We start from the raw sequence: 63433 nt of genomic DNA, 5'->3' as shown, positions 1-63433 counted from the left end.
ACATTAAAGGAACATTCATGTTTAAACGTAAAGTAAAATTACTAAAATAAGCATATTGTTAGAATAACCGGAAGCGCAACAGCCCATTGAAGGCCCGGGCCTACCTACCGACTGCCGGCCTCACCCGAGGTGGGCGATCTTCCAACCAGTTACGGAGTGACGTGTGTCAGCACGACGAAACCCCAGTCATTGTCGTAGGTTATCATGACCGGGTTACGCTAGTCACTATAGTTCGACCACAAGGAAAGAAACCTTCCGTCGAAAGCGTTCGCGCATCTTCCCTGCCGTTGTCGGTGCTCGGGGCAGTGTTGCCAGGTCAAACTTGAAAAATCAGGAGATGGTTCCTTGAGAAACCAGAAGATCTGCTACAAAATCCAATGATCTAATAGTAGCAGATAAACGACGTTTTTTGGGGGGGAGTGGCATAGGCGTGCACACTTGGGGGCAAGGGAACGTCCGCAATTTTTTTTTCCAGCGAGGGGGGAACAATATATTTTTTTTTATCAGGCGGGTAAACTAGGCATATTAACCCGTAATAGCGTTGCCCTCTCAGAAAACACCACTTGAGTTTGAAATTACCACGTTCCTATTATAATAATGGATGTAAATTACTGTGACTGAAATCGACTCATAGGTCTGAAATAATAGGTACTTTTATGTCAACATTCATTTTCCAGAAGGGAAGGGAACGAAATAGGTTGTGAATAACCTAGAGTTGCCAAGCAAAGGGTCAGAACAAAAGCCCCCTGCTGCAGTGGCGCGCGTTGTTTACGGTGTAAACGTCACAGATACTTTTGTAACAATGGTGCTAAACCCAGCACCCTGTGTTTGGCGAAAAGAAACCGAACATCTCCATTTCAGGAGTGGACGTGTTTCAAACAAAAGATAGTAAACCGTCCGAGGGACCCGACCAATGTCTTTCATCTCTTCCGCATCTCCCGGTGGTAAAATCTAAGAGGGTGTACGGAAAACACCCTCAAGTTTGCCCTTTCTCAGCACCGACACAAGGGGTCTACCGTGCCTCTATTTTCGGACAGTAAATCGTAGAAAGTTGTGTTCACAAATGAAGCTAACGTGCCGCCCTTCGTTGTCGGAGATTTTCCACAATCTTTCAAGTCGAATGCTAACAATAACAAATTAATTTGCCTTCTGTTGGTGTTTGGCACGCGTCCTGCACCATAATAAGAAAATGAATTACGTATGTGAAATATATTGGTGAATTATACAGCATGTCTTCCACAATAATTGAAGATAACAACGCTTATGCTAGGGTTCACCCATCTGCTAGAAATACCCCCCCCCCCCACACACACACATATATAAAAATAATTTGCCCACGCTACGAAGTCAGAGGTTTCTACCTAGCCAGGCATGGACGTTTCACTGTGTTTGTGTCACTTCATCCATGCCATCACTTCTTCATTCATCCTTGTTTTCGTACTTACCCGTAGAAGCACAAAAGCGACGTAAAAAAACTAAAATAGAAATAGAGTTTCTTTGTGGTGGGATAAAATACAGCCATCTAAAAACAGTAATGTAGTAAAAGAAATAAAATAATGTTCTAGGACAATTGATTAGCGTTTGACATAATTTCACAGTTCAAACATCACTTTTCACGGCTGAGTGGAGTTCCACTCCACCTCTCCCTCCATGTTCAAGGAAGATGAGCAGGAAACTTGTTTTTGAGCTGGCCGTTGGAGGTTCCATAGCAATAGTTTATTAAGGAATTCTCCCGAGAAATCAATAGGCCTGGCAACGCTGACGTGAGCCGGCTGAATGTTCCTTCTCCCCTGCTGTTTCCCTCACCCGCCGGCGCGATGTGCTTCTGCGCAGGTTTTTTTGCTTGTGGTTCCACTATTCGCGATTAAAATTAACCGATATGCCATCTGGTGGGATTTTCAGAAAGTACTCTAAGTAGGATACGTTTTGTTGAAGTCATTTAAAGCATGGGGAATATGCGAGAGAGTAAGGTCTACTGTTTAGGTTTTTTTCTCTAAATCGTTGTATCGGTCAGAACAAATTAAAAGTTTTCATGTGTTTCCACCCCGTGGAATCAACAAAATGAAGTTTGTTAATAAATCAGGGAAAACGTAATTAACAGAAGATTGGTATGGGGGATATAACACTGTAATTCGGCAAGGATATTACGAAGAATGCACGAGTCTGCTTACTTTATTTTTGGAGAGATAAATATATATTACCATGCAAGTAAAGTTTTAAATTGTACTTTATAATTAAAGCTTTTTTTTTTCGAAAAATCATGAAGCGTCTTACCCAATGCGTCCATGTATTACCGGTATTACGTATGTGTGAAATTTGGAACAGGTGCAAGTCGATTAAGAGGGAAGATAAAAATAGTTTGAGAATGAATTAATGTCAAATGTAACCAGAAAGAAAAGTGGACATGCTAATGTTACTGTTTCATTCAGTACGATGTCCTTTTTCAGTGAGTATAGCCATGTATAGCCTGGTCATGAAATCGTGAATATTGTTATTAAACCAGCCTTTATCTTTCGAGAAAGAACTGCAACGATATGTTTTCAATTTTCTCCTGTCCCAGCTTTTCAAGTACAGGTCAATTTCAATTCTTTTATTTTCAAATAATTTCCGAGAACCCCAGTTACAACATGACGTACAGATCATACAGCGCTGCTTTGGACGACCAGTGCGTATAATAGTTTGGTCTGCATTTTCCGTGTTATTTTTGCCTATCATAATTAAATGCATGGCTTCGTTCTCAGTACAGCTTCACGTTTGTTAGAGTACCTGGAATTCACATCGCATTCGCAGTATTTAAAAAGAATGCGTAATTTAAACGTTTTCTACCATACCAGTCATGACAACACGCTGCTATTTTGTACTACTGCTGAATGTAAACAAAGATTTATCCTACTTAGAGCGGCCATATTGGAAGCGACACTAGCGCTCAGGTGGTAATTTTAATCGCGAATAGTAGCTCCCCAGTTTCCTCACGATGGCGGGTGGCCACCGGTTCCATACAAAGGCCGAAATCTCAGGAGAAAAGTTGTTTGGCTTCCCCCAGCAGACTCGAACCTGCGCGCGTCCCGTAGCCGGAACCCAAAGCATGACGCCTTAGACCGCACGACCACGATGCGGGACAAACATTTTGCTATATTTAACGTTAATTAAGATTGATTGGTTGATTGAGCGAGTTGGGGTTTTAAGTCCACTTTATGCACAGTAAGGCTAATCGGGACTGGACCTACAGTTTAAAGTGGGATCCGAACCACTATGTGCCTCCTGCCCGACCCTGTGGCCGAGTGGTTAGCACATCGCGCTGCGACGCCAAGGGTCCCGGGTTCGAATCCCGGTCGGGCTTGGTTGTTTGTGAATGTCCATTCATCAATTTCATTATTTCATCACTCATCCCCATCTTCGCAAATTAGCCAAGAGGCACAAAACGCGAAGTAAAATAAACTAAATCAAATAAAAAAAATCAAACTATGTGCCTCCACCGGAAATCGAACCCGGGACCCATTGATTACAAGGCGATGACGCTACCAAATGCGAATTTGTATTGAGTGTTGTTTGAAGTCCACTTTATGTACATATAGGCTAATCGGGACTGGACCTACAGTTTAAAAATATGAACCACTATGTGCCTCCACCTGACATCGAACCTGGGACAACTTGATTACAAGGCGACGACGAAATGTGAATATCTGACTATAAATCATATAGTATTTTCACAGCAATAATTTTCTTTTCTCCACTTTATGCTTTACACTATGCCCTCTTAATGTGGAGCCTTTTCTACCAAGATAAAGTAATCTGTCCTTGTCCCTCCCCCCCTTCCCAGCCCACCAGTTTTGGCACCTAATGGCCGATACTGTTAGTATGTTACATTATTTTAAAATATTTATGATGAGACTTGATTTATTATGTGTATAATAAATGTTTATGCAATCTCGTTTTCATAATATTGCAAGACTGTTGAATAACATTGCATGTATTGTATAAATAATAAAGTGGTAAACAAATTGAGTTATATGTTTAATAATGAATTGTAAACAAAAATTCTAGCTTGAATAGCAATGCCATTAAATGATTTTAAAATTATGTCTTTTTTGAGTACATTTAAAGAGATTTGATGGCTTCAATTTGCTTGAGTTGAGAGTTACTTACGATAATTTGGTAAAAAAATATCGAAAATGTAACTGATTTATTAAATTGATTATTTTGTAGGGTACACTTTTAGAACTTGAGAGTTCCATTATCCGTAAAGCAAGATAAATCAGTTTGTTGTGCATTAAAATCCTTTTTTGTTACTGGCTGAAAGATCGATTGAAAATCAACTTGCCTGTTTACATGTTGAGGTAACTTCCGAAGATGTAAATGAATTGCTATAATGAATGACTTCCATCACATGTCAAGCCCTAAATGGCTGGGAAATGGATTGGTAATAATTTTCCAAAGTTGGTTAATGAATAGTATGATGTTGTTTTCACGTTTCGGGGTCCAAGCTTGGAAGCTTGGTACAAGCTGTTCTATTGAAAAGAATTAAAATATTTGGTGAGTGTTCTGATTTTGAACCGTTATTACTAAATAGTTTTCATAGTTTATTCTTCGCTTCCAGTATTTATTGAAAGAGTGTTTCTAGCTATAGCAGATACCAAATCAGGTATCGTAGGTTCGGATCCTGAGTAAAGTATGGATATTTTTTGATGTTTGCTTTCATGAATTTCATCAATTCATCAGTCATCCTCCATGGTCTTGATTTGGTTGGTTGATTTTGTGTTTTAAGTCCACTTTGTGCACTGTCAGGCTAATCAGGACTAGACCTACAGTTTAAAGTGAGATCCGAACCACTATGTGCCTCCATCGGGTATGGAACCAGAGACCTGCACAAGACCCGGAAAAAACCCGTCTGCGAGGAGACGCGCCTACAATACTATGCAACATGCACGTCAAGCCCAGGTGTTCGACATCGCGCAAGCGAGCTTCACGTCACAGTTGTGCACAGGCATCGATGCCTGCCAGGTTTTTCTATTACCTGGGTCTTAACAAAACCCATGAGACTCTATGTAGTTCTTGCAGGTAGACGCGAACACTACTGTCAGTGTTACCAACGGCCATTATATTTCACTACGGATGGAAATATCTGAATTTCTGCTAGGCGCAGGTGCCTTGAGGTTGTATAACCATTGGCGTAGCAAGGGGTGGGTGAAGGGGGCGACCACCCTGGGCCTCGCGCATGTAGGGGCCTCACGTCCCATGAGGTTGATAGGAAAAACGTAATAAATGGAAGTGAGAAAGATAGAACAGGTTAATTTTTGTGGGCAATAAAATTAAAACCTTCTTTTTATCTGGTTTATTTGGTTATAATTTGAATGAATACGTCAAATCAGAGACGGGCGGGAGTTCTAAGCCTAAGGGGCCCCGAAAAATTCAAAATAATTCTCATTTCTCATGTGAAAGATAACGCAAAAATTGCTTGGACATTTTTATCCATGTATTATTTTCTTGAATAAAAAGAGCTTTGTCTTGGCTTTTCTTCTGTCTCGTGACCTTGCGTAGCCTACCCGATTTTAATATGTTAATAATAAAGCACCTCAAACTGCTACGGAGCAAAGTATGGGGCATTTAATGCTTCCGGTGTTTAAAACTGAAGAAGGGTATGGATAATATTAGCAGTTCTTCCTTCCTTCCTACAACTTCAGATGCAGCTATTGCCCTCTGTAACGGGCACGAAGATGATTTATCTTCCGAATTTCCTGATCCAAGTTCTACGTTTCAGGAATGTGTTTAAATCTGAAATCAAGTGCTTTGGCAAAGTTTCTTCTCCTCGATAGCTCTACACTAGCTTCCAGTGTTCTCTGTATCCTGCACCGCCTTCTGTTTGTTTCCTACTCTTCAAGTAACAACCACGAAAAAATAACTATCTTTCTCAAAATTGAAACTTAGGAAAAACTTCTGGAAGGTAGTGTCGAATGGTATGATTCAGCCCAAATTTACCGGACTCAGTAATCTCACTCTTGAACGAGAAAGGGCAAGATCTAATGTAAAAGTGTCTTTCGCTGTCCAGAAGCCAGCTTTCTGTTAAGTAAGGTGGTTTGATTTCATTCAAAATTTAAATTGGTGAATTCTATTTTAAAAAATCACTTATTGAAATCACTTTAAATAAAATTACAGAATAATGTACACAAGAAATTTGTAGATATTAGAATCACTTTTTGTGAAAGTATATTAATCTCGTAATCAATTAATGGTGTTTATTATGCTGTAAGAAAGGAAATAAAGGAAACAAAATATATGTACTGATGGGGTGAAGCTCATAGGAAAGTAAATGTAATATGTCATCTGAAAAAAACACTTAAATTTCCCTTGATTTAAAATTCAATAATTTTTATAAGCAAAAATAGCACATTTTTTAAATAGAATAATATACAAAATACTAATCATGTTAAACCGTAAATAGTGTCATTTTCATTAAACTGTAAATAAATATGGCAGCTAACTATCATTAAAAATACTAAAATTCGGCTACAAAGACTGTAAAAATTATTTTAAGTTAAAATTATAAAGTACATCCAGAATTTATTATTTTCACTGTGAGAAAAGTTACGGAAATTATGATAGTCTCATTAACACACTCAACAAACATTTTCATATTAGGTTCATTATGTTCAGTTCCAGAAACAGAGAAATTCATATTTACATGTAATTTGTTATTTGCTTTAATCAAACTGTTCAAATATTTTACAGGGCCGTTTATAAGAAAAAGCCTTTCCATATAAAAAATATGTCTATGTGTGCCGTGCCAAAAAGAAGATCGATTTAAATAAAGAATATCAAAAATTATAAATAAAAATCATTATTTTTATCCACCCAGCTGTTAAAGAGGGGAGGGGATAAGTATTTGTATTTTCTTCTTTTGAATACATAAATGTCAAAGAAAGATATGTTGTAATATGTGAAAATTCAGACGTAGAGCATCGATTTGTATAGATATTAATGTAAGTGTAGCCACAACGAGCCATTCTAAGTAATTACATAAATTTCCTGGAAGAATCTGACTGTACTTGAGGGACCAAAATTTGTTTCTTGTGGACGCGTACTTTACGATTTTGTTACGCCACTGCGTCAAATATTTAATATTGCAAGAACATTAAAACGTAACAACAAAATGATATGCACAAGTATTATTATCATCTAAGTCCTAAATTCAAAGTTAACTGGTACAATTCATGTACAACAAAGTCAAAATTGCTAATTAAAAAATGACAAATTAGCTATATCAATAGATTACACCAAAGATTTCGGGGCAAATGACTATCGTTTTAAGATTTGTTGATGTTGAAACCGATTGTGTCGAAGAGCATGTAGGTAGATACTTTGGGCCCCTAAACAGGATTGTGGTTTAGCGCACCCCCTTCCCATCGCTCTATCAAGCACCGACATTTTATGTGCGTCCTTCAATATTTTGCACTTAACCCATGGCGTGTGACATTTACATCCTACAAATTTTGAAATGAGGAAACAAAGAAAGACTCATTAAATAATATATACGGTAGGTTATATTTAAAGATTCTTAGTTTGTATTTCTGATATTTTTTAAAAAAAGGTTTAGCACATTTAAGGATATTTCAGTTGTCTTACTGCCTACAGAACATTTTAAAAAACGTATTATTACTACTACTTTGGTTAATTAAAATTCTAGCTGCATGTTACTGTAGCTCTGCCAAGTGTAAATTTTTCTGTCGCGTTCTATTAAATATAATTTTCGTCAGAAATTAATTATTATTATAGGCTATTATATAATATGATAATTGCTGCCGTTTCCTTGATGACTGTGTATAGATTCACATTGATATTTCAAACTTAAAGAACGGATGGTGCCTTGCATTCTAATCTCGCCCAGGGCCTCGCGATATATTGCTACGCCACTGTACCTAAGATTTCGTAACTTCTCAAATTAGTTTCTTTATTATGTCAAACCAACTACCACATGTTTTCCAAATTTGTTTGGAAGGTCTTAAAATAGGTTTGTGTGTCTTGTTCATTTTATGTCACTTTCCTGGTCTTGAAATCGTAAATCTTATCTCGGTTTCATTTTTACGTTGTTTGTTTGTTAAAATGTGTAAATAACATTGCCTGCTATTTGCACCCGTATGAAGATAGAAGCTAACAATTATATTTTGCATTGTATTACTATCAATGCGGTCTGTAGAACTAGAAAACTAGCAACAACATGAGCGAACGACGATTTGTTGAAAGAGATTACAATATTCAAAAACCTTTTATAATGCAAATTCTGATTTCATGTTCCATTTTATGGACCATCGTGCCTTAGTGTTCAGGGGGGGGGGGATCTTGAGCAACTAATTCGGATATTGAATTGGCAAAATTACACCAGAGATAAAATCTGTTTGATTGATTGATTTATTTATTTGGTCAAGTTATGCACAATAAGCCTAATCGGAACTGGACCTATAGTTTAAAGTGGGATCCGAACCACCATGTGCCTCCACCGGGCATCGAACCCGGGACCCCTTAATTACAAAGCGACGACCCTACCACTGCGCCATAGGGGAGCACCCCCCAAAACAGTATAATATAGAACAACCACAGGTGTCAGCAGTGGCGGCGATTAGGGGCGGGGCCGAGAGGGTGCAGTTGCCCCCCCCCACCCTTTTTCCCACTTTTGCACCACGCTAACCTCATATACCAAGGGAAATTAAACTGTCCTTGCCCCCTACTTTTGCACCTTGGCCCCCTAGTTTTGAAACCCAATCGCCCCCACTGGGTGTGAGTGATACAAATGTTTTCTACGAACGAATAAATGTCTGCAATTTCAAATTGATAAAAGTGATGAACATTTTAAGTCTCCTTGACCAGTTTAGAATCTAAAAGTTGGCAATGGTGACTGCGTGACTCATGTATCTGGAGACGGTGCAAATCCGGAATGAGCGTTCGCTGAAGATAAGCGAGCTTCGTCTTGCAAAGCCTTCCAGTTACCCGTGGGCTTTCGATGCGTGACGGGTCAAAACCCAGGTCTACAGTTTTACTCGCCCGCTCGCCAGCCAGGCTGGCCTAGTAAGCGATTCTGGCCGATGTACAGCTCTCTGTATCGAACCCGGGACCCCTTGACTACAAGGCGGCGACGCTACCACTGCGCCATCGGGGAGGCTGGTCTTGATTTTGAAATAATTGAGTAGCAAAGCCACTAGTAGTAACAGTGTCAAAAAATAGAAAAGGTCGTTCCAGAACATTACCGAAGAGAATATTTTTAACTAGTCAAAGAAAAAAATGGAAATTCAGCTTTTGCCTCCAAGTTGCTTAGAATTCGATTCTAAGTCCTTTGAGATTTAATTTTAATTTTGATTTACAATACATGTTGAACTAATTATTGTACGTACATATTATTATAGGTGCAGTGGGATGCACGAGTACTACCTAACAAATTGTCCACCACCATGTTTATTCTCTTTGTTTTATGCACTGAGAGTTTCAGGAATTGAAACAAAATGCCAAACAAGCGGCTGACAGCATCTGCCCCAGCACACGTAAGAAATCCAGCCCTTAAAAACATGTAGGATGCAAGAGAAAAATTAATGGAATTAGTCATGAGTAATTTGCCGAGTAGTACTTATGCATCCCACTGTACATATAATTATATAGAAGCCCCACGCAGCCAAATGGTTAGAGCTCTTGACTCTTGTACGAGCGGTCTCGGGTTCGATTTTCGGTGCAAGCTAAAAAAAATTCCGGTGTTGTGAAGTCAATTTGGAGCTACTTGAAAACAAGAATTAGTTGGCTCCAGTCCCGAAAGCCTGAAAACAGCAGCGATGGGACTGGACTCGAAGACTCTGCATCAATCTATGAAAAGCTCCTTGGGAGGCCTTAGTCTTCAGAGGGCTGTTTGGCCATAGAATTTAATTATATATATGTATATAAGTAGGCGTACATATAATTTCTAAGATATCGTTACTTAAAAATAATTTCACAACATTAGCATGGGAGTACTTATTAGAGATTTTTGCCTAATAGTTTTTCACGTATATTTCACTCATCTTATGCACAAAGAATAATTAATTCTGATCTTGGCAACTGAAGCACTGTATGTACATTGACAAATAATCATAAGAACATTGTTTAAAAGAAAACTAATTACTCATAATTACCTACTAAATAGCTGCTGTTATTATTTATTACTTCTCACCTGTTTAAAGGTAAGAAGTTCTTTTACGGCGTAGTTTTACCCACAAATGTATGACTTTTTAAAAATAATTCCTGTTCCTGTATGCTAAAAAATGTTTTTCAATTTCAGATTGTTAGTAGACTGAAGATCTTCTAGGCTTAATCATGAAGGCAGAAATGATTTTCTTGAATACAGTGGTTAATTTAATACTTGTTAATTCTGCGAAAAGCAGCAACAATTTACTGCAAACTTTGCCAAAGAAGATTGACTTTTCTCATGTAGTGTCAAATTTGTTTAAGAGCTTCGGTAGGGAACATGTGCTTAATGTGAAAACGGGGCTTATAATTTATTCTAGAAGTGACTACATATATTCTTTGCAGTTGCAAAAAGCAATTATGGAGCTTGAGTTCCCTTTGATTCTAGCTGATGAAAGTAATCAATTGATGAACAATGGAAAGGTGAGAAGATTCCAGGAAGAAGCTGATCTTATTGTTATTCCTGCGCAGAACAAAAAAGCTTTACGTGACAAGATTTCTACCACTCTGAAAGATTTCTACTGGAAACATGAAGCTAAGTTTTTTGTCATGATAGCAGAGACAGATGTTTATGATGTTACCTCTTTACTGGAAGATTTGTGGGCAGTACAAATCCTTAACGTTGTAGTTCTAGAAGGTTGGGTAGCTGAACCAGATGATGAAGGTTACCTAGGAGATTCCACAAGTGTAACTGTGGCATCATATAATCCATTCACACGATACATACAGAAGGCTCACTTAGATGCAGACACTATTCAAAAAGTTGAAGAAGTGTTCACTGCCGGCTACTCCTCCAAGAAGACAGTAAATCTTCAGAAGTATGCCCTGCGAACAACAAGTTTTCTCCAAGAATTACTACCTTACTTCATAGTTACACAAGAGTCTAACGGTGCATACACATTTGGAGGATACTTCATGCAAATCTTCGACGCTTTGGCTGACCATATGAACTGCACTTTCCATAATGTAGCCATGCATCCTTTATGGGGTGCAGGTTTTAGAATGATGAACGGAACTTGGTTCGGTGTTATGGGTGACCTTGCGTACAAACGAGGGGACATATCATTCTGCATCTTAGCTTATCTTGTAGGTGCATACCCTGAAGTTGGATACACAGCGTTCATATCTGCACATCCACAATCGATTTTGGTATCAAAGGGGAAGCCAATCCCGACTTGGCTAGCTCTTCTAATGTTGTTTCGTACAGAAATATGGATTTCTATAGTTGTGATCTTGTTTGTTGTAACTTTCATAGTTAGAGTATTCCAGGTGTTCGCAAGAAGTGTAAAGAGGAAGGGAACGTGTGAAGTATTTCTAATATTCTTTGCTGTATTCTTTCAGATGTCACAAATACACCCAAACAGTAATTCCATCAGGATTGTGGCTTTCGTATGGATATATTTCAGCCTGATAATATCCGCATTGTTTCAAGGTCACATTGTAAGCGTCTTGTCAACACCTATATACTACAAACATGCTCAAACACTCAATGATATTGTACGAGATTCTGAAATGGGCATCACAGGTTTGGGACTGCTAATTGAAATGCTTAATGACGAATCCAATCCTTTACTATTGTCATTATACCAGAAACACCGACCAACAATGGCTAATTATGATGACTTGATCACAACAATTATGCATGATGGAAATACAGCTCTTCTGGGTCCTCAAGCCGTTTTGGAATATCATGGAGCGAAATTCCACAGTTGCCTTAGTTGCCCATCGCCGTTCCATATTCTGGATGAAGACTTGTGGATTCAGTTGACTGGAATTGGAGTCTCCAGGAGTTCTCCTTTCCTCCACCGCTTCAACGTCCTCATAAGAGGAATGCACGAGGCAGGCCTAATTTTAAAGTGGTATGGCGACACGATTAAACCCCAGATGTTCAGTAGCTCCTGCCACACTCCATGCAATGGAAATGTTGTTTTGTCGTTGAGTCACCTGGGACCTTATTTCTGTGCCATGATATTTGGATGTATCTTTGGAATGGCTTCGTTTGTGGTTGAGAAATTCTTCAACTGGCACAAGAAAATGTCTGGCCTCAAAGCTTCATTGGAAAATGAAAGAGTGGACGAATCTGACTAATAACGTGATTTAATCTGACATGTCTATGGAATGCAGTCGCACACAAAAGTTATCAATCAGTTCTATTTATAAATATCTGAATTTTCACACACTCACACACACGTACACACATATAGAGAGAACAATGATTTCTTAACATTAACAATTTGCTTGATTTCCGAGCAGGATGTTGCACTATGCTATTGCGAATTGAGATCAATCAACAAGGAAAATTCCCAGTAATTCAAAAATACAGAATTATTTTCACGTTGTAAGGTCATGTCATGTTGAAGAATTTATATTCAACGATATATGTAATTATGGATATAACAACTAGATATTTCTAGCCTGCACATATTAATTTCTATGAGTTAAATTGAAAATGTGTACATTGGAAATAATTATATATAAATAAATGTTTTGGTGTACCAAGAGAATGCTTATTTGGCCAACACGAAATATGATTCACATTATGTAGATTTCAGGGGTACTAAACGTAGTACCTTCAGAATATTCACACTATTCCCAGAAGATGAATTCTACATATTTTTACACTACTAATCATGTTAATTAGGACAGCAATAGGTACACAATCAATTTGATTATGATGGAAGGGAATAAACAAGTACATTAATGTGTTGCGTGCTCTGTTTGATGTTGATTATTTTATCGATTTGGTATATTTTACTTCGCTTTTCTGCCACTTTTGGCTAATCGCGAAGATGAAGATTGGTGATGATATGAATAAATTGATGAAGGGACACTCAGAAAGAACTGGAGTCAAATGTCTTCTTACTGCAGTTCTGGGGATGATCCTTCAGGGCGTTTTCACTAGTAAAATACATGGTTAGGCTAAAAGAAATATAGAGTTTAAACGATTTATCAATTGAAATTTGTTTACTACATCAGAAAACATTTAGTATTGTTGTATAAAGAAAGTCTTCAAATTTACGACCTCTACTTTTCGTTTGTCTTCGTGACGTCAGCATCACGTGAGCAGTATGGCCGCTAGCCAGGTGGAGAAGGCTTTCTGCGTGATTGAATTTCCAAAAACGAATTCTGTCACTATCGTGCAGCGTCGTTTTAGAACACGGTATGGTAAGCAACCACCCCCAAGGGAGTCGATCTACGATTGGAGCAAGACATTTTAGGAAACTGGTTGTCTGTGCAAGCGGAGGAGAACTGGATTATCACATTGATATCTGTCGTGTTACAAAAGGGTCACACATAGAACACTTGTAACTTACCAATGTAACCTTCAGGACGTACTCTTCAAACCATGTAAATATTTCAGTTCTATTATTAAAACTCTTCTTTCTGTAAAACTTTGAAAGTGTCTATTTCCTTTAGGCTAACCCTGTATATCCTTATGTTTTATATCTTAGACAGCCACTGAACCACTGCCATCGTCACATAGAATCCGAAGCTCGTCTTGACCACATCGGAAACTTCACGTGTCATATCAATCAATGATTGATTGATTGAATTGGGTTATATTACGTCACTTTTCTGCCACTTTTGGCTAATTACGAAGATGAGAATGGGTGGTGATGAAATTGATACATTGAACACTCATACCCAAGTTGGGATTCGAACCCTGGACTCCTGACATCGTAGCAAGCCGTTATAGCAACTCCACCACGAAGGTTGGCTGATAAATGATGATTGTTCGAAGCCAGGAGCCCTGTGCTCGGATCGCGACCTGGGCATGAATGTTTGTGAGTGTCCGTTCATCAATTTCATCATATCATTCATCATCCCCATTTTCGTAAATTAGCCAAAAGTGGCACGCAAAGCGAAGTAAAATAAAGCAAATCAATCAATTAATCAAATGATGATTATTATTTCTCTTCTTAAGCATCGCTGTGCTGACAAACTGAAAGATTTTTGCTGACTGTTTCCATCAACTTACAGATGTTTCACATTAGGATATACACATGAAAGAACATTACGTGAGGTGATTTTAACTTATTTTTCCTATCAAATATGTTTCCACTTTTATATAAATTTCTCGTAAATATTACGTTATCCCAGTACCTGTCTCGTACCCCCCCAATATTTCCTTCGTTAACGCAATCAATCCAAAGTAATACTTCCTTATAAAATCCCTTCACTTTCTCACGGGCTTTAAAAATATTTTTGTCAAAGCCTTGGAGTTGAAGATTGAGATCGTTAAATTTGTTGAATATATCCGTCAAGTAAGCTAGTTGGCAAAGCCACTGCTCATTCTCAAAATACGTCACCAGATCGGATTTTAATTTTGAAAGGAAACATTTTACCTCATTTTTCAGTTCAAAAAGGTGAGTCAATACGCGTCCTCACGATAACCACCGCACCTCGGTGTGCATAAACAGTTGAGTGTGTGCGGATCTCATCTCCTCGCACATTTTTTTGAAAATACGGGAGTTCAGTGCACGCGACTTAATTAAGTTGACTATACTTTTACAGCAATGTTCAGAGGATAATACAAGTTCTGAGCATAATAATAAATCAGAGTTAGAATCCTTTAGTCTGGTGGTCGGTGGGGGGGGGGGAGTAACATGAAATCCTCAATCGATCCGTCTTTTATATTTACTTTGAGGAAAATGTTGACAAAGAAATGTCTATTTTCTTTGCTTCCCTTTATTACTTTTTCACGTTATCTCTGTCAGAAACAGTTTTCATTATTTATAATTATTTTAATTTGTGCGTACCCCCAGGGGTACGAGTACCCCAGGTTGAATACCACTGCGATAGAGAATATAAAATTGTAATCGCTTTTTAACTTCATTAATCTTTACCTACAATCACATATGCTGCACATGTCGATCATTTCTTTATCTCGCCTTTATCCATCTCCATTGTTTATCTCAGTTCATAAATTTATGTAAGCACAATTAATTTCAGTTCATCAAACACTTTCATTCAATTCGCGTGCGCATTGTTACTATAATCTGCGATCCTAATATTTCTTCCGAGTGGTGCCATCTATGATTCCTTATTTCAATCATTGGCCATATGGTTTACATGTGCGGGTACGTAACAGAAGACCGCATTTATCCCCCAACCGCCCACACCGCAAATAATCTCAATGCGTCCAGTTGCCAAGAATAATAACTACTAAGTTTACCCTCCATGTTGAAATTATCAATCGCCTCTAAAGAAAACAACTTTCCACATAAGAGGACTGAAATCGTCTTCCAAGCACCAAAGAGCAATACCTCTCCATGCCTCCAATTGCAAGTTAAAATAAGTACGAGTATTATCAACCACCCCTAAAGAAAGCACGAGAGGATTGCAATTATCTCCCCAACTAGCCATACCGCAAAATATGCTTCCAGCTGCAGCAACGATTAAGTGTACCCTATACATTGAAATTATTAATCCCCCTTATCCTTACAGAGAACAACTTTCAACAGGAGAAGACAGTTTGTGTCCCCGACCGCCCACACCGCAAATAATCTCCATGGCTCTGGTTGCAAGGAATAATAGTTATTAAGTTTACCCTCCCTGTTGAAATTATCAAACCCCCCCTCCCCAAAAGAAGATATTTTCCATGTGAGTGGAAAACATGTATATGTATTACCAAGTATTGTCCATCAGCGTGTTTATTCTCTGTTTTACGCAATGACAGGTACAGAATTTTTTCTTAAAAAAATGCCAAACAAGGCGCTGACAACTGCTGCACTAGCATACGTAAGAATTCATTCTTTAAAAGTAAGTAGGATGCAGAAGAAAAATCTATGAAAATAGTCATGGACAATTTGCCGAGCAATACGTTGTGCTAACCATTGCTTGAAGCTACGAATGTAACCAGTTTAACATTCCAAACAACTGATTTCTTGCCAATTTTGATTGATAATCGAGGTTTATACTATGACTATATGTCTAAATCAAGCTGCTACTTTTTGCTATAAAAAGTTCTTTAGTCAGAGGTTTTACAAACTATTTCTAAATCTTTCTTGATTCGTGTGTGGCTTAAACTATTTGCTGATGACGAAGGTACTTCAATACTATGGATTGTTTTACTTTAATAACCCTTAAACTGCGTAAAACAAACAAATAGAAATAAGAAGCCTTACAGACGAAAATAAATTTCGAAAAATAGACGGATTGAAATCTCACACTACAGCAAAAAACATAATCTGGCATTTGCCAACGTTGAACTAAAAGGATCATATATTCACATCCTCGATAAACTTTCGAAAAAAAAAAAACAATCTTTCACAATCCCCTCAAACCTGTAAACATAGGAATAAAACGTAGTGCATTTGTTAAATTTAAATCAAAATCTTACCCTAACTTAACAAACTTTTAATACTTTAACACTGTTAAAATCAAATTTCTTAACTTACAATACATATTTTATAGAACTGAGTTCATCACAACTACCAATCAACCTTCGTGAATGAGTTGAAGTAGTTTTATGGTTTCCAACAAGCCTTGGAATCAGGGCCGGATTAAGACGAAATTGGGCCTGATGCTTGAAATCTTTGCTGAACAATAAACACAATGACCTTATAGTTACGTCACAGCACAAAGAATAATAGTAACTGTATAATAAGTAATGTTGTGTCTAGGCGTCCGAAATTGGGGCTCCAAATTTCATTCTAAGATTTATTTTCAGGTTAACATAGCAAAAGAAAACTGTATAGCTTTCGGAAAATTCTCGTCTGTTTTCATCTGGGCCTATTTCAGGAATGGGCCTAATGCCGCAGCATCAATAGCCCCCACCTTAATCCGGCCCTGCTTGGAATGACATTTGGTTGCAGTTGATATATTTATATACTACCGTTTATAATGTTTATATTTTGAATTATATTAACCAAGTAACAATACACCAATAATGTCACGCAACAATAAATACAGAAAAAGTTAAACACAATCAATACAAACAATATAGGCTATGTCAAAGAATTCTATGATTGTCATTGTTTAGATTTTTAAACAAATCGCCGGTTGAATACTATGTTGTCGTATGTCTATTTACAATAACTTTTCAGGGGAGCTGATTAAGTTTGACGTATGTGGATTTTGAATACACTGCAAGATTTGCACATACATTTTATTATTGTCAATAATTCACAGCAGTTGATATTCAGAAACATTGCTTCGGAACGTGACGTATTAAAATGTATGGAACTCTCATTCATTCAATACCACAATACTTTGAGTAGTTCTTACATGGGTAAGTTAGATCTATATTGGCATCATGTGAACATGCCATCATAAGAAAGGGCGTGTTTTAAGGGAATAGAATAAGACACATGAAAGGATTTTTTGATTGATTGAATTGCTGTTTAAAATCCACTTTATGCACAGTAAGGCTAATCGGGACTGGACCTACAGTTTAAAGTGGGATCTGAACCACTATGTGCCTCCACCGACATGAAAGGAAAGGTACAGAATGAGAAAAAGGATTAATAAAGACACACACACACACAGAGAGAGAGAGAGAGAGAGAGAGAGAGAGATAAGGATGGAAATAGACAAGAGAGAGGTACAAAAAGAAATATTGAATAAAAATGGAAAGAGAAAGAGAGAGAGAGAGAGAGAGAGAGAGAAGAAAGAAGAATAGTAGAAGATATATAGAGAGAAGTAATAAAGAAGAAACTGACAGAGAATGGGAGAGAAAATATAGAGAAAGAAATGGTCAACATGAGATGAGTAAACACGAAGGAAGAGGTATTAAAACAGAAAAGGTAGATAGCGAAAAATATGAGGAATGAAAAATACAAAAGAGTTACAAGTATATCTCGTCCTGTCAGTCTACGTATTTCAAATATGCCACCTTTTCTTCCACGAATCGAACGTAAGCAGAAGGAAAAGACCGGTTTTCCAATAAACCGCGTCAACAGCAAAAGTACAGCGACAGAAATCCATTTTGTCATTCTAATGAAAAATTACATTAACTCCCCACTCCTAAAAACAAAAAAAGTATTAATATTTCAAGATTATAACTCTTGTTTTTAATACAAGAGTTAGTGCATAAAGTAACATATTCTTTTGCGAAAATGTTTTAAAAATGTATATATGAATCAACTTTTTACGAATGGTTGCCAGCCAAGCCATTTAGAAATACAATATCTGATTCAATGTGCGGAATAATTTCGGGAAACAAATATGTGTCATGTAAGTTTCAGTAAGTTTACACATTCTATTCAGATATCGAACTTTGTAATATATATTTTATCGAGTTGAGTAATTTCGTTGCAGATGATTAAATTAGTATAAAACTTAACACAGGTTTTCAGTCATTTATTAGTGGGAGGGATATTATGGAATTCAAGCTTAAGATATCGACATAGGTAATCGTTTGAGCTTAACCCTTTCGCGCTTTCCTAGACGTATTACTTACTTCGAAACGTAATAATTCTACTAAATTCCAAATCTCACGACTGGCGAAACATCAAGATAAATATGAGAGTTATATATAAGAAACCTAATAGGTTGGGAAATAAACTTGCTGTTTCAAACTGAACCCTTTCGCTGTCTATTTTTTTTTTATTTTTTTTTTATTGCCCAATCCTGATGTTGAAACTCTATTTGTTCCTTTTATTTGACTACAGTTCTGTTTTTCATTATGCCCATGGATACGTCTTCAGGATACATCATTCATTTTCTTTGGGTTTCAACGTGCTTCCTTTGATATATGTGTGTATCAGGACACATTCGTTTGAGATTCCATAAATCCACTCGATCGTCAACTTCCTCCTTCAGCCTCATCTAATTTTATACGTAATTCTGGCGACAGGAAAACAACATTTTATATATTTTATATAAAATAAAACCTAGACAGGAACAAGAAAGATTCCTCTTCTACAGACTTTCCACTCAATTTAATAACCTTCCATCAAGTGTTGATATATTCTCCTCAGACCAGGCCTTTCGGTCTTCAACAAAAGCTTGTAAATACGAGGGTCACTATTTATATTTTGAGCCTTGGCAACACTGATTGAAGTTAGGCACGATTTGACGTTTGCACGGAATCGTCTGGCATTATTGACCATAACGTACTTCAAATGTTTTGTCAATAGCATCATTTGTGTTGTTTATGTTGCTTTGGAGATTGCGCGACAACAATAAAATGGAATTAACTCGTGAACATTTTCGTGCGATGATTTTTTTACGATTTTCGACGTGGATTATCAAGACAAGAGTGCATCGATCAACTTACTTCCACATTTGGCGATGGAGCTCCATCCTTTGCCACTGTGAAACGCTGGTATAACGAATTTAATCGTGGCCGCCATTCGCTCACCGACGAGATTCGCGAAGGTCGTCCAAAATCAGTTGTTGTTCAAGAAAACATTGATGCTGTGCAAAACCTAATACTGCAAGATCGTCATGTGACATGCTGTGAGATTGAGGCAACCATAGGCATTAGTTCCACCAGCATATATAAAATATTACATGATCATTTAGCTGTGAGAAAGGTAGGTATGTTCTCGTTGGATCCCACACAATTTGACAAAAACTCAAAAAGACGCCCGCGTCAATTGGTGCAAACAAATGCTCAATAAATACAATCGTGGTGCTTCAAAAGACATATATAAGATTGTAACAGGTGACGAATCATGGATATATGCATATGAGCCGGAACGTAAACAGCAGTCGACTGTATGGGTGTTTCAAGATGAACCCAATCCAACAAAAGTTGTTCGCGCTCGAAGCACATCGGGAAAACTGGTCATGTGGCAACTGTGCCTTTAGAGGAACGTAGAACGGTCAACTCTGAATGGTACACAGCAATTTGTTTGCCAGAGGTCTTCGGTCAAATACGGAAAACAAACAAACGCCGTAGGATCATTCTTCATCAAGACAATGCCAGCTGTCACACATCTCGTCTAACAACCGACTTTACGAACAGTCAAAAAATCGAATTGATGGGTCATCCGCCATACAGTCCTGATTTGGCACCCAATGACTTCTTCTTGTCCCGAATGTCAAGAATAAATTGCGTGGACAACGATTTTCGTCGGCGTAAGACGTCGTTGATGCGTTCAAAAACCATATTATGGAGGTGTCTCAAGAAGATTGGAAAAACTGCTTTGACAAATGGTTCGAACGAATGAAAAAGTGTATTGACCATAAAGGAGAATACTTCGAAAAACAATAAAGCAGTTTTCAATGCCAAATTCCTGTTTTTTCATTGTTAGGCTCAAAATATAAATAGTGACCCTCGTAGCAGAGTCCCTGGATTTATGACTTGATGTCAGTTATACATCCAGGGATTCTAGTAAATAGTGTCAAAGAGTGCCATATTTCGCTTAGTTTTGATAATCTTTTTTGTTTTATTTGTTATTTCTTAATTATGCTGTTTTCATTGTTGAAAATTTCAGTGTAAAATAGCCATTTGTGCTGTATCTGAAATTTTCTCAACAAATGAATAAATAAAGATTTCTTTCACGTTTTTATTTCTATTCTCTTCTAATTATTTGACTTATTTGACCCGTAGCAAAATGTGGCAAATATCGAAGACATAGCATGCCAGATAGTTATCATATATACATAATTTGAAGGACAATACTGACGATAAACGCCCATTCACTGAGCCACAAAGCACTAATCATTAGAAGCTAATGGATGTCATGCAAGTTTCATATCACGCATACATAGTTTGAAGGACAACACAGCGCTTAGAAATTTATTTCGTTGCGTTTGCATTTAAATCACACTCACAACTAAGCAAAAATTGCTGTTGTGAATTATACTGTATTAAGATTAAATTTCACATAGACGGTGATGAAAACATGGTAAGAGTTGATGATTAATGACACGAAGTTGCATTTCACTGAAGTTACAAGATTGCTATAATATTTAGGTACTCGTTTTTGTCAGCTGTTTCATATTTGTTTTAAAGCAATTTTTCATAAACATTTCCACACGATGTTCAGTTTGCAAATTTCGGTACAGTGTCATGATAAATAATTAACTTCCTCCATTTAAGAAATTATGTAACAATATTTTTTTTCAACACCACTCTCCAAATTTGCTAATATTTGTGGAAGAATTAAACAAATGACTTGCCTCATGAAAGATCGTTATTCTTCACTTTCGTTTATCACGTGCACAGTCATACTGGATTAGCCTATCATCCTGAATGTGTATTTTGAATGAAGATGACTTTTATTTTTTACTATTTTCTGCCATTATCTTAAACAGTTCTAACTGTTTATTATTACATTATTATTTTTCTGTCATTTTCTAATTTTCTTGAAACCTACCAATTCGTTTAGTTATCTGTAATATATTATGGTCTTGTTCCTATATATTTCAATGTCTGGCTGTCTCCTAATTTGTTATCAAATTTTTAAATATTAACAAACCCAAAAAAGTCAGACTCCTGTAATCGAAGAACAAAATTCGAAATGTTTCGGCTTATTTTGCCTGTTTTTCATAGTTTAAATAATCCTTTGCGTATATTTTATTGTAAAATTTCTATGCGTATATTTGTATATACTTCTTCAGCATATCTTCTATGCCTGTCTCAATACTCATACGAAAAGTGACAGTGATACGTTACGGCCTTAAAAAATATAGTACACAATTTTGTATTTCGGAACATTTCTATAAATTATCATTTTCACTAGACAAAGTTTGTTTTAATTCACTTTTTTTTTTTAAAAAAAAATATATATAGCCTATATATTTAATTTTCTTCAGCTGGAATCGAATTTCGGATCCTTCGATTGCAAGGGGATAGCATTAGCCACTACACTATCGGATAGGTCCGGTTGGTTCCATGAGAAACAGGCTCCATAGTTCTGTATTTCTTTTTCGTATATTACATAGCTTTATACAACGTTGTTTTGTGGAAAATTGCAGCTTTTTAGATACTCTGGTCATTGTTGAAGTCTACGTTTGGTATATAATCTAATGTGAAAGTGTACATTTGGTTTATAATCGTTATATTTGTACCTTGAATCACTGCCACAAGAGCTGTGAGCGCAATGTTTATCAAACGTGTTTTCAACATGCTCCGTCTGTGCTGCGAAACGTTTGCCGGAATCATGGCCGCGGACGTGCTTTCGCGCAATGAATTGTGGGAGAAGCTCAGTAGCGTACGCAGGATTTCATCAAGGGGGGTGTTATTTCTAAAACTTTTTTTCCAAATTCACATTACCATTGTTTTATTATACTTTAATTAAATAATAATAATCACAATTAATTAATAATACTTATAATTAATTAATTAGCTGAATTAATACTAATAATACTACAAATACCACTACTACTACTATTAAGTAGTAGAGATATACATAAATATAGTATTTATGAAAACAATGGAACGAAATTACTTTCTAGTCATTCGATTTTTATCAAATCCTGGGAGCATTGTTTTGTTTTTTTGTTACGAAATAATTGTCTGGTCAACGAGGTGAGACATTTCAATGGTGAAGAAGATCCATAAATACAAGAAAATATATTAAAATAAATTGAAATAATCAAAGTATGGAACTCATCCAAGGAGATGCGGTGGTCTGGTCGGTAGAGTGTCTGACAAGTGACAATCACGCGGGAGATCCGGATTCGATTCCCGAAATTGGTTGAAATTTTTCCTGCTTTTTCCCCGCATGAATGTCCTCGATAATTCACATCTGGATTATCTCGCTGTTCTTACCAACAAAACATTTTACAATAGTTAAGCTTATTGTCGTTTTAATAATTGTCTAGTCAACAAGGTGAGACATTTTAAAGAGAGACCTTCAAACGTGCTGCCGTAAACAATACAATGGGAAGGCGAACCGGTGACTGTATTCTTGTCCGCCTAGCCTTTGTCTATACATTAGCCTCTTACAACGTACCAATAACTTTATTTAGTTAATTCTCATTGTTCACACACAAAAGAAATACATGTTCGTTGAACACTGGCGTACGTAGAGGGATGGCCGATGGTGTTCCAGCCCCTACCGAAATTTTGATAAATTCAGAATTTTCAAATAAAAATCCGTTAAGAACTTTAAGAAAATCAAAATGTGTAAATGCGAAACCTCTTTTAAAGTGAATCCCGATTACCATTTTTGTCTTTGAATACAATTTTAATAGACTGAAAAGCTCCAAAAATACGAAATATTTTATTATGCATCCTGCCCTCCAAATCGAAGCCATTTGCTATCCACATTTACTATTCCAGCCCTCCCGAAAAAATAATCCTGCGTACGCTAGTGTGTTGAACATTGTTGCAACTGAGATAGAAAACAATTTTTTTCTGTTTTAAATCATAGTTACCCTAACCTAACCTCATAAACTCGTGGTTATTTTCAAGACATCACTCTGAAAGACGCGTGTGTTTGGAATGCTGTGTTTTTCTCCATGCTGCATGGAAATAATAATTCAAATTATTATTATTATTATATTATTAGTAGTAGTAGCAGTAGTAGTAGTAGTAGTAGTAGTAGTAGTAGTAGTACTAGAAGTAGTAATAGTAATATTATTGTCCCAGAGCTTTGACGTGAAAAATTGGCCATTTAATTTTTTTCAACATTTTTCATAATATTTCACAAGCTCAAGGGGGGGTTTAAACCCCGTAACCCCCCCCTTGCGTACGCCACTGGAGAAGCTGTTCGCTGAATATCAAGCATTCGAAGAACTTCTTGCATCATGAAGAGTATTGCCTCATTGAAATGTTGCATGCTTTTTTCTATGTTTGTAAATGGCAGCATAACAACCTCCCGTTTACAAGTATATAGCCATGAGAAAATTTCCGGCCAGTTGTCAAAATTCATTTCTGCCCTGGCTAGCGAACACTTTCCAGAATCTAAACTTGTTACTATTTTCCTTGCACGCGATGATGAGTACAATTACCTGCTTCTTGAAATATTCATCAGAATAGCGAGACTGCCTATTCTGGCATTTACACAAGCGACTCTTTGCAAACAGGACATTACAAAAGCGAATCAAGTAGTCAGAGACGATGATGCAATCATTTTACTATATTCTGAGATAGTTCCTTTGCAGAACTTTCGGTTCAATGGCAAAGACCCAGTTTATCTTTGGCAAAGAAATGTTCTCAAAATATCACTAGTTATGGCAGATCTAGAGTCCAGTTCTGTTAATAGTTTCCTCGACGCTGGATATAATAAGGTACTTGCAACTTGTTTCAATCCATTTCTGCATGAAACGCACAGTGAATATGTAACACTACGAAACCTACAGGATGATAAAAATGGGTCACTCTGAAGCACACGCGTCTTCAAAAACGGAAAATCTTCACGGATACAAGTTGAAGGCAACTAGCCAAAAATATAACTTCCTTCCGGTCATTGCTATTTGGAAAGACGTTGGAGTGATCAAATCAGGTGATTTTTTCATGAATATTTACGAAGCATTGAAAAATTCTATGAATTATAAGATTGATATTGCAATGTTTCACGAAAAAATTGGCAGAAACGACCAAAGGTCACCAAACAAGACATGGGTATACATGATGGGTGATCTGGTAAGGAAAGAAGTAGACATGGCATATGCAAAGCATGGCATTTCTTCGGGAACGGTATGAGGTGGTAGAGTACACAGACACAGAGTACATCCTGGCAAGCAGTACAACGATCTTGGTACCTTTGGGTAAAATGATTCCAACTTCATTGTCACTTTCCTACGATGCTTTCTATTCCCCTTCTCAGAAAGAGCAGGAACCAGATATATCTTGCTTTGACTTTTTGGAGCCTTTCTTGAGACATCAATTTCCCTACATAGGAACAGCTCCTTGCGAATTGTAATACTCTTCTGGGTGTATTACAGTCTTGTTGTTGCTAGTGTGTACCAAGGAGGAATAGTGAGCATTCTGACTGCTCCGAAATATTTCTCCGCTATAGACACTCTAGGAGAACTAGCACTGTCAGGAATTCCTCTGAGAGTACATGAGATTACTGAACGTGAAGTCGGACCCAGTGCCTTGCTCTCTGCACAAGAGTTTCCAAGTGAATGGAGACTATGAAGAATTGGTGAGGAACCTGGCCAATGGTGATGAATTTGCAGTAGTACTATACAGAGCCAACATGGAATATGAATTTTACAAGGTGCAGACTTGTCCCAGTTGTTCTTCTCCGTTCCACGTCATGGATGAGAACTTCCAATTCCAAATGGGTGGAATTGCAGTTTCAAAAGGATCTATCTCATCTCAGGAGGCTACGTGATAGTAGCATTATGAACAAGTGGGTCTTAGATATTATAAGGGCATCTAGGAGCGGTGTGAGCTACCAGTCTGCATGTGATGTGGATATAGTTCTCGCTGTGAATCACATGGAACAAATCTTCTATCCTTTGGGACAAGGATGTTGGTATGCTCTTATCGTAAATTGTGTGGAAATTTTCGTAGCCAAGTATAAGTTTAAGAAATTAACGTAAAATATGGAGGACATGCTACATAGTATGGTTGTATGATACAGTAAAGTAATGGAAATCTGCAAATATATTTACATATAATTATTCCATCTTAGAAAGTACATAATTAATTCTACTGTATTGTGTGAAAAAGTGAAGATGCAATACAGCACACACTTAATTTCTGTTTGACTACTATTTATAGCACATTGAGGAGAATCCTTTGTAACAGGACATATACTATATCCCCACAACCTACAAAATTTACCTGATTACTGTTGCCTAAATTATTTTACGGCACTTATCATGCTTTTTCTTAACATTGCGTAATAAAATTACATTTTTTGGTTATGAACTATTGAACATTTATCAACGAAACCTTGTACGGTCATGGAACCATAACAGTACTACATTTTGAATTCTTCATTGCGGGGGCCACAGGGGCTCTGCAAATAGTATTTTTTGGTGAAATTCAAATTTGCTTTTTCATCTTATTCTTACAATTTTTTTGAACGGATATCATAATTTCCTTTCCTGCAAGAGCACGATACTTTGATGAAAAAACAAACAAAAAAACAACGCAATTGTCTGTGATAATTTTCAGTCTAAGATTTATTTTGAACAGCACTATACTGCATTTGAAAAGCGTGCGCTTGAAAGCCTCCAGCCCAGCGAGGGTTAGAGGCAGGAGAGGCTATCCTCCGATAATGCTCCTCAATGATTCCTTAAAACAACTCTATATTGACTGCATGATCTTGGAAAAAATAACAATCATAATTATTAATTCCAGTACCAAACAACATAGTTCTTTACTTATTTGTCCTTTATAGCATTAGCTTATCTAAACATAATTTTTCATTGCACAAAATTCACAAAGTACATCCATTCAAATCCATATAACCACGATGCTGTAGTGGTAACGTCGTCGCCTTGTAATCAACGGTTCCAGGGTTCGATACAAGGAAGAGGCACATAGCACAGTGGTTCAGATTCCACTTTAAACTGTAGGTCTAGTCCCCATTAGCCCATCTATACATAAAGTGGACTTGAAACAGAAACAAACTCAAACAATTAAATCCATATAACATACGTGTTACAGTAATTGGCAATAAACATAATGAAGCATAGAACCTACCCGATGACGTAGTGATAACCTTGTTGCTTTGTAATCAAGTGTTTCCGGGTTCGAAACCCGGTGGATGAACACGGTGGTTGGGATCTTACTTTAAACTGTAGATCCAGTTCCGATTAGTCTATCTGACAAGTGGACTTGGAACAAAACGTCAAATAATGAAGAATAGTGTTGCGAAATGTTATTTTATTGCACTACATACGATTTAAAAACAGTGTATATACGAATGGAATACCACAAACGTTTTTTAAAATTATCAAGATTCGTACTGTTTTTAATTGCACGAAGTTTTCTTTTTTTCATAGAAAATCGGAATTTCTATCAAATTTCAAATACCATATTCCATACAATTGTAACTTAGTGTTTGATGAATACAAAACTAATTATCAGTCATCATCTTCATCCTCAGACTCATCATCTTCTTCTTCCCGTTCCTCTTCTTCCCAAACATCATACCTTTGATCCTCAGGCGGAGGGTTCATTATGTCAGTAATCAACTGACATGCCAGACAGATCATCAACATCTGCAAAGAACCAATAAGGTATGCTTAAGCTTCAGAGACTAGCGTGACGAGAACACACATTGGTTTCCTCAATGGGAAATCGCGTCTCGTTTCGAATTTCACATGCCTGTCTCATTCTCATTCTCAGTGGCGCCAACCTTTAAAAAAATACATTAGGTGAGCCAAACTCGGAGATTTCTTTTATAATGTTACGCAATAATATATGCCCTAATTAGGCTGACGAATTTTAGGCTTTCTTTTACCTATGTTCGTCAAAAGTGCTTATTTCGCAGATAACTGCATTTTGAGTGTTTAGTTCTTTTTAGGGATGAACGATATCGAAAATTTGATATCGCGATATATCGTCACAGACGATGCGATACGATATTTTTTCCGTATCGTGATATCGGCGATATATCGTTCTCATGATATATAACGTCAAATATCGTGACGATATATCGCCCACACGATATATATCGCTAAAATATCGTGACGATATATCATCTAGTTGATATCGCCTGGACGATATTTTTTCAATATCGCGATATATCGTCTGGATAGAAGACACCATTCTGAAACTGACCAACCTTATCGAGCCGAGACAACAGCAGACTGTTTTCCACTTGAGTTTTCATAGAGTAGTGCTCATATTTTACGTGTATTAAAATGTTCACAAGAAATTTGAAGGTAGGTTAAATAAACATTAAGTTTGAACTTGGCAATAGAAATTTGGTCAAGTTTTCTATGTTACGAGTTCGATAGATCTTTTTTGTGCATGAGTTTTCGAATTCTTTATAATGTAAATAAACTAAGTGTTTCTAAATTACGTGTAAATGTTTTCATAACATCCAATGACCCAGGTTAGAACCAATGTTTTAAGGTACTTAATTGACTGACTGGTAACATACAAAAATTTGGATAGCTACCCACAAAAGCAAAGCTCCAGAAATAAAAACAAAAATACGCCAGTGTGTGGGCATTATCCCCCACCCCCAAGCAAAGAGCACAGTGCCTTAATAGCACAGAAATACAAATCTTGGTTTAAGCACTGTGCGAATTAACGGAAGGGGGAGGGGGTGTCGGGGATTCCCCCCTTCACGAAAAATCTCATCCCCGGCAAAAGACAATTATTTTTGTCCCTCCCAGGCATGATTTTATCCCCCTCAAAGAAAATTAGATTGAAAGCGTCCGTGTCCATTAATGGTCCAGTCATCAAAAATTTCTTGCCGAAAAGTATGGAGTCTTCTGGATTTAAGAGAACACCATTCTGCAGCTAAACAACCTCACCACTTCCACTTAAATTTTCATGGATTAGTCCTGATATTTTACATAAAGTGTTCAAAAGAAACTTGTAGTAGGATAGAAACTTGATAAATAATAATAATAAAAAAAAAAGGTAAAGTGCTGCCCTGTGCTTAGCACCACGCCATGAAGGCGTATAGGGGTGTGGGGGTAACGCCCCACACTTTCTTGATCCGGTCATGAGTGGGGGTGATGTGATCAGCATCACGCCCCAGACCGCCTTTACCCCCCAGGGTTTCCCCCAGGTACCCATGCCATTCGACGCTGGATGGGCGCCGAGGCCGTTAGAAAAGTTCCCGGATTTGAACCGGCCGGGGATCGAACCCGGGAACTTGAGCATGGTAGTCAGACGCGTTACCGACTGAGCCACCGTGGCCACGTGTACATTTTGTCATGAGATTTAATTACCTAGGTTAGAGCCAATGTTGTAACAATGTTGTAACGTACTTACAACCGCAAGACAATAGTTAAGTTTACTCACTGGTAAAACAATATACAAATTTGCATACCCAGAAAAGCTACCTACAAAAATGAAATCACAAATTCGCCACCGAGTGCTCCCTCCCCAAAGCAAAAAGCTTATTTCGCACAGTGGATTTCAGTATCTAGTTTTCTTGTTTGTCGGACTTGTCCCACTGCAAATACTTAATTGCAAATCAGGGAAATTACTAAATTCGAGCATGGAAACACCTACCGTAACTGTTGACGATGCAATAGAAAACGCTCCAACGACCAAAACAGCTTTGTCGATCAAGTCCTTGGCCACTTTGTAGCATCCTTTCATAAAAGGTGGGCTGCTGACGTCATCAGGTTTCGTCAGGCACGTCTTGGGATATTTGAAGTTTATTATTTCGTTGACTCTGTCCGTGGCTGAGGTCAGAAGATCTCCAAGCCAATTACCCAATACAGGAATTTTGCCCAGGGCAGATTTGAGAGCGTTCAAAATGCCATTTAGTGCATACTTTCCAAATAAGCCGTAATCACTGAAACTGTCCAATCCGCAACAGTGATTCTGACGAAAGAAGAAATCGAAAATGTATTACATTAAGAACACTTTTTCATCACATAAATGTATTTTTTTCCAATTTGTCAAATACTACGACTTTCGTAGATACTGTGCATCTTGCTGGAATGGATACGATTTTGGTCTTGTAAGGATGCTCTTGTCCTTGCGTGAAAAAAGTTAAGAATTTCGTTTTAGTTTTCTAAAATCACTTCATCAAACAACACCACAACGGGAGTTTACAAGACATTCGTGGAGGGGTTTGACTCTGAATGCAGAAGCTCCAACTTCATATAAACATTGGCAGGAAAGAATGACAACAATATATTTTTATATGTAATCTATATAGCCTTGAGGAATTTGGGGGGGGGTTGAAAGTGCCCCCCACCTTTATGCTACCATGCCTAAAAGCACGGTCATGTAATTAGGCGGGTGGCAGAATTTCGCGCTGTTGCCACGTCGGAACACAACCCCGTGTGTTCGAAGGTTGAAGAGAATGAAAGTTCTCGTTGTAAAGTTGGTCTTTGTAATCCATGTGATACAAACTGACAGTATTTTTTCGCAAGCTCAGGGATGATACAGTTCAAAAGTGCCCCGGAGAGAGGTCGGTCTGACGCTCGAACTAGGCAACGCAGCCCGGTTGACGTTGCCACACAGTGTGTGAGAACCACCGACTTTTGTCCTACTTTCGCTTTGCTTTTTCCATATGTGGCACCAGCGCAATTCTGCCCAGCCGCCTACTTTCATGGCCGTGCGTGAAGGCTTGCCAACTTTAAGTAAGTGGAAGGAGGAAGAAATAGAAGGTTTAAACACATTGATGCACCTCCATTCAATATAGCTTCATAAGGTAGGTGGACCAAAAGCGGCCATAGTGAAGCTTCTAAGGCAATTTACATACCTCTAATGAAATATAAATTTTTAAATTAAAAAAAGAAAAAAATTCTGTAACCAATTAACAACTGTAAATCCGTTTGTAACTTAAAAAAAAAGAATTACAAAATCTTTACATATGGGCCACCTTAGTAACAGGGGTACCAAAGGTAACCGCTGCTTACAGTTGCTTAGGAAATGTTGCTTAGAACAAATTAATGTTTATTATTGTTTCAACAACTTACTATAGGAAATAGTTGGTCTCAAACTTTTGATTGTTCATATGCATTACATACAGTAACGACAAATAGCCGACCTTCGTGGCGTAGTGGTTAGCACAGGACCTACAAAGCTCAAGTTTCGAATCGTGGCCTGAGCATGGGTGTTCTCTGTCAGTGTCCATTCATCGATTTCATCACATCACTCATTCTCATCTTCGTGATTAGCCAAAAGTTCCAAAAAGCGAAGTAAAATAAACCAAATCAGCCATGGAACCTTTGGAACTCGCGTCTGGACCACATTTTTAAACTTAAATAGGTAGCCTATCGTTGCTTTGACAAAAAAAAATGTTTACAATGTAACTACATGATCAAGAGGATAATTAAACGAGCTTTCAAACTATGTATAATATGTAAGCATTCGTTAGTTTGAAGAATGTGCACGCACACTTTATCGTAGGGTCTGTGCTAACCACTCCTCCACGGAGGTCGGCATTCGGACCCCTGTTCCCAAGGTCCCACATATAACAGCCTTGTAATTCTTTCTTTAAAACAAAGTTACAAGCAATTTTACAAAAAAATATCCATTTGGTACACGTTGTTAATTACTTATATGAGTTATTTCTTACAATTTCAGAAATTTATCTCTCATTAGAGGTTTGTAGATTGCCCTATAACAGTGGTTCTCAACCTTTTCCAGTCCGGGACCCACGTTAAAGGATATTACACTTCATGGGACCCATAAGCATGGGCGCCGGCAGAATTACTTGTAGTGGTGTGTTCCAAGTTTATAATCATATTTTTGATCGAGTATTTTAAGATTGGCTTGCAATATCAAATTTCTTCGGTCGGAAAATGCATACCAAAAGAAAATAGAAAGGTAATAATTAAAATATAATAATTCTAAATCTCTTCATTCCGGAAGATAACGAAATTTTTCCGGGAAACCGAAAGGGTGAGTTCGTATCCGGGAGAAACTTTTCGAGAATACATGCAAATGTCTGTTATTAGTCGAGACAGGGAGGAGGTTGAAGTTGTCGATCAACAATGTGGTTTTACCACAGCCTAGATGGGCAACAATAAGTTGCAGTTACAAATTTCAAAACAGTAACTGAGAAACAGTTAGTAATTTAAAACTGATTTACTGCAACCGTGGTACAGTAACTTATTTAAAAAGGTAGCGGAGATTCAGTTAGTAATTTAAAATATTTCTGGAGTTACAGTTACTAATTTCAAGAAGTAACTGAGTAAGTTACTAATTTTTAAAAAAGTAACTGAATTATTTACTTCTTCCGGCTTTAGGTATATATGGCAAAGTTAGGACTATAATGCCTTTTCTTCCACTTAACAATTTCCTTCGATATTTTCTTATATCTTTGCTAATAAAATGAAAAGCGTCCCGGGTTCGAATCCCGCTCGGGCTTGGTTGTTTGTGAATGTCCATTAATTTCATCATTTCATCACTCATCCCCATCTTCGCAAATTAGCCAAGAGGCACAAAACGTGAAGTAAAATAAACTAAAGTCTATCAATCAATAATAAAATAAAAAATAATTAATAATTAACAGGAATACAAATAAGAATACAATTTATAAACGTACACACAAACACATACTCACCGTTTCACACACAATACACAAAAAAAGCAGTATAGTTTATATCACACACGCACATACCCATATTCTCGCCTTTAGATGTACACAAATTCACATACACACAAGTATGTGCAAGCAAATACATAAAATTAGGCTTAAACATAGTTCGAAACGGTATACACTGACGACAATCGGCCTTAAATATTACATACCGGTATAATCATTTCTTGTGTCTTATTTTCTTCTGTCATTCTCAATTATTACAGTTTCCGTTTCTCAAAAACGTAACTGTTACGTATTTCCAACGATTGATATTGGAATTGTTCGAGTGGAGAATTTCCTTTAATCCATATTAATTACTTACCTTCCTTTCCATCTCGCCCCATTCTACACCATTCTCCTTCAGATCATTGAACCTCGCTTTCATTTCTTCGTACATTTTATCCGCCCTGGTTTGGACACTCATCCTGTTGGTCAAGGCCATTCCTCCTAAACCTATTTGCATTATGAGGGCGAATAACAAACATCCGATGGACTGAAACACAGACAGAATGACGTTACAACTGACATAAATCGAATTATCAAAATAACATTTCTTCAATATTCCTAAGTCTTACACATAATTGTGCTCAAATAAGTAATTCATTCTATTGTAAAATCTAACTTCCTTTCAATTTGAGTTTCAGTTTTTGTTTTAAGTCTGCCTTAAGTATTGAAAGGCTAATTGGGACTGGATCTACAGTTTAAAGTGAGATTCGAACCACAATATGTCTCCACCGGGTATCGAACCCGGGACCCTGTTACGATTGATAAATTTTGGTAAATTTCATTGCTATTCAAATTACTTTTCGACAGCCCTCGTGTATGTACTTTTAAGGATTTTTTATTTTTCAAGAAGGTATAAATATTTCTTAGTTAAATTGTAACGCGTTACCCCCACACCCCCTATACGCCTTCATGGCGTAGTGCTAAGCACAGGGGAGCGCTTTACCTTTTACCTTAAATTGTAACGCAGTTTTTGCCGGGCGATAAAGAACGCAGAGCAAGTTGAAGCTTGCACTGTTTCTTTTGTGTTAACAATGCGTTTCTTTCGGTTGGCGCTGCGTGGGTTTATCAGTAAATTTAGCTTTCATTGTGTTTCTTTCCTTATGTCTTTTGGAAGGGGTAATTGTTGTGGGCTAAAAATAACTTTCCGTCCAAATCTTATTTTAAGGGAAGAGAATTGCTCAATCCCGCTCCTATAAATATGGAGAGATTCGTTGGCCAAGATTATTACATTTCCGATTTTTAAGTTAATCACCTCGCGCGTCAGGGTCCGGAGCTGGGAGAATGCATGCATTGTGTGAGGAGTGGCTGGTCAGCTCTCCCTTACTCAATGTCCGATGTTTTCCGGAAGCTACCTTTGGAGACTAGCGTTGGTCAGCACGGTCTCTAAAGGGGATTTTGCGTGCTTGTACATAATTAATTCTAAAATAATAAATATATAACCTAAATAATTAAGAATCAATAACTATTATAAATTTAGCTGGGGTTTGCACTGGTCAGTGTGACTGATATTGAATCATGATAAATAAACTAGGTTCATCTAAGTCATACAATCTTCTCGTCTAGTTATTTTTTTTTATATACTCGGAATTCTCCTGGTCAGGAGGTTCTATTAATATTTTTTTTTTTAGTTGTTTTAAACCGAGAACACTCTCCTGGTCTGGAGGTGTAAGCAAATAATCTTTCGGAACTTTATTGGTCAGGAAGTTCATTAAATAAATTTGAAATCTTTGGTAACATTAATCCGAGAGCACGCTTCTGGTCAGAAGGTGTACTTTAATATCTTTGTGAATATAGGATACATATCCGTTCGGAGTCTGAATACTTGCGACATTGGGATAAAGTTAATGGTTTCATTTATTGGTTGGTTGTTGTAGAAATTATTGGAATAGCTACATTAAGTTATAGACCGAATATATTTCTTTAAATTCCTTAAGTGGTGGTCTATTGTTCTGCTTTTATGATATGAGTAGCCGGCGGCGTTTATAAAGGGTAGACATTTGTTCCCCTATTATGTTAAGAGAACTCCACGTGGACATTTGTAATGTATGTGGCTGAAGTAGCTTTTATAAAGGGTAGAGAATGGTTTCCCTGTTATTGTATTATGAATGTTTTGAGTTAGATCCTGATGTTGGTAGTACGCCTCTTGAATTCCAAAGAACATAATGTAAGAGTGAAAAGATTATGGAAGCAGGAATATAGAGTTTATGACTAATAACATATTAATATATTCTGTTCTGGTAAAATCTTGGATACCAGTTGTAACTTCGACCTTTTTGTGAAATTATTACCCAGTTGTTGAAACCAGGTTACTGTTGTATTAAATCTTGAATGGATTAGGATCTGTAGTAGAAAAGAGAGTGCTCTTGGCTTTATGGTTATTTAGTACCAAGCTTCTTACCAGAAAACTGAAGTTGTTAAGTAATTTTGTTTGCCTTTTTAACATAACCAGAAGTTTGTATAATTTCCTTTTTACGCCAACTATGCTTGAGATTTGTAAAATCTTCAATTAATGAAAAAAAATAAGAATCTTCTCTTTGTGTTATTTTCGGTGACGGTTACTCTTGGAACTGAGATGTAAATAAATTCAGTAATTGGTAAAGTGTAGTTTCTTTGAAAAGTAAATTAGGATTATATATCTATATATTAATTTGGTTTACTGGCAAGCTTCTGGTTTGACTAGGTGTCCCAACCTCACTGGTCAGTGGAGTGGAGGTCCTATTGACCCACAATTGTGTCAGTCTCAAGGTGCTGCTTCCCTTGTGACTCGCATGCGCGTTCCCACCTTAGAATAAATTATATTTGCGTGTCCGAATTTAAGAATGAAAAAGGTTGTCTCAATTTGATGCACTTTCAATAATCATAACTTCCGATCATTTGCTAAATTTTCCATGTATTGCTGTTAAGATATTTCTAAATATGGATTCAGATGTACGGAGTTCTTGGATAAATAATGAAAAAAAAAAATTAACTAACTTTAAGAGCGTTATCTAGGAAAATAAAATTGACTTTAGTGAATTTTTATCATGTTGGACTTACAGTTTAAATAGGGCGCTTGTGGAGTGTGAATCAGCCGGGGATTGAACCAAGATTCCTAGATCACAAGGCTTTACCAGTATGGTACTGGCAAGTTCCATTTCTGTGCTTTGACTTCCAATAGGAATGTTAAAAAGCAGAAGTGTCCACGACTGTACTTCTTTGCGTGAACCGCCGCGATGAAGATGAATAGATGAAATAGAGAAAGAGGAAACAAGGAAATGCCAGCACCTTGCATGGATTCAACCAAAGAAACCTGGTTTCGTTTAGCGGGGACCAGTACTGTGCACACCCTCACGTTTGAGTAATTGCTACAGAAACACAATTTTCAGACCTGTTGAAAGCATATATCAACTAAAGGGTGTCCTAGTTAAAAGTAGCCCAGCTCGGATCAATATGACTGCAAACACGGCAGTGCGATGCCAGTACGCGATTGTGTACTGGTGACCTTGAATATCTACCACTGTTCCTGTTACAATGGACCATTCCATTTTAGTGGTGCAATGAAGCCATTATTTGCCTCATAGACGAATGTCTTTGAGCCGGGGTACTTTTACCTGGGACACCCAATATTTCACAGACCTAGGTAATCTTTAAGAATATTAGAAGTCTACTTACAAGCTGCATGAGGATAACGCTTGACTTACTAGCTGCAAAACCCGCCAGAACACCCACAATTACTAAGAAAAACCCAACCCCAACTACCGCTTTCAAGGCATAGTTTACGCCCAAAGTCAATGCTTGTAGTTCAGATCCGTGTGTACCCTGAAGGTAACCTCCATAGCAAATTAATATAAATCCCACTGCCTATAAAATAAAAGGAGAGAGAAGAATGATGTTAAATTGTTTCATAAATGAACAAGAATAACATATCCCACATAAAAAGAACAACAACAAAAAAAAATCAGAAACACAGTTTCAGCTACTAAACGCACAGCCATGAAATTGGGCGGTTGGCAGAAGTTTGCGCTATTGCCAGTTCGGAGCACAACTCCGTGTGTTTGGAGGTTTAAGAGAATGAAAGATCTCATTGTAGAGTTGGTCTTTGTAATCCATGTGATACAAAATGACAGTATTAGCTCGAGGAAGTTTGGTATGACGCTCGAATTATACTATGTCCCAGCTAACTGTGGATCAGGCAAACGAAAACAAGTCTCTGCGCAAGTAGTGACGCGATACTGCTCCACCAATGAACACGTAGGAGGAACGGAATTGAGTGGAGTGGGGGAAAGCGACTGGAGTTACCAGACTTCCCAGTAGCGTGGAATGCTTCGCTCTGGCCACTCGATTTCATTCCCTTCTCTGACGCTATGCGCGGCCTTGCTCCTCAGTTAGCTTGGACAGGGTATAGGCAACGCAGCCCAGTCGACGTAGTGCGCGGAAACCAGCGTCTTTTGTCCCGCTGTCGGTTTGCTTTTCCCACATGTGGCACCAGCGCAATTGTGCCCAGCCGCCTATTTTCATGACCGTGCCTTTAGTTTAGACTAGTGTTGCCCACGAGGCGAGACTTTGGCCTGTCTCGTCTCGTGGAAATGCTGTGAAATGCTGTCTCGTCTAGAAAATATTCGTTTGTCAAAGGGACACATGATCAATCTCGTCTCGTCTCGAATTTTTAAAAGCCTGTCCCGTCTCGTCCCGTGGGCAACACTAGTTTAGACTTTGTAAACTTACCAAATCGCACGCACACAGAAACACAGGTTTGGTTCAGTTAGCTAGGACAGGATTCATTTGGTAAAGTTATACCAAATCTTACACACATACACAAATTTCAGTTTGGTTCGGTTAGAAAATGATAGGTTATATTTGATTTGGTTGTTAGCAAGGGAAACCTAGGTTTGGTTCAGTTGGGTTACAGCCGACCTTTGTGCCTGGATGATCATTGTAACGCTCTACGCAACCAGAGTTTCTAGGTTCGAAACTTGGTTGAGACATTCAGGTATCATCGTCCATGTACCATTCCATAAGTTCATCATTCATCTTCATCGTCATGATTATCCTAAGAGGCAGAACTTTGACGTAAAACAACCAAAATGGAAATAAATAAAAAGTTGACTAATCCTACCAATAGCAAACTAAACCAAACGCAATAAACGTAATTCATGCCTAATAAAGAACAAAACAAAAAAAGTAGTGTGAGGAAGTAATTATTTGGAATACATTCCAACACCGTAGCTGTTTAAATACATGATTTTCTAACTCTTACTGAAGCAGGACCCTGTTTGAACACGATTTGAAAAAAATTACAGTGCCACCGGGTACGAACAATTCCCATGCTTCCGCGAAAATGAACTTTTATTACATTCAAAATTAAGATCACCCTGTATTAAAATAAAGTATTAATATCAACATCAAAAGCCAACTTTAAATGTATTGCATACGTAATAAGTTCAACTTACTATGATGAATGCATCTCCATAGAAAAAAAATAGTTTTTTCATATTGTCTTCTCATACGTTGGAACGTGGCTGGAATTCATGAAATACATTTACAAGATTTTTTCTTGTAGTTGTTAAAGTTTGCATTTCTGTCTTCAAAAAGCAGAAGAAAGCGTGTTTCTTTATAGTAAACTATAAAACAAGCACCTATGTGCAGATTTCGATAACAAACTGCGGGAACCAAGTTACTTACATAACTGGTTGTTCAATCAGGGACACTGAACGCACATTGGTTATTGATAATTGACGTCAAACACGAGTAGAAATATCACGCTCTTAACTGTAGTGAGATGTGATATTCTTTATTTCCGTTGACCCATGTCCATAGGTGTGGAACAGTTTCCAAAGACATATTTAGATGATTTTCCATCTGTCTTTGGGTCGGTGGATTCTCTTGCATGTCCATTCTGCGAAGTTTCTCCTGCATACTGGTGGTGGCTTGTGTGCACGGCCGTGTTCTCGTCCCCTTTGTTGGAGAACCGAACGATGGGGCCATGCAATCCTTAACTTGCCGATCACATTCTTGAATGAAGTCAAACTAACGTCACAATTCTTGCTCTTACACTACTTCCTGATTATTGACACACTCAACTTTGCGTCATAAAAGGCTACAACATAACCTTCCCAAAAGCAACTGTTTTGGCAGCATTTTCGGCCAAGCGAGAAAACTCGAACACTTGGAAAGTTATACAACGCACTCCTCCCAAAAAGCGGCTCAGTTTTGGCGGGATTTTTGGCCCAGTGAGAAAACACAACCACTCTTTTACAGCTCACACACTACACTGACAAACACAGGGGGTGCTCGTTCGGCGGCGCAGATCGTATGCGCAGTTGTCCGTGGATGCATGACGTCACCATCGAAACACTCGGAACGGAAAAGGCTGGTTCCTTATGCAAATATTGAGAAATTTGACAACGAATATCTTCTAAAATATAGTAGCAAGGGAAAAGTTACAACTTTTACTCTTAAGATTCATCCTTTCTAATCAATTTATCACAAAGTTGATTCAAATGTGTAAAATGGTTTTCAAGAAATCGTGTTACGAAGGAACCCCTTCCAATGTAAGGGAGTTTTAACTTAAGCGCATTGGATTTCTTTTCGCTCTATGTTTTGAAATAAGATTATTTTGTTCTTGTCAACTGAAATCTTGCCTAAATGCTATGGAAAGCTGTGAAAACTATTATCAGAAAACTAATGGAAGAAATCTAAAATATCACAGCTTGATTGATATAAAAAAACGCGAGATTGCCCATTTTTTGTGAAAAAGGCATTGTGCGAGATCTAAAAGCAGAACTTTATAATATTGTATGTAAATGTAAGGGTGTAATAAACGTGACTGCTTCCCAGGCACGTATCCAAGTGGGGGGCTTAGGGGGCTCAAGCCCCCCCGAAAGTTTTCGGTTTACAATAGATAAAATGAGATTTTTTGTTTCTTGTGGTGTCAAATAAAATAATGTGACGTTAATTTAAGGAGAGAAATAATTATCGAGGCAAGACGGAGAATATTCTATAACCTTGTTATTGGTAACAGCTCGTATCCAAGGTGGGAATCAGGGGGCTCAAGCCCCCCTTCAGAAATTTTTCAGTTTACGCTAGATAAAATTAGGTTTTTGGCTTCTTGAAAAATATGGTGATAATTTGAGAGAGATAATTATCTAGGCAAGACGGAGAATGTTCTATAAGCCTGTTATTGTTAATAGTACGTATCCAAGGTAGGGATCATGTGGTTCGAGGACCCCCCCCCCGCTCCCCAAGGAAATTTTTCAGTTTACACTGATAAAATTAGGTTTTTGACTTCTTGAATAATGTTACGATAATTTAAGGAGAGGAATAATTATCGAGACAAGACGGAGAATGTTCTATAACCCTGTTATTGTTAATAGTGCGTATCCAAGGTGGGCATCAGGTGTCTAGAGCCCCCTCCCCCAGGAAATATTTCAGTTTACACGAGATAAAATTAGGTTTTTGTCTTCTTCAATAATGTTACGATAATTTAAGGAGATAAATAATTATCGAGGCAAGACGGAGAATGTTCTACGGACCTGTTATTGTTTATAGTGCGTATTCAAGGTGGGGATCGTAACTCGTGGACTCCCCCCACCAGGAAAGTTTTCATTTTACACTAGATAAAATTAGGTTTTTGTCTTCTTGAATTATGTGACGATAATTTTAGGAGAGAAATACTTATCAAGGCAAGACGGAGAATGTTCTATAACCCTGTTGTTGATAATATTGCACGTAAACTTTTCTTACGCTTTCGGTGTTGTCGTAGCGAACTTGAACACTATGCAGAAGAGACTTGTCAGCATTTGGAAGCTGCACAACAAAGGTAGCGCCGCAGGTAGGGCGTTTCGGATTCATTGTAATTTTTTAATCTCTGGAAAGCGCGAGAGGGAACGTTCTTGAAAAAGAGAAGGAGTCGAACTACTGGCAATATTTACGAATCGTGATATCTGCGAAACGTTCTAAAATATAATGAGGATATTAATACGCGGCTTCAATTTCCCGGTTGATCTGTACAACAGAATATTGATCAGTCAGTGTCCATTGGTTGCTTTATAAGATCTAGTGATTCGAAAATGAAATGGACTAAATACCGTAAAGTAACGAAGTCTACCACTAGTTCCAGTTCGGTCCCAAAGCTAAAGACATTGACGACAGCGGAACTTCGAGTAGTGCTACGAGTAGTTCGGGTCGAAAGACGAAGAGATCGAAGGTCTCTCTCTCTCTAAAGTGAATATTTCGGCAGTATCGGGCTGGGCATTGGAGCGATTTATTAAAAAAGAAATAAGCTGCACAGATCAACTGAAAATCAAAGTTTTGAGTGATGATTTGGTTGTGCCAGGACCAAATTTTGTGTATGCAGTCCGAGAATTTCATGGCATAAAAAAATACTTTTGTTTAAGGCTACTGGGTTCGACACACACTCAACAGACAATTTTGGACACTTACGAGTGCTTAGGCATGAATATGAACAATTTGGTGGGTTTCGGCTTTTATAAGAGCTGCAAACATGGGAGGACAAGACACATTATTGTACGGACGCGATAAGAAGCGGCGTGCAATCAGAACGCAGAACGGCAGAACGTGACCAAATTCTGTCTCCTCGTTGGTTGCCATGTGGCTGGGGGATTTCTACGTTGCCACGTTCGCACAAACACACGGACAGGCTAGTCAGCTGTTGGCAAGCTCGGGCATTCTGGCAAGCATGAAACATTTTATCTTCCTGCTCTACACAGCAACCGAAAACCTTCACTGAAAGAACCTTTGTTGTGTTTTTATTATGGTACATTGCAAGCATCAGCTACCGGCATCTTTTTACTTATGTTGTATCGTATCACAATTACCAACAAAAGAAAATGCGTCTTGTGTTATGAACAACACTGTGGCAAATCGTTCTCCTTTGATTTCATGCCGCCTCTCTTTGCCTTCTTTGTCACGCCGCGATTGTTGAACCTTCAGAACGTACAAATGAAATGTATTTCTTGAAAATTAGGGCAAATTACGTATAAACAAATTACGTACAACTTCGTTTCGTTAACACGTTTTTAAATTATATTTTGAGGAACCTACAAAAATTCACCTCCAAAACAGAATTTTACAGAAATTAGTTACTGTATTACGGAGAAGAATTTATCAAGAACAAATCAATTGTGTGTGAATTGATTGAGTTGGTGTTTTAAAGTCCACTTTATGCACACTACGGCTAATCTGGAATGGACCTACAGTTGGAAGTGGGATCCGAACCATTGATTACAAGGCGACAACACTTACCCTACCACTGTGCCATCGGGGAGGCACATGTGGGTGTGTGAAGTGAGATAATTTGGGAGCTATATAAGAATACAGGCTCTGGCAATACAGAGTTCAATAAATTACAACGAAACGCTTGGCAATTGCTCGATTTCCTTAACATTAATGATACATTTGGTACATGTGTTATTAATTCTTTGAGCTACCTGTATGTAAAAACATAAAAAATGAATGAAAGAACAGAAGTAGTAGTTAAAGAATCATTTATTTTTGCTTACCGTCTACCATTGCAGTGGCGCTATCCCAAGATCATCTTCATTGTTGGTTGGTAAAGGAACATCTTCATCTGAGCTACTACTGTCACTGTTGTCTTCCCGCCCAAGTGAAATTACAAAATCCTCCATTTGCTGCTCTTCAACTCCATCCCGGAAATAATCTTCCTTGTGTGTTCTATAGCCGAACGCCACCTATTTGCTGTCACATCCCCGATAACCTGTTCTTTCAATTGCAAAATTTTAGACGGTGTAAAAGGTGGCACAGTGTTCCTCTGTGCTACCAGCCCTTTGACCTGTGCCCAAATAAGTTCGATTGCATTGTACATACAATGATAAGGCGGGAGACGGACCACCGTATGTCCCGCTTCTTCTGCAAGCTTGTCTATTCGATATATGGGGAACTGGGGTTTGTGTAACATAAGGAGCTGCAGTAGTTCAGCCTTCCTCATGTTTCTGTGGGCTCGCGAGAATCCTGAAGTAGGTCGATCCGGCAACAGCGCGTCGCTACCAGAGTGGGTGGTCCCACGCCGCTTGCTAGCGCGTCCCCAGGGGGTGCTCGTTCGGCGGCGCAGATCGTGTGCGCAGTTGTCCGTGGATGCATGACGTCACCATCGAAACACTCGGCACGGAAAAGGCTGGTTCCTTATGCAAATATTGAGAAATTTGACAACGAATATCTTCTAAAATATAGTAGCAAGGGAAAAGTTACAACTTTTACTCTTAAGATTCATCCTTTCTAATCAATTTATCACAAAGTTGATTCAAATGTGTAAAATGGTTTTCAAGAAATCGTGTTACGAAGGAGCCCCTGTTTTGTTCTCTCCAGGCTTCCAATGTAAGGGAGTTTTAACTTAAGCGCGTTGGATTTCTCTTTGCTCTATGTTTTGAAATAATATTATTTTGTTCTTGTCAACTGAAATCATGCCTAAATGCTATGGAAAGCTGTGAAATCTATTATCAGAAAACTAACGGAAGAAATCTAAAATATCAATGCTTGATTGATATAACAAATGCGAGATTGCCCATTTTTGTGAAAAAGGCATTGTGCGAGATCTAAAAGTAGAACTTTATAATATTGTATGTAAATGTAAGGGTGTAATAAACGTGACTGCTTCCCAGGCACGTATCCAAGGGGGGGCTTAGGGGGCTCGAGCCCCCAAATGTTTTTGGTTTACACTAGATAAAATGAGATTTTTTGTTTGGTGTCAAATAAAATAATGTGACGTTAATTTAAGGAGAGAAATAATTATCGAGGCAAGACGAAGAATATTCTATAACCCTGTTATTGGTAACAGCTCGTATCCAAGGTGGGAATCAGGGGGCTCAAGCCCCCCTTCAGAAAATTTTCAGTTTACGCTAGATAAAATTAAGTTTTTGGCTTCTTGAATAATATGGTGATAATTTGAGAGAGATAATTATCTAGGCAAGAACGAGAATGTTCTATAAGCCTGTTATTGTTAATAGCGCGTATCCAAAGTAGGGATCAGGTGGTTCGAGGCCCCCCCTCCGCTCCCCAAGGAAATTTTTCAGTTTACACTGATAAAATTAGGTTTTTGACTTCTTGAATAATGTGACGGTAATTTAAGGAGAGGAATAATTATCAAGGCAAGACGGAGAATGTTCTATAACCCTGTTGTTTTAAATATTGCACGTAAACTTTTCTTACGCTTTCGGTGTTGTCGTAGCGAACTTGAACACTATGTAGAAGAGACTTGTCAGCATTTGGAAGCTGCACAACAAAGGTAGCGCCGCAGGTAGGGCGTTTCGGATTCATTGTAATTTTTTAATCTCTGGAAAGCGCGAGAGGGAACGTTCTTGAAAAAGAGAAGGAGTCGAACTACTGGCAATATTTACGAATCGTGATATCTGCGAAACGTTCTAAAATATAATGAAGATATTAATACGCGGCTTCAATTTCCCGGTTGATCTGTACAACAGAATAGGTGGAGACTTCAGAGGTAAGTGCGACAATTCATACAGTCGATTAGTGATCAGTCAGTGTCCATTGGTTGCTTTATAAGATCTAGTGATTCGAAAATGAAATGGACTAAATACCGTTAAATAACGAAGTCTACCACTAGTTCCAGTTCGGTCCCAAAGCTAAAGACATTGACAACAGTGGAACTTCGAGCAGTGCTACGAGTAGTTCGGGTCGAAAGACGAAGAGATCGAAGGTCTCTCTCTCTCTCTAAAGTGAATATTTCGGCAGTATCGGGCTGGGCATTGGAGCGATTTATTAAAAAAGAAATAAGCTGCACAGATCAACTGAAAATCAAAGTTTTGAGTGATGATTTGGACCAAATTTTGTGTATGCAGTCCGAGAATTTCATGGCATAAAAAAATACTTTTGTTTAAGGCTACTGGGTTCGACACACAGTCACAGGCAATTTTGGACACTTGCGAGTGCTTAGGCATGAATATGAACAATTTGGTGGGTTTCGGCTTTTATAAGAGCTGCAAACATGGGAGGACAAGACACATTAGTGGTGTTCAGGCTCGAATGAGAGATAAATATTCGTGAACTGTCTGATTCCAGTTCCCAGCACACAGTTTGAATCTTGCGTTGCGAAGTGGATTGTGCATTCCGTGCATGTGTAATACCTTCGTAAAAATACTTCTGGTACATAGATGTTTTGATGCCTGATGAGCAGATATAGACAAACACACACACTGAGATGGTTCTGGCACACAATGTTAATGCATGGAAACGGAGGAGTTGAGTGGTAGAAAATGTCACAATTTCACGTTCTGATTAAAATGACAGCCTTAAACGCCGCACCCCGTGGCCGAGTGGTTAGCACATCGCGCTGCGACGCTGGGGGTCCCGGGTTTGAATCCCGCTCGGGCATGGTTGTTTGTAAATATCGATTCATCAATTTCATAATTTCATCCCTCATCCCCATCTTCGCAACTTAGCCAAGAGGCACAAAACGCGAAGTAAAATAAAACAAACAAACAAAGACAGCCTTAAACAGTGGCGACGATTTAGGAGATAGTTGCTCCCCATTCTTTGGCCTCCACACTATCACACTATGGCCTCTTAATGCTTGTCTCCTTGTCCACCCTCGCCCCCACATTTTGGAACCCAATTGCCACCACTGGCCTTAAACATACAATTGTGATACCCCTTTAAAAAATGGTGTTCAGCCGCCGCCCCGAAAGGAATTCCTGGATACGTGCCTGCTGCTTCCCGTAAAATATCACTGAACTCTCCGTTCTTCTTCTTCTGTCTTTTCTTTGGCGCCGTCAATAGCTTCAACACGTTGTTTTTCTTTATATATATTTGTCACATACTTGTTTTAATTAGTATTCTGCTCGTTCCGCCACCTGAACGCAGCAGCTACGGCTCAAAGGGCAGTGTAGTTACACCGGAAGAAGGCTCGGAAATGGCAGGCTTCAGAAGTTAACTCATCCAAATTAAATTAAACAGGTATGTGCTCTCTCTAAATTTAAATCATAGTTCACAAATAATTTGATTAAAAGTTTTAAAAGTATCTATTTTACTTAATAGCGTATTAATTGGTGCATTCTTCTCCAGCATAGCCATAGGCAGTGACCACACTACGGGGGGGGGGGGGGGGGAGGAACGCCCCCCAATTCTCGTTCGACAATTTCTCTCTCTCTCTTATCTGCCCCCAGTAAAACGACGGAATAATAAAAATGATTGCTCCGGGAAAATATGATTTACCCCTCCATCTTTACTATTGCGCTGTCACTAGCTACAACATATTTTGATTTCTATTGTTCCCACATATTTATTTTAATTTTAGTATTGTGAATCAAATTCCACTGTGTTACCTCACGTAGCCACCCCCCCCCCCTCACACACACACACACGTAAGACTTCAGTTGTAAGTTTTAGACTAAGCTTGTCAAATATCCACTTATATCTTTGTATTCTTGAGCCATTTAAAAAAAATCATTTCGCCCCTTCTTCTGGACTATTTCATAGGTATGTTTTCCCACTGGAAGCCCCTTTGCAGATCGAGATCCGGGGCTATAGCCTTCCCAAGCCAGCGTCCCCTCCAAATACTCTCTTGGCCTCATGAAAGACAAATATATGTATTTCTACGAAATATTAATTTGACTTGGCAGTTCCTCTTTTCGAACAGGAATAAGTTTTAAATTTTAATAGCTTATAAATTTACACTATCAATTTTGAGTAAAGGTTTTGCGTAACCCTAAAAGTACATTTAGAGACTGCAAGGTCAACTCTCAATATTTCAGATATATTAAAAATTTTCATCACAACGTCTTGTAATAATTATTTGTTACTTCAATAACCTCCTCGCAAATGTTTCTCGCATATTAAAACATAGATGCCAATTTCTGTTTATTTCCTTGTAATGCTGACCTCCGTGGCGAAGTGTTAGCACAACGCTTTACGATGCCAAGGGCCCCCAGGTTCGAATCCCCGCCCGGCCATGGGTCTACTTTCCTTTCTTCAATTGCATCATATCATCACGCATCCTCATCTTTGCGATTAGCCATATGTAACAGATAAGCGAAGTAAAATAAATTAAGTCTATTAATCATTTTTTTAAAACTCTTTAATTCTTCTTTAGCATGCCACGTTTTTGTTAAAATTATATTACGATTTGTAAAATGACGAAATTCTAAAGGAGAACACGCAAATTTCTTTGTAGCGCATCGGTCAGAAAGTTTCAGGAATATGGATTTTCAAAATACATTTTTTCACATGTACTTTGCCCTCTTTTAAAAGTAGCGCGTTTTCAATTATGTTACTAATCATTAAAAGGATGCCTCAATACCATCTTGGAGGATGACAATTATTATTTTTCCCCTCCTAAAAGTAATAATATACTTTCGCTTTCTGAATCTCCCATATAAATGCAAGGGGCCGTCTGCTTCAGCCGAGCTCACTGCTTCTCCGGCGACGTCACGCGTTCGTGCAAGATCGGCAATCTTCGGATGGCTTTACCTAATCTCTATATTCCTTGGCGCGTCCCGACAGTAGTCGTGCTCAGGCTCGAATGAGAGAGAAATATTCGTGAACTGTCTGATTCCAGTTCCCAGTACACAGTTTGAATCTTGCGTTGTCGAGTAGATTGTGCATTCCGTGCATGTGTAACACCTTCGTAAAAACACTTCTGGTACATAGATGTTTTGATGCCTGATGAGAAGAAATGGACAAACATACATACTGAGATGGTTCCGGCACACAATATTAATGCATGGAAACAGAGGAGTTGAGTGGTAGAAAATGTCCCGATTTCACGTTCTGATTAAAATGACAGCCTTAAATAGTGGCGACGATTTAGGAGATAATAGTTGCTCCCCATTCTTTTGTCTCCACACTATCACACTATGGCCTCTTAATGCTTGTCTCCTTGTCCCCCCCCCCACATTTTGTAACCCAATTGCCACCACTGGCCTTAAACATACAATTGTGATACCCCTTTAAAAAATGGTGTTCAGCCGCCGCCCTGAAAGGAATTCCTGGATACGTGCCTGTTGCTTCCCGTAAAATATCACTGCATTCTCCACGTTCTTCTTCTTCTGTCTTTTCTTTGGCGCCGTCAATAGCTTCAACACAGTGTTTTTTATATATATATTTGTCACATATTTGTTTTAATTAGTATTCTGCTCGTTCCGCCACCTGAACGCAGCAGCTACGGCCCAAAGGGCAGTGTAGTTACATCGGAAGAAGGCTCGGAAATGGCAGGCTTCAGAAGTTAACTCATCCAAATTAAATTAAACAGGTATGTGCTCTCTCTAAATTTATATCATAGTTCACAAATAATTTGATTATAAGTTTTAAAAGTATCTGTTTTATTTAATAGCGTATTAATTGGTGCATTCTTCTCCAGCATAGCCATAGGCAGTGACCACACTACGACAATTTCTCTCTCTCTCTTATCTGCCCCCAGTAAAACGACAAAATAAATAAATGAATGAATGCTCTTTTAGCCAAAATATGCATTTTTGTGTCGTATGTAACGGAATTATAAAAATGATTGCCCCGGGAAAATATGATTTACCCCTCCATCTTTACTATTGCGCTGTTACTAGCTACAACATATTTTGATTTCTATTGTTCCCACATATTTATTTTAATTTTAGTATTGTGAATCATATTCCACTGTGTTACCTTACGTAGCCACCCCCCCCCCACACACGTACGACTTCAGTTGTAAGTTTTAGACTAAGCTTGTCAAATATCCACTTATATCTTTGTATTCTTGAGCCATTTTAAAAAAAATCATTTCGCCCCTTCTTCTGGACTATTTCATAGGAATGTTTTCCCACTGGAAACCCCTTTGCAGATCGAGATCCGGGGCTATAGCCTTCCCAAGCCAGCGTCCCCTCCAAATACTCTCTTGGCCTCATGAAAGACAAATATATGTATTTCTACGAAATATTAATTTACTTGGCAGTTTCTCTTTTCGAACAGGAATAAGTTTTAAATTTTAATAGCTTATAAATTTACACTATCAATTTTGAGTAAAGGTTTTGCGTAACCCTAAAAGTACATTTAGAGACTGCAAGGTCAACTCTCGATATTTCAGATATATTAATAATTTTCATCACAACGTCTTGTAATAATTATTTGTTACTTCAATAACCTCCTCGCAAATGTTTCTCGCATATTAAAACATAGATGCCAATTTCTGTTTATTTCCTTGTAATGCTGACCTCCGTGGCGAAGTGGTTAGCACAACGCTTTACGATGCCAAGGGCCCCCAGGTTCGAATCCCCGCCAGGGCATGGGTCTACTTTCCTTTCTTCAATTTCATCATATCATCACGCATCCTCATCTTTACGATTAGCCATATGTGACAGATAAGCGAAGTAAAATAAACTAAGTCTATTAATCAATTATTTTTTAAACTCTTTAATTCTTCTTTAGCATGCCACGTTTTTGTTAAAATTATATTACGATTTGTAAAATGACGAAATTCTAAAGGAGAACACGCAACTTTCTTTGTAGCGCATCGGTCAGAAAGTTTCAGGAATATGGATTTTCAAAATACATTTTTTCACATGTACTTTGCCCTCTTTTAAAAGTAGCGCGTTTTCAATTATGTTACTAATCATTAAAAGGATGCCTCAATACCATCTTGGAGGATGACAATTATTATTTTCCCCCTCCTAAAAGTAATAATATACTTTCGCTCTCTGAATCTCCCATATAAATGCTAGGGGCCGTCTGCTTCAGCCGAGCTTACTGCTTCTCCGGTGACGTCACGCGTTCGTGCAAGATCGGCAATCTTCGGATGGCTTTACCTAATCTCTATATTCCTTGTGACAAACATGCATGACCAAGGTTGGGTGAGTTCATTCTGAGTGCAGGAGGGGAGGAATCGCGTTTGGTCAAATATACGCTGAACAACCTCTGTATTCTCGAACATGGAAATTTCGCAAAATATCAGTCGGACAGGTACAACTTCCATCACACGCGCCTACAATCTTCGTAATCCGTATATACTGTGAATCGTTTATAAAGAGCTTTAGAAGAGAGATTGCAATCCCAAAATAATACGGATAGCTGGTACCACATAGGGGATAAAAGGGCAAAGCATAAGGTACAGTTGAGCCTAGACCTAGATCATCGCCAACTCCTTTGCAAACCATTTCTTAAAGATGGTCGCTGTTTAGCAGAGGCAAATATTTCACAACGAACTCTGTCTCTCTCAAGTTAGTACAGTGGGAGCCACTAGTATTGCACGGAAAATTGTCCATGACCATTTTCATTAATTTTTCTCTTACATCCTGTGTGTTTTTAAACGATGGATTTTTATGTATGCTGGAGCAGAACTTGTCAACAGCATGTTTTGAGTTTTCTTTTAATTCTTGAAGCTCTTATTGGGTCAAGTAAAGTGTACGAACATGGTGATGGACAATTTGCACGGTAATACTCATGGATTCCACTGCACAAAGCATCACAAAGCTTCAGGCTTCCATGAAACATACTCTTGTTTATTTGATGCTCTTGAATGTCTTCTGCACACATCGCTCGACAGAACATAATTCTCTATATCCTGGTTCATGTTTGGCCACCAAAAGTACTTTCTTGCAACATGTTTGGACTTCACAACTCCAGAATGAAATTTGTGCAAGTCTTGTAGAACCTTATTTCTCAATAATTTTGGCACTACAATTTGCCCACCATGGCATAACATTCCATTATTGCAATTTAAGACAAAGCGAAAGTTCAGCGTTGAAATGCACAAATTCCTTGTTTTACTTGTTTCCAGAAGTGGCCACATCTAGAAACGAGAACTCGGCCGCCATTTTATATTTTTGGAAGGGGAACAGTCTAGCTTCCCAGAAGATTCAGATAAGTGTTCATGTGTTTCGTCCTAACTCATTGACACCAACAATTTAATACATTTTCCACATCAATATCAGTGTCACACAGTGGCCGGTGTCACAGTGTAGAATGTCCCCCATGACAAATGCTCCCCCCTTGGAAAAAGTAAAATGTCCCCCCGGAAAGAATACAATAGATTAAGTCCATTGCAAGCATTACCCCCTCATGGTAGAATTTCCCGCTCAATAAACAAAAGGGGGAAGAAACACAATGGGTCCTCATTATTGTATATACATTGGTATTTCGTCCCCCTCCAAATTCATAGATACGCTTGTCTATAGGTAGGGAGGACGTTTTACATGAGTGTACTTTATCCCCCAGGAAATTCTACCATAGCCGACCATTGGTATTTTGTCCCCCTACAAATTCATAGACACGATTGTCTATAGGTAAGGGGGACGTTTTACATCAGTGTACTTTATCCCCCGGAAATTCTACCATAGCCGACCATTGGTATTTCGTCCCCCCTCCAAATTCATACATACGCTTGTCTATAAGTAAGGGAGACGTATTACATGAGTGTACTTTATCCCCCAGGAAATTCTACCACAGCCGACCATTGGTATTTTGTCCCCCTTCCAAATTCATAGATACGCTTGTCTATAGGTAGGGGAGACGTTTTACATGAGTGTACTTTATCCCCCAGGAAATTCTACCACAGCCGACCATTGGTATTTTGTCCCCCTTCCAAATTCATAGATACGCTTGTCTATAGGTAGGGGAGACGTTTTACATGAGTGTACTTTATCCCCCAGGAAATTCTACCACGGCCGACCATTGGTATTTTGTCCCCCTTCCAAATTCATAGATACGCTTGTCTATAGGTAGGGGAGACGTTTTACATGAGTGTACTTTATCCCCCCGGAAATTCTACCACAGCCGACCATTGGTATTTTGTCCCCCTTCCAAATTCATAGATACGCTTGTCTATAGGTAGGGGAGACGTTTTACATGAGTGTACTTTATTCCCCAGGAAATTCTACCACAACCGACCATTGGTATTTTGTCCCCCTTCCAAATTCATAGATACGCTTGTCTATAGGTAGGGGAGACGTATTACATGAGTGTACTTTATCCCCCAGAATATTCTATCATAGCCGACCATTGGTATTTCGTCCCCCCTCCAAATTCATAGATACGCTTGTCTATAGGTAGGGGAGACGTTTTACATGAGTGTACTTTATCCCCCAGGAAATTCTACCACAGCCGACCATTGGTATTTTGTCCCCCTTCCAAATTCATAGATACGCTTGTCTATAGGTAGGGGAGACGTTTTACATGAGTGTACTTTATCCCCCAGGAAATTCTACCACAGCCGACCATTGGTATTTTGTCCCCCCTCCAAATTCATAGATACGCTTGTCTATAAGTAAGGGAGACGTTTTACATAAGAGTACTTTATCCCCCAGGAAATTCTATCATAGCCGACCATTGGTATTTCGTCCGCCCTCCAAATTCATAGATACGCTTGTCTATAGGTAGGTGGTGACGTTTTACATGAGTGTACTTTATCCCCCAGGAAATTCTACCATAGCCGACCATTGGAATTTCGTCCCCCCTCCAAATTCACAGATACGCTTGTCTATATTTAAGCGGGACGTATTACATGAGTGTACTTTATCCCCCAGGAAATTCTATCATAGCCGACCATTGGTATTTCGTCCCCCCTCCAAATTCATAGATACGCTTGTCTATAGGTAGGGGAGACGTTTTACATGAGTGTACTTTAATCCCCAGGAAATTCTACCACAGCCGACCATTGGTATTTTGTCCCCCTTCCAAATTCATAGATACGCTTGTCTATAGGTAGGGGAGACGTTCTACATGAGTGTACTTTATCCCCCAGGAAATTCTATCATAGCCGACCATTGGTATTTCGTCCCCCCTCCAAATTCATAGATACGCTTGTCTATAGGTAGGGGAGACGTTTTACATGAGTGTACTTTATCCCCCAGGAAATTCTACCACAGCCGACCATTGGTATTTTGTCCCCCTTCCAAATTCGTAGATACGCTTGTCTATAGGTAGGGGAGACGTTTTACATGAGTGTACTTTATCCCCCAGGAAATTCTACCACAGCCGACCATTGGTATTTTGTCCCCCCTCCAAATTCATAGATACGCTTGTCTATAGGTAGGGGAGACGTTTTACATGAGTGTACTTTATCCCCCCGGAAATTCTACCATAGCCGATCATTGGTATTTTGTCCCCCCTCCAAATTCACAGATACGCTTGTCTATAGGTAGGGGAGACGTATTACATGAGTGTACTTTATCCCCCAGGGAATTCTACCACAGCCGACCATTGGTATTTTGTCCCCCTTCCAAATTCATAGATACGCTTGTCTATAGGTAGGGGAGACGTTTTACATGAGTGTACTTTATCCCCCAGGAAATTCTACCACAGCCGACCATTGGTATTTTGTCCCCCTTCCAAATTCATAGATACGCTTGTCTATAGGTAGGGGAGACGTTTTACATGAGTGTACTTTATCCCCCAGGAAATTCTACCACAGCCGACCATTGGTATTTTGTCCCCCTTCCAAATTCATAGATACGCTTGTCTATAGGTAGTTGAGACGTTTTACAGGAGTGTACTTTATCCCCCAGGAAATTCTATCATAGCCGACCATTGGTATTTCGTCCCCCCTCCAAATTCTTAGATACGCTTGTCTATAGGTAGGGGAGACGTTTTACATGAGTGTACTTTATCCCCCAGGAAATTCTACCACAGCCGACCATTGGTATTTTGTCCCCCTTCCAAATTGATAGATACGCTTGTCTATAGGTAGGGGAGACGTTTTACATGAGTGTACTTTATCCCCCAGGAAATTCTACCACAGCCGACCATTGGTATTTTGACCCCCTTCCAAATTCATAGATACGCTTGTCTATAGGTAGGGGAGACGTTTTACATGAGTGTACTTTATCCCCCAGGAAATTCTACCACAGCCGACCATTGGTATTTTGTCCCCCCTCCAAATTCATAGATACGCTTGTCTATAGGTAGGGGAGACGTTTTACATGAGTGTACTTTATCCCCCCGGAAATTCTACCATAGCCGATCATTGGTATTTTGTCCCCCCTCCAAATTCACAGATACGCTTGTCTATAGGTAGGGGAGACGTATTACATGAGTGTACTTTATCCCCCAGGAAATTCTACCACAGCCGACCATTGGTATTTTGTCCCCTTCCAAATTCATAGATACGCTTGTCTATAGGTAGGGGAGACGTTTTACATGAGTGTACTTTATCCCCCAGGAAATTCTACCACAGCCGACCATTGGTATTTTGTCCCCCTTCCAAATTCATAGATACGCTTCTCTATAGGTAGGGAGACGTTTTACCTGAGTGTACTTTATCCCCCAGGAAATTCTACCACAGCCGACCATTGGTATTTTGTCCCCCTTCCAAATTCATAGATACGCTTGTCTATAGGTAGGGGAGACGTTTTACATGAGTGTACTTTATCCCCCAGGAAATTCTACCACAGCCGACCATTGGTATTTTGTCCCCCTTCCAAATTCATAGATACGCTTGTCTATAGGTAGGGGAGACGTTTTACATGAGTGTACTTTATCCCCCAGGAAATTCTACCACAGCCGACCATTGGTATTTTGTCCCCCTTCCAAATTCATAGATACGCTTGTCTATAGGTAGGGGAGACGTTTTACATGAGTGTACTTTATCCCCCAGGAAATTCTATCATAGCCGACCATTGGTATTTCGTCCCCCCTCCAAATTCATAGATACGCTTGTCTATAGGTAAGGGAGACGTTTTACATGAGTGTTCTTTATCCCCCAGGAAATTCTACCACTGCCGACCATTGGTATTTTGTCCCCCTTCCAAATTCATAGATACGCTTGTCTATAGGTAGGGGAGACGTTTTACATGAGTGTACTTTATCCCCCAGGAAATTCTACCACAGCCGACCATTGGTATTTTGTCCCCCTTCCAAATTCATAGATACGCTTGTCTATAGGTAGGGGAGACGTTTTACATGAGTGTACTTTATCCCCCAGGAAATTCTACCACAACCGACCATTGGTATTTTGTCCCCCTTCCAAATTCATAGATACGCTTGTCTATAGGTAGGGGAGACGTATTACATGAGTGTACTTTATCCCCCAGGAAATTCTATCATAGCCGACCATTGGTATTTCGTCCCCCCTCCAAATTCATAGATACGCTTGTCTATAGGTAGGGGAGACGTTTTACATGAGTGTACAGTATCCCCCAGGAAATTCTACCACAGCCGACCATTGGTATTTTGTCCCCCTTCCAAATTGATAGATACGCTTGTCTATAGGTAGGGGAGACGTTTTACATGAGTGTACTTTATCCCCCAGGAAATTCTACCACAGCCGACCATTGGTATTTTGTCCCCCTTCCAAATTCATTGATACGCTTGTCTATAGGTAGGGGAGACGATTTACATGAGTGTACTTTATCCCCCAGGAAATTCTACCACAGCCGACCATTGGTATTTTGTCCCCCCTCCAAATTCATAGATACGCTTGTCTATAGGTAGGGGAGACGTTTTACATGAGTGTACTTTATCCCCCAGGAAATTCTACCACAGCCGACCATTGGTATTTTGTCCCCCTTCCAAATTCATAGATACGCTTGTCTATAGGTAGGGGAGACGTTTTACATGAGTGTACTTTATCCCCCAGGAAATTCTATCATAGCCGACCATTGGTATTTCGTCCCCCCTCCAAATTCATAGATACGCTTGTCTATAGGTAGGGGAGACGTTTTACATGAGTGTTCTTTATCCCCCAGGAAATTCTACCACAGCCGACCATTGGTATTTTGTCCCCCTTCCAAATTCATAGATACGCTTGTCTATAGGTAGGGGAGACGTTTTACATGAGTGTACTTTATCCCCCAGGAAATTCTACCACAGCCGACCATTGGTATTTTGTCCCCCTTCCAAATTCATAGATACGCTTGTCTATAGGTAGGGGAGACGTTTTACATGAGTGTACTTTATCCCCCAGGAAATTCTACCACAACCGACCATTGGTATTTTGTCCCCCTTCCAAATTCATAGATACGCTTGTCTATAGGTAGGGGAGACGTATTACACTGTTCAACAATGAAATTTTTACAGAAAGGAAAATGCCCAATCTTTATAGATTTTGGTACGCTGAATTCAAAAATGACAATAGTTTTTGTTTTTTAGCTCCCGTTTTTGAGATAAAGTAAAAAACAATCTTAGAGATTTTGGTACGCTTTCGTACGTTTTCGTGCTATATGAAGTTTGTCACGTCCTTATTTCTGGTTTTTTAGCTCTTGTTTTCTTGTTATTTCAGGAATGCCAATGAATGCTGTGTTTCACGCAGTTATAAGATACGCACATTGTAATGTGAGGCGACGACCTTGACCACATCCTCAGATATGTATATCGATCGGTGAACACGTGCTCCGCGTGATTATTACGTCAGTGTTTTGTTTCTAGCTAACACAGTCTGAGATTGCTTGCCTTCCGGAGTGCTCCATTGTGTATTGTGACGTGAGTTTCTGAGTTACTGTGTGGAATCAAAACTGCTGTTATAATGCCCCGCAGATGTGTTAATAACCCCAACAATTTTTGTTATATATGTGGAGATGCAATTTTTGGACAAAGGAAGCGAACATTGTCAGAAGCAGTGAAAAAAGCTTATTTCCTATATTTCGGGTGCCGTGTTGGGGACCAATCAAAAGCATGGGCTCCTCATGTTTGTTGTACGACATGTTCATCAACTCTAAATGCATGGATGAAAGGAAAAAAAGTTTCCATGCGTTTTGCAGTGCCGGCCATTTGGCGCGAACCTACAAACCACGCAACAAATTGCTACTTCTGCTTGGTGCGTCCGCTAAGTAAAGGATTGAACAAGAAAAAGAAGAGCATCATACGTATCCTAATATACCAAGTGCGATGCGACCAGTGCCTCATGGAGTGGGTCTTCCAGTGCCAGATCCTCCAATAGCCACAACAATAAACTTTTCTAGTGACAGTGAAGATGAAGACCAGTCGGATATATGCCATCCTTCCACATCTAACGATCCCACCTTTACGCCAACATCATCTAGTGAAATGCACAAAATCACGCAAAGTGAACTCAATGATCTTGTTAGAGACTTGGACCTTCCAAAACATAAAGCCGAAGTATTAGCTTCTCGTTTAATGGAGTGGAATCTTCTGGAAGATAAAGCTCGAGTATGTACTTTTCGCCAACGTCAAAAGCCACTCGAAAGGTTTTTCAACACAACAAACGAAATGACATACTGTACGGATGTTGAAGGTTTGATGCAAGAACTCAATATCTTATACAAACAGGACGATTGGAGACTTTTCATAGATGGTTCGAAAACAAGTTTGAAAGCCGTGCTATTACATAATGGCAATGTGCTTCCTTCCATCCCAGTGGCATATGCAGCCCTAGCAAAGGAAAGTTACATCATGATGAGAGGTATTTTAAACAGCATCGACTATGATAAGCACCAATGGCTCATATGTGCTGATTTAAAAGTCATCGGTATGCTTATGGGCCTCCAAGGTGGGTACACTAAGTACTGCTGCTACATTTGTGAGTGGGACAGTCGTGCTAAGGATTTACATTACAAACAGAAGGACTGGCCACGACGACAAGCTTTATTGCCTGGCAAGAAAAATGTCTCATGGGAGCCACTTGTAAATCCCAGTAAAGTCCTGTTACCACCACTACATGTGAAGCTAGGATTGATGAAGTCATTTGTAAAAGCAGTGAATAAGAGCAACGAACGAGCATTTGAATACTTGCGTGTCAAATTCCCTGGACTGAGTGCTGAGAAGATCAAGCAGGGAGTATTCATTGGTCCACAAATACGTAAGATCCTTGGAGACCAGCAATTCGAGTGTATTCTCAGTCCTGATGAGCTAAACACGTGGCAATGCTTTCGGAAAGTTACGTCATTATTCTTGGGCAATAGGAGGGCTGAAAATTATATTGAACTTGTGAATGACCTTATGTGTGCCTATGAGAAACTGAAATGCAACATGTCACTCAAAATGCACTTCATTCACTCACATATCGACGTTTTCCCTGAAGATTGTGGGGCGTTTAGTGATGAACATGGTGAGAGGTTTCACCAAGAAATCTCTGTAATGGAACATCGATACCAAGGAAGATTCAGTGCTTCAATGTTGGCAGATTTCTGCTGGACTTTACAGAAAGACTCTCATCTTCCCCATAAGCGGCAGGCGAAGAGAAAACGCGTGTTGTAAACAAGGTAGCTGTTAATAGTGTATCTTTAATTTAACTAAATCGACTAGCATTTCATGTACTTAGTCTAAAGCACTTTGATTTATTTTTTCACATGATTTGTGAATAGGTTACATTTTACTAGTTTGCATTGTTAGTTTGCATTGTAAAAACTAGTCTGACATAAATGATGTGATATATGGAATCAGCAAGCTTGTCATTCAAAAATTATGAATAGAATATGAAAAATATATGTATCAGTATTTCAGTAGCAATATAAACTTACACACCCTGTATCTTAAAAACTAGAGCCATTCGAGAAAAACGAACTCCATATTTGTGATCAGTGCATCGAATTAACCCCAAAACCACTGTCAATTGTTTGGTAAGTTAATGTGTGTTAGGCAGTGCTACGCTTGTTAGACTATGGCCCATTATAATATGTGAAGAACATAAAAGTTTCAATAACTTCCAAACCTGAGCTAATCTAGATTTTTAATTGTCATTTTCAACTTCAGCACACTCAAATCCATATAAATCAGCTATTTTGGCCTCTGTAAAAAACAAAAAGTTAAAATTTGTTGTCTAGTGTTACATGAGTGTACTTTATCCCCCAGGAAATTCTATCATAGCCGACCATTGGTATTTCGTCCCCCTTCCAAATTCATAGATACGCTTGTCTATAGGTAGGGGAGACGTTTTACATGAGTGTACTTTATCCCCCAGGAAATTCTACCACAGCCGACCATTGGTATTTTGTCCCCCTTCCAAATTCATAGATACGCTTGTCTATAGGTAGGGGAGACGTTTTACATGAGTGTACTTTATCCCCCAGGAAATTCTACCATAGCCGATCATTGGTATTTCGTCCCCCCTCCAAATTCATAGATACGCTTGTCTATATGTAGGGGAGACGTTTTACATGAGTGTACTTTATCCCCCAGGAAATTCTACCACAGCCGACCATTGGTATTTTGTCCCCCCTCCAAATTCATAGATACGCTTGTCTATAGGTAGGGGGTGGGGACGTTTTACATCAGTGTACTCAGTCGTCTTAGAGAAAATATATCACCAAAGCGATATACTGGTAAAGTCGGTTTTATCAAAATACTATTTTAGAATTCAAGATTTTGAAATATGAATGGGGAGGGGTGAAATAGCATGGGTCGTCTATTGGATAATATGAAAGACTGTAAGTTTAGTTGGCGGTAAGGCACGCTCTCTTTGTCATGAGGTTGCTGATTGTTTGGTACTGGACATTTATTCAACATAGTCAGTGTGCTTTAGAGTCCTGCATAGAGGGATCTTTGCCCGAGAGTGTAAGTTTCAACGGACAACCCTAGATATATTTCGGAATTCACTGTTTCTTCGCTCAAATAAGGCGCGAACAGGAAATCGAGCGATATACGCTCGAAGCCCAGTAGTTCACGTATACCGTAATTTGCCTGTGCTACTTCATCCGGAAATGTGGAATATGAAGTGAACGGCGCAGTGAAATTGAATGTTAAGTTAACATAGTCATCTGCATTTTTAAATTGTGTTGTGCTTATCTTACCAATACATAGCGTCATATGAAAATGAATAGATGATTATGTGCTGAAACTACCTGGGCTTATTTTTACACATATATTTTTACAATTATTGTCACATTGAATTGATATTTGATTTTAATACACTCGAGCGTATCACGCTTGAGCGTGGGAGAGTCGTACGAGTATGACCGATGGAAAGCGGTCTAATGCAGTACTATATAATGTCCCTAGACTGTCATAAGAAGAATAAAGAAGCAAGTCTTTCAGTTTGTTACTCTCACTATACTTAAAATATTGCTCTCTACACTTATCTATAGATAACTAGTTGAATGATACGAGTGAAAACTTTCAGCATTCAAGTTCCTGGCTGGGGTAAGAAATCCTGAGACGACCATTTGCAATTAAATGCACCGACAAGACAGAATTTCTATTAGATGGTGATTGTAATAATGGCTACGAATGATAAGAAAGTAATTTTTCTCTACAGGTATTTCATTACTTACATTGCTTACTATCATTTTCTGGAGTTTTTCGTAGGTTTATAGCATATTCGTCTAGGTATCAAAGCAAAGGAACTGTTGAAAAAGAAAAAAACTGTAAAAAAGTAAACTTTACGTTAAAATATTGAGGCCCTATTAATTGAATATTATTGTCAATTTGCAGAGACAAATATTACAATTTTCGTTTTGCTCTCAACTGGTTACTGGCTCTTATGTAGTGTTCACGAGAAGAGATGCCTCAAGTGTTGTGTAATTCAGCGATTTTCTGCGAGAATGCGCTATTAGTAATTCGTTGTTCTTTGCTGCAGCCTCAATGTTATCGTGTGTGAAATCTGACTTGACACGCCTCTATTTTTTTTTAATAATCGAGGGGAGAGGTAAGATCCATCACTTTTACACCTCAAGAGTAAAATATCAACTTTTTGTTAACAGTTGTACTTCTACAATAATGATTAATTTGGCATCGTTTTGTGCTAAATGGTGCAAGGCACGTACAAAGAAATGGCTTCCTACGATTTCAGGCGAAGTCCCCTTTTCAACGAGAAAGACAGAGCGAAGCGTCCTCCTTAGACAAAAGGACAAATGCCCTGTTTTAGAGAAAGGAGAGATAACCCATTAATGTAAGAAGAAATGTTCCACCCTCTTTCATCCGAATTTACTTCATAAGAATAATTATAATAACCTAAAGAAATGAATAAACACAGATATTTTGGAAAAACTAAAGTAAAAACTAAGAAATTCCAGTAGGAAATCATCAAATAAGGAGAAATGTGGACAATGAAGAATACAAGTTGAGCCAATAAATGACGACCATAACCTAGGAACCAACGCTCTGGAAATCTCATCTGACGAAGAACACAATTACAAAAGGAATTAAAATGTTTAGAATGCTTGGAAGACTCAGAAAAGGCAACGTTCAGAAACGAAATTCATGCATGAAAAATGCACGTTTTATGGTAAGAGGTGAAATTTGTAAGAGAAGGAGGAAAGTAAGAACTATGAAGAAGTCTACTGAGGAAACATCTTCCTCAATTTTCTATTCTGAGGAACTAATTTGTCGACGAATTTTCATTTTATTCTTGTTTATACGTCATGTAATGATTTAAAATATCTTGTCAAACATTCAATTGAAAGGATGCTTTGGAAAATGCACATAATTTTCAAAATGGAATTATTCCAAACCGTTTCGGTATACTTGTAAAAAAAGGATATATATATATAATGTTGAGCATCTCACTTTAAGGAATAGTACACTGATGTAAAACGTTCCCTTAGTGATAAAATCAATCTATTTAAAATTTGAAAAATTTCCAGGGGATTAAGCACACTCATATAAAGCGACCCCCCTATCTATAGACAAGCGTATCTATGAATTTGGAGGGGGACGAAATAGCATAAGTCGGCTATGGTAGAATTTCTGGGCGATAAAGTACACTGATGTAAAACGTCCCCCTACCGATAGACAAGCGTATCTATGAATTTAGAGGGGGACGTAATATCATAGATCGGCTATGGTAGAATTTTCAGAGGGAAGCTATACAATAGTTAGGACCAATTGTGTTTCGTCTCCCTTGTGTGTATTGAGGGGGAAATTCTACCATGAGGGGGAAAGTTTACAATGGACTTAATCTATTGTATTCTTTCCGGGGGCACATTTTACTTTTTCCGGGGGAACATTTGCGATGGGGACGTTCTACACTGTGACACCGGCCGTGTGGTCTAAGGCTTCATGCTTTTGGGATCTTGCTACGGGACGCGCGCAGGTTTGAGTCTCCTGTGGGAAGAGCAAAAAATTCTTTCCTGAGATATCGGCCTATGTGACCAGTGGCCACTCACCATCTTGAGGAAATTGGGGAGCTACGAATGAGTAGCGTAACCCGATCATGGAAACAAACTGGGGTTCGTCGTGATGACCACAAGTCTGGTTGGATGATTTTCCACCTCGGCAGGTGGGAGTGAGGTCGGTAGTAAGAAGGCAGGCCCTGGCCCTCACGGGCTGTTGCGCCACGGGTTATTGTAATATTTCGGTTTATAACTCGGTTTCAACATTGGAAAATTTTGATTAAAGACACTTTTAGACGAATTGGTTTATCTGGACTGAGTCTACAGTTTGATACTAGATTATAACCGCAATGTATACAACCAGGAATTGAACACATACATACGTAGTATATTCTTGCACAGCAATACAGATATCACCATGCTATCCGCTTATGTTAAAAAAACAAACTAAAACGTATCAACTTATCTTGTTTAATTAACTAACCATAATTTTATTTATCCAATATTTAAACTGATCGAAAATCTTGTATGATTGTGAATAGAGTTTCATATTCACCAAATGTTTCGATTTCCAGCGTTAGCTGTAAAATTTCGGTGTTTACCCATCATCCTGAAGACATTGGGGAACTAATTGGACGTAATAGTATAGGACCCTGGTTTGAAAAGCAGACAATAACAGTAATGGGGCTCAATACTCTGACGAAACCCTTCGTCAAATGAAAAGTTGCTTGACAGTACTAGCCATCAAACAACCATTGCGTCACAGGCTTTCAGTATGGAATCAATAAGGCAATTTGTTGTAATTGCGATATCGAACAGTTGGAAACCGGAGGAAAATATGAAGGACAAAGGCTACATAATAATGGTGTTAATATTACAGTAGCTACAGAAGTAATTGTTTCCGATATGCCTAGACCCTGATATGATGCGCGTAATTCATATACACATCAGAAGCAATAAATTGCGCAAGCGTATTAAAATGGAAATTACATATAACGAGGTAAAGTTAATAATACCGTGCTTAACAACCACACTGCTGAATGTTGTTCATTTGTTGCAATTTTCGATACTAAAGCGTAAATCACCAACCCTGAGAACTTCTGTAAACAAACCGTCTCACCGATTCGATGTATCACTCCGAGTCAGCTGATTCATGAAAGCCGACTACCGCAATCATCTGATGTTACACTCATAGTTCGCCGCACCTATTCATTTTATATAAGAGCCAAAATGGATGTCTAACAGAAATGTTGTTGAAATAAAAATTTTCAAATCTTATTTTCTACTGTTTTGTAATAACCTGTCCCATACGTATAATACGTATTATATTATTATTATTACATACGTGGCTCAGTCGGTAACGCGTCTGACTACCATGCTAAAGGTTCCGGGTTCGATCCCCTGCCGGTTCAAATCCGGGAACTTTTCTAACGTTGGGGTGCCCCTGTTCTAAGTGCCCCTGTCCTGCGCCCGAAAATGGGGCTCGCCTTAATGGATTTCTCTTGTAAGGCATGAGCCCCATTTTCTCGCAGTGTTGCCAACTCCTCACTCGAAAAATCACCAAGGTTTTTTTTTGGTCTAACCTAACCTAAAGCAAGGAGCTGGCAATTTTGCTTGAGGCTTCTTAATGGTTTGCTCTTGTAAGGCATAAGTCTTATTTTCTCGCAGTATTGCCAACACCTTACTCGAAAAAAAATCACCAAGGTTTTTTTTTTCGGTCTAACCACCTAAAGCAAGGAGCTGGCAACTTTGCTTGAGGCTTGCCTTACAGTGCATAAAGCAAGGTTGCCAACCTACTGCTTTTGCCATAGCTTTTTACAAAAAAAAAAGAGAGAGGAGAGAGAGAGAGGGAAGAGTTAAACAACCGACAGCCTACCTACAACTTTTTTTTGGTCTAACCTAACCTAAAGCAAGGAGCTGGCAACTTTGCTTGAGGCTTGCCTTACAGTAAACAGATCAACATGGAGACTGCACCGCCAAATTTCAATAACCTCTTACCTTCCGTGTTATCTAAACTTAATGGTTTACTGATCGTTCACCTCAACAGCATTTGGACGAAACTGAATGACGATGTGGGCAAGATGTTTTATGTTTTTAATAACAATTTACATTTCTACGAAATTCCGATCGACGGGAAACTTCAAATCACCGTGAATCCGGTGAACGCAGGCGAAATCAAAATTTCTACCGGCAAGAACATTTTTCGAATCAAGCACGACAAGATGCTTTCTAACATTACGTACGATGTTTCCGCTGGAGATTACCTGTACGTGGAACTCCTCGGAGATTACGACAAACTTATTCCTCTCTTCGTAG

The 63433-nt window shown here is 38.6% G+C and overlaps 2 protein-coding genes across 2 annotated transcripts; one reads left to right on the top strand and one right to left on the bottom strand.

Moving 5' to 3' along the window:
- Positions 1 to 10557: 10557 nt before the first annotated feature.
- LOC145987738 (putative glutamate receptor) lies at positions 10558 to 12285 on the top strand. The gene has a single exon (XM_083122395.1). The coding sequence runs from the start codon at positions 10558 to 10560 to the stop codon at positions 12283 to 12285; it is 1728 nt and encodes a 575-aa protein (XP_082978521.1).
- Positions 12286 to 26882: 14597 nt separating this feature from the next.
- LOC145988245 (uncharacterized) lies at positions 26883 to 37865 on the bottom strand. The gene is made up of 5 exons (XM_083123108.1): positions 37670 to 37865; positions 35892 to 36080; positions 32557 to 32727; positions 29201 to 29518; positions 26883 to 27225 (listed from the first exon to the last, which is right to left on the bottom strand). The coding sequence occupies exons 1-5, from the start codon at positions 37709 to 37711 to the stop codon at positions 27088 to 27090; spliced, it is 858 nt and encodes a 285-aa protein (XP_082979234.1). The 5' UTR covers positions 37712 to 37865; the 3' UTR covers positions 26883 to 27087.
- Between the last annotated feature and the right edge of the window lie 25568 nt (positions 37866 to 63433).

The sequence above is a fragment of the Lepisma saccharinum genome, chromosome 5 (assembly GCF_977018435.1).
Source record: "Lepisma saccharinum chromosome 5, izLepSacc3.1, whole genome shotgun sequence".
Taxonomy (NCBI): domain Eukaryota; kingdom Metazoa; phylum Arthropoda; class Insecta; order Zygentoma; family Lepismatidae; genus Lepisma; species Lepisma saccharinum.
The sequence above is the reverse complement of the archived record's forward strand: the minus strand, read 5'-3'. Positions and strand labels throughout refer to the sequence as shown.

What these genes read in the sequence shown, in the direction of transcription:
- LOC145987738 (XM_083122395.1), top strand. Translation starts at nt 10,558, where the DNA reads ATGGAGCTTGAGTTCCCTTTGATTCTAGCTGATGAAAGTAATCAATTG.
- LOC145988245 (XM_083123108.1), bottom strand. Translation starts at nt 37,711, where the DNA reads ATGAAAAAACTATTTTTTTTCTATGGAGATGCATTCATCATA. An exon ending in ATGGAGATGCATTCATCATA is followed by an intron (nt 36,081 to 37,669) that starts GTAAGTTGAACT and finishes TTTATTTTATAG; the next exon opens with GCAGTGGGATTTATATTAAT. An exon ending in GCGTTATCCTCATGCAGCTT is followed by an intron (nt 32,728 to 35,891) that starts GTAAGTAGACTT and finishes TCTGTGTTTCAG; the next exon opens with TCCATCGGATGTTTGTTATT.